General features: G+C 36.9%; 2 protein-coding genes across 3 annotated transcripts; one reads left to right on the forward strand and one right to left on the reverse strand.

The window, feature by feature from the left end:
* Positions 1 to 37,094: 37,094 nt before the first annotated feature.
* On the reverse strand, positions 37,095 to 48,566 carry FUG1 (Translation initiation factor 2, small GTP-binding protein). Of its 2 annotated transcripts, XM_028049369.2 has the most exons (12): positions 46,671 to 48,557; positions 46,540 to 46,572; positions 45,864 to 45,977; positions 45,408 to 45,557; positions 45,206 to 45,304; positions 45,045 to 45,107; positions 44,435 to 44,590; positions 44,251 to 44,316; positions 42,731 to 42,967; positions 41,906 to 42,181; positions 41,495 to 41,683; positions 37,095 to 37,737 (listed from the first exon to the last, which is right to left on the reverse strand). In XM_028049369.2, the coding sequence occupies exons 1-12, from the start codon at positions 48,186 to 48,188 to the stop codon at positions 37,576 to 37,578; spliced, it is 3,063 nt and encodes a 1,020-aa protein (XP_027905170.1). In that variant the 5' UTR covers positions 48,189 to 48,557; the 3' UTR covers positions 37,095 to 37,575. The 2 variants fall into 2 exon arrangements, with proteins under 2 accessions (XP_027905170.1, XP_085526341.1); XM_085670215.1 differs by lacking the exons at positions 37,095 to 37,737; positions 41,495 to 41,683; positions 41,906 to 42,181 and adding an exon at positions 42,223 to 42,512 and having other exon boundaries at positions 46,671 to 48,566.
* Positions 48,567 to 63,953: 15,387 nt separating this feature from the next.
* LOC146888717 (uncharacterized) lies at positions 63,954 to 64,448 on the forward strand. Its single transcript, XM_085665939.1, has one exon. It carries the CDS (start codon positions 63,954 to 63,956, stop codon positions 64,446 to 64,448), a length of 495 nt encoding a protein of 164 aa, XP_085522065.1.
* The last annotated feature ends 7,641 nt before the right edge of the window (positions 64,449 to 72,089 follow it).

The raw sequence follows: 72,089 nt of genomic DNA on the forward strand, positions 1-72,089 counted from the left end.
AATGACCAACCTTTTGCTTGGATGGATAAGTGTGAGGAAAGCTTTCAAGAGCTTAAGTAGAGGTTGAAGAGTACTCTAGTGTTGGCCATCCCTGATGTTGGTAAACCCTTTGAGGTTTACTCTGATGCCTCTCATCTAGGTCTTGGTTGCGTGTTGATGGAAGAGAAGAAGACGGTAGTGTATGTGATGAGTGCGTATTTTTGCCCTCATTCAGTGTTTAATTCTAGGTATTTAATTGAATTTATGTGCTTAAAGAGTGATTTAATTGATAATTCTGATAATTAGGTTGTTTGAGAATGTGTGATAAAAATGTCTTAAAAAGTGATTTTTAGTTGCATAAATTATTTCTTGGATATTTTAACGTTTGTTGATGCAGCTGAAGTTAAGATTAAGCTCATTCAAGGTGGGAAAATATATTGATTGAAGTTACAGAATACCTTTAGATAAGGCTGAAATTAGCAAGTTCTGAAAAAATCACTTCTGCACCCCCTAAATTACATATACACTCCCCTCTTTTCAAATTGGCTGCAAAAATACCTACTTTTTCACCCCTACCTTTGTCTATTTTCACCCTTTTTTCCATTCATAAACTAAGATGAACTCAGATCATGCCATGTGGCAATCCTCCACTTATTAAATTAACCAATTAGAGAATGACACGTGGCGGCATCCAAGCACTCAAAATTCAGCCAACCAAATGGTGTCACGTCATCATCTTTATCTCTCCCATGAGAAACCCTAATTTCTCCTCTTGCACTATGGCCACCACCGTCATCATTCAAGCTGTACCTGTGAATCCTTCATGTTGCTGCCACCACGAACCTGCACGGAGAACGCCTTCAACCACCGTCACAGCCACGTCGCCGGAAAAGGCAAAATTGCGCACCACTTCGTGACACCATGGAAGCCGCAGTCAACTAAACCATCGTGACAACAACTTGTGACCACGCACACCTTCATCAGAGCTGCAACTGCCACACTTATTCGAACCAAATTCACGCATCTACACCAACGTTTCTGCACCGTTCCACCGTGTCGCACACTACAACCACTACTGCGATCTTCCAGCAAAACCATCTAGAGTAGTGACACACACCAACAACACAGATTGTGTAGCAGAAGCACGGACTAGAGACGCGAGTTCAGTCACCATAGCAACACCTGCAATTTTTGAAGCATCACTGTGAACCCTTCATGCCGTCAACCTCTGCTACCATTGCATACCACACTGAAGAAGAGAAGATCGGAAACTTCCACAGATCTGAAAATGCGAAACAGCTGCAGCGTTCCTCAGCCAACATCCCTTGCATTAGTTCAGGTCGGAACAACATCGTCCCGCAACCACCATGAACGCACACGAGACAGTAGTTCAGAGTAGCTTCATTCTGCGGCAGAAACTCTAAGGAAGGAGAGAGAAATCTGATTTGGGAGAGAGAAAGCACTCTGCCACGTGTCAGCCTGCTATTGCATAGTCAAACAGTCAATTCTTGGAGATTCTGGTCAAAGACTGGTCAAACTAGAGGGGTTTAAGTGCAAATATTCATATTTTTGGATGTCTCTACAAATTTGGACTACAGAATTAAAAATGGCTTATTGAGAGAATTATTGCAAATATTAGTTGGTGATAATTTATCATATATCTTTAATTAATTAATTAATTTAATTATATTAGATATTGGTATTATCAACCAATTATATTTGTCAAATAGTCTATATCTCTCCAAATACTTTTGAATATTTATCTTTATCTTTATTTTAAAAGATATTTGAGAGATTTTAGCAACCGAAAAGCCTAGTCCAAGTCCTATATAAAGAGACCCAAGGAGAAGCAGAGAAGAAAAGCTCAGGACTTCAGAGTTTTGGAACCCTTAGTGGGGCCTAATTTTGTTTCCTTTCTCTCTTTATTCTTCTTTCTATTTTTATTTTACTTTTGCATTCTATGGATTGCTAAACTTCTTGGGTTGATTCCATTGTAATTTCATTATGGATTGTTAGAATGAAATAATTTCTTTGTTCTTTTTATTATTCTTGAGGTTTTCATTCATCTATGTCTTTTATCTTTGAATCACGTGAGAAGTAATGATTTTAAATTTATATGCATGTTGGTCATATGAGTTCAAGGGTTTTTAAATTGAATTGAGACTTTACTTTGATTTTATTTAGAAACTTTCATATGATTAAATGAGTTTTTACCTATAATTGAGACTTTACTTTGGTTAAAGGTATTTACTGTAAGTACAATTAATTAAGACTTTACTTTGATTAATTAAGTTTCTTATTGGGCGAGGAGATAAAAGAATAGACATGATTAGGCATGGTAAAATTTGATTGAGACTGTACTTTGGTTGAATTTACTGTGGATAAACTAAATGTTCTCAGTTTTAATTGAGATTGTACTTTGGTTAAAAGTGAGAATGCCAACAAATTAATTGAGACTTTACATTGATTAATTTGCAAATCTATAACAACAATTAATTGAGCAATTATCTTTAGATAAATTATGATGAATCTATTTGGAAAAAGCAATGAAATCAATATATTTTCTTTACTATTATTTTTATCTCTTTTTATCTTTTCTACTTCTTTCTTTGTTTATCTTAATCCTTTCATATTTTTACTATTTTATTTGACTAACTCTTTTGTATAGATTTTATAAGAACTAATTTATTAAAAATCAATTTCGTGTTCGTTGGGAGACGACTTTGGGTTACTTTACTTTATCTATTTTGTTGACTACTATCTTAGCAATACTGACGTTACTATAGTTTAGTAGTATTAATTTGATCGCGTCAACGACAGTGTTATGCTTCAAGAATAAGGCTATAGTTTAATAGGTCTTGGTAGCGTGTTGATGCAAGAGAAGAAGGTGATAGTGTATGCTTCAAGGCAACCTAAGGTGCATGAGAAAAATTACCCACTCATAACCTGGAGTTGGCAACTATTGTGTTTGCCTTGAAGATCTGGAGGAACTATCTATAAGGTGTACAATTTTGTGTGTTCAGTGATCATAAGAGCCTCAAATATTTTTTTGATCAGAATGAGCTGAACACGAGGGAAAGGAGGTGGATTGAGTTCTTGAAGGATTATGATTTCGAACTGCTATATCATCCGGGGAAGGCGAATGTAATGGCAGATGCCTTGAGTAGGAAGACAATACATACTAAACACCTTATGATCAGGAGGTGGAGCTATTGGAGAAGTTCAGAGACATGAAGTTGCAAGTCGAGTTGGGATCTAAGTTCATTAGGTGTAGTACATTGACTATATCTAGTGACTTCCTTAACTTGGTCAGAGAAAGACAGCTGGTAGATGCTAGTCTGATAGGAGTGAGAGAACTGCTTGGATTAGATGAAGTAAAGGATTTTTCTTTGGGTAGTGATGGTGTACTAAGATTCCAGGGTAGGGTGTGTGTACCTAATGATGTTGAGGTGGAAAGGTTAATCTTTGAGGAAGCACATAAGAGTCGTCTTAGCTTGCATCCTGGCATGACTAAGATGTATTAGAATCTCAAGGAGACCTTTTGGTGGCAAGGTATGAAGAAGGATGCGGCTTAGTTTGTGTCAGCCTGTTTGACATGTCAGAAGGCAAAAGTAGAGCATCAGAGACCCGGTGGAGTCCTACAGCCTTTGAACATACCGCTGTGGAAATGGGATATCATAGTTATGGCTTTGTAACCCATTTGTCACGAACCATTATGGGTCACGACACAATTTGGGTTGTGGTGGATCGATTGACTAAGAGTGCTAATTTCTTGGCAATGAACCTAAGAATGCATATGGCCAAGTTAGCCCAGTTGTATATTAAGGAAATAGTAAGATTGCATGGGGTACCATCGAGCATAGTTTTAGATAGAGATGCACAGTTCACTTCCGGTTTCTGGCAGACACTACAGAGTGCTTTGGGTAGCAAGTTGACTATGCTCAACCTATCATCCTCAGATTGATGGTCAATCAGAGAGGACGATTCAGTTGCTTGAGGACTTATTGAGGACATGCGTTGTAACACCCCAATTTTGGGATGTCACAGATAGTTAGAAAATGAATGCATTTGATAAAAAAAAATATCATTGAAAATATACTAATAAAAAAACTTTTAATTTAATTTAAATTACATAATTTCAAACGTCACTTTGTCAAAAACTTCCAATATCAATTGCGGACAAAATAAAATTACATATATTTTAATATCTGATTTAAAACAACTAAATAAATTATAAAATCTCCCGAGTTCACCCCAACCTCTCGTCAATCTACTCCATGCCAAAATTATCTGCAATATTATCTGCTCCCGTATAATATACACGTTATACGATCATCGCACATACAACAAACACACAAACAAACAAATAGAGGTAAGCTAACCATAAATAATGATATTCATAAAAGAAATTCATAAATAAAATATGTCTAATAATACTCAACGTCGCAGTCAAGAAACAATTAACCAAAATGACATCAATCATGGTAAACCAAGCATAACATCATATTCATCTCAATTCCTCTTCATATATAGTAATCATACACAATCTTTGGTTTTCCACGGTCTCTCATCCCACAACAACATCTAGTTTCCTAGAATAGATGGTTCGATGTGTCCCGCTTAATGCAGCCAGACTGTCTCCCTTATCTCTCAAGGAATTATGAGTAAAAATGTCGATGCATCGCACATCGGGCACTATATTCGCAACGAGCCGAAATAAGGAGAAACATCTTTCCCCTCCCCACTGCTTCACACAGGCGAGATGGTACAACACTCGAACCAATCCTCTACCACTGCTTCACATAGGCGAAGAGGATCTTTGTCCACTGCTTCACACAGGCGAAAGAGTCTTCACTGGGTTCCTAGGTACGGAAAACCTCACACAACATTTAATTTCACCAAGATTCTTCAAGCAAGGCAAAACACTCTCAACATACAACACATCATCAAATCATGCTTGAAAAATAAAGTCTCATAACAAAACCCAATTCATATATCACACGTGTATTTAATGTACACCAAATATTTAATAAAACCCATGTAAAAGAACTAAAAATAAATTACGAAACCACGCCCTACAATCAAAATACTCACGGAAGCAAAGAAGAATAAGCTTGAGTGGTTGGGCCACCTTCACGCATCTTTCCAAAAATATTCTATAATATTAATGCAACCACTGTCTGGTAGTAGGCTTTTGTGAAAAGGAGAAAGAGAAACCAAGTTTGAACAATATAACATGAATAGAGACAATAAACAACCCATACGGGTCTGCACTACAACATGAAACATGAACTTAAAGAAGAAAAGAAACCAAAAAGGCTTTATGTGGGACCCGTGGCTAAAAGAAAATAGAAACCTTGCACCCATCAACCAATGTAAAGTGTGACCCCATGCATTTCCGAAAACAAAAAGTAATGCAAGCAAGGAAAGGGAATAGAAAGAGAAGAAAATTTCATGAGCCCATCCTCACTGCAACACGTGAAAATAAATAGAATGAAAGAAGGAAGAAGAAAAGCTAATCTCATGCCCAAAAACTGCTACAGCCGTGGACAAGGATATGTTTGCATGCATTTTTCATAGATAAAGAAAAGCAAAGAACATAAAAATACCTATGCCCATACATCCCAAAAACTGACAACGAAACTTGCCTCCCAAAAACTAGCAACGAAACTTGAATACACCGTGAATCAAATGACTACAACGAATATGTGAACACACTACAATGGAGAAGAAAGAGAAGCATATTGGTGTGTGCATATACACAGACCAACCACAGTACCAATCTGTACCACACTAAAGCGACCCAACATCTGAAAACTAAGCCCCTCACTCTGCAACGAGAACACATTCCGTAATAACAACCCTTTAGTGAAACCAACTATTGGTGCACCATGCCCTCAAACTCACCAAAACCCCCACCTACACCAACTACTGCATAAGCACACACCCATTCCAGGCTTGATATGTTTACGTGAGAGAGAAATAGAAAAGGAGGAAAAAGAAAACCAAACCTTGCTTTCACGTGAAAGAGAAAGGAACAAGGAAGAAAGAGAAACTAGTTTATGAAACCCAAAAGAACCACCCACAGCCATCAATGTTTCATGAATTTACATGCCCATTCTAATAACAACCTGCACCACTAAGAGTCTAAAAGCAAGGAAGAGTTATTATGCCTAAGGAGTAAGGAAGACATGTATCCCACTTCAACAGAACACAAATCTTATGTGCATGCTTTTCAAATGTCATTCATCAAGCAAATAACAAGAAAATAAAAGAAGAACACAAGGTTGGCTTCAAACAAAACAGAAAACAAAGTTAACTTCTCCTAGACTACACATGCATGCTTTTCAAGTTTCACTCATCAAACAAACATCAAGAAAACAAGAGAAGAAAGCAAGGTTGGCTTCTCCTACCTCTTTGAGTTGTGCTCTCTCTCGGCTCCACGCCTACTCCCGATTTCTCTCCTCTTCATCTCATCTCTTTACTTCCATTATAGAACCCCAAATAACCTAGAGTGGTTTTTTTTTATTATCGAAAACCCTAGCCTTCACTTAAGGCTAATACCCTTCCGTTCTGGGTTTTTCTTTTCCTTTTAAAAAGATTGGTTAAGATTCTATAAAATAAAAACAAACCAAAATTTGTGGTTTGTCCAAAACAAAGAAAATTTAAATACATGCAGTAACGTGAAAAGTGGAAACAGAAAGAGAAACCATGCTTCTCAAAGATAAAAAAAGAAGAGAGAGAAAAAACTATAGATAATTCATGGGCCCCACAACATATAGAGAAGGAAAGAGAAAAGAAATGATTCTAAAACCACCAAACTGGACCAACAAGGTTCGAACACAATCACCTACACAGGGATCAAAAACAATCAACCACCACGCTGAATGCTTTCTCATTACGTAATACGCACAAATAAATTATAAACGTATAAGTTGCACAGACTTTAATTGAAAAATAAATAAAACAATAATTTATATCACTTAAATAATTATTATAAATACAACAATAACTCAAATCACTCAAATACTATTTATTTCATATTTCATAATTTAATAACTTAATTAAATTAAATAAATCAACAATCTTAATCAAGTTATTAATTTTTTCATATGTTTTCCTTTTATTCTAATTTTTCTCGGGTCTTACATGCATCCTGGATCATTTGGGTGTTGGGGATTGATATCGCTGTCGTTAGGCGATCAAATTACCACTACTTTAGCAACTTCAGTATTGCCAGTTTGTAGTGAAGAAAATAGTTAGGGTTAAGATAACCCTGAGTCGTCTCACAACGAATACGGAATTGATCTCAAATATTTGATTCTCAAAAATGCAATTTAAAACTAGCAACTATAAAAATAGGGGGGGTTTTGTTATGCAAAGAAAATGACACGGAAGATTGTAAACACAGTAATAGTAAATAGGTCAATTCCACTGCTTTTTCTAAATAAGATTCTTCATTGGTTATCTAGAGATTATTGTTAAATTAATTATTGTTGTTGATTTACAAATCAATCAATGTAAAGACTCAATTCATTTGTTGGCATCCTCACTTTTAATCAAAGTACAGTCTCACTTAAAAGTGAGAATTGTTAGATTGTCCATAGTAAATTCAATCAAAGTACAGTCTCAATTAATTTTACTATGCCTAATCATGTCTATTCCTTTGTTTCTTTACCAAATAGAAAACTTAATTAATCAAAGTAAAGTCTTGACTAATTTTAGTTAAAGTAATTACCTCTAATCAAATTAAAGTCTCAATTATTGGCAAAAACTTATTTAATCAAATGAAAGTTTCTAAACAAAATCAAAGTTAAGTCTCAATTTTATTTAAAAACCTCTTAACTCATATGATTAGCATGCATGTAGATTTAAAATCATTATTCTCTATTCGATTAAGAAGCAAAGGACATAGATAAACAAAAACCACAACAATAATCAAAATAACAAAACATATAAATTCATCTAACCTCAGAATCCATTTAAGAAATTACAGTGGAATCAACCCTTAAAAGCTTAGCCCTCCATGGCTTTGATGGAATACATGATGATATGAAAGAAAGAAAATAAAAGAAAGAATGAGAGATGTAGTGGAGACGGTATCTGCCAAAACCAGAGAGTTCTAAGTGTCTAAGCTGTGAGTTGTAAAATTGTCAGTTGTGAATTGTGTCCCGCTTCTACTCCCTTAAGTCTCTTTATATAGGCTTCCACTGGACTTTGGGCTTTATCTGTCAGTTGCTAAAATCTTTTATTTTTATTTAATTAATTAGCAACTTAATTTCTGTCCAATTTCCAATTCTGCCCCTCTTATTTAAGCATTTTTACCAAATTGACCAGAATTTGACCAGAATTGACTGCTGACTTTGACTAGTTGACCAGAGTTGACCAGTTGACCAGTTTGACTGTCCTATCAGACGCTGACACGTGGCAGTGCAGATTCTCTCTCCAGAATTAGGGTTTCACTCTCACACTCTTCTCCCTCCCTCGTGACGGCGGCTGCTCTGGCTTCTTCTCCGGCGAGGTGGTTGCAGGTGGCTCGCGGTGGTGGCTGCGCCGCTTCTGCTGCTGTTGCGTTCTGCTCCGATCTGGCTCAGGCATGGAGGTTCGAAGATGGAGGCGGGAAAACGATGGTGGAGGTTGGATGCGGTGGTCCGGCATGGAGATGGCGGCGGCGGCGGCTGCCATGGTGATGGAAGGAGAGGAGAAAATTAGGGTTAGGGTTTTGGGAGATGAAGATGATGACGTGGCAAGATCTGAGTGGTCAATTGGGTGAGTGGAGGATTATGACATGTGGCGGCTTATGGTTGGCTAATTTTAAAAGGTGAGGATTGCCACATGGCATGATCTGGTTGAGTGGAGTTTAAGTGGTAGGAGGGGTGCAACTTAGTGAAAACTGGGGGTGCAGAACAGGTTTTTGTGGTCCACTTTAAAAGGAGTGTGCAAGTAAAAACTGGGGGTGCATTTAGCTCCTGATTTATTCTTTTTCAGAATTTCTTGATTTTGGACTTAGTTTGTAACTTTGAATATTTCAAAATCACATTATTAATTGACTAAAAATAAATTCTAGCTGCATTAACAAACGTTAGAATATCCAATAATATTTTATGCAACTAAAATCAATTTTTACGCCACTTTTACCAAACTTACTCAATAAATCCAATAATCACAAATCCTAATTAAATCAATCTTTAAGCACAGAAAAATCAATTAAATCCCCAAATTTAAATATTAAATGAGGGCAAAAATTTGAACTCATCACACACCCACACTTATCCTTTTGCACTCCTGGGCAAAATTGAACAATTTCAAAACTTTTTCTGAGGTCTTTTATTCCATATTTTCAGTGGATTAAAGAAATGAATACCAATGGAAACAGATCAATCTTCTAGAAAACATGTTGTCAAGCACAAACAAATGGATAAAATTCTGTTTTTCACACATGAGTTAATCTTTTGAGTTTACAAGATAATCAAATATGAAAGAGAAACACTCAAGTTAAATATATATTTTCTCACCAAGATTCGCTCAAGTGTTTTGGCTTGTGTTTTCACTCAAAATACCCATGCAAGTAAATACTCTCAATGCTTAGCAAGACTCTAATATTCACAGCTTTCAGAAAACATGCATTCAAAAATCATGAGGACTTTTAACAGGTTATAATGAGGCCAAGGCAAAGGTAGGAAAAACTTTAGGATTTGTGTGTTTTTGAAATAGTAAGGAAGAAAGAGTTATGGAGCACAGTTTCAAAAACAATCTTTACTTCTTCTTTTTTTTTTTTTAATCCTTTGTTTCTCTTTTTCAGACAGCAATCATTTTTCATTTCACACTCTGTCATCAACAATTATTTTCCTTTTTGCCATTTTTACAACTTTGTGGGGGAAATACACACCCCCACACTTTATTCCTCAACCAATCTCAACATAATCCACTAGCTCCTTCTTTCTCCCTAAGGTAAGGATAAACATGGTCTTTATCTTTTTAAGGTTTAACAATATGCTCAAAACAAGAAAAAGAGGTTTAAGCTCAAGGGGCTACCAATGGATTAATGTCATGGTTAGCTTATTTGGCCAAGTAGCTAAAAACAAGAAATGCCTCAATCATATCAAATCATGCATGTTCACCTAAGATGCAAAACAACAGAATCAAGCTAAACATTTGAGTACCAACAAGACACGAGCAAATCACACAAGAAAAATAGGCATGACACACGGTAGTTCATCCTTACAATAAAGCTCAAAACTCACAAGGTCAAAAACTCTTTCACAAAAGATTTATTCCAGAAACTCTCAAATCAACTCAATCAGTAAATCACAGAAACAATCCATTCATAGCACATGACTCTTATTTTCCCAGAATTATGATCGTTCCAATTAGTAAATCAAATCCAAAAATCCAATGTCAATATGTTTTATTGAAAACAGAAACTTTTTTTTTTAATAAAAACAAACAGAAAACAAAATTAGAAAAGAAAAAAAAACAAAACAAATAGAAAACAAATCAGAAAAGGGGGAAATCTCCCCACACTCCCACACTTTATCCATGCATTGTCCTCAATGTATTCAATATGTATAAAATGCAAAGAAAAAGTATGAAGTGTACTTACCTCCTCAAGGTGGAAGGTATGAGGGAGAAGTCAAGTTCATCCCATCCATCGTCTTGTTCAGCATATCTTGATTTTCATTGAATATCCGAAGACGATGCCCATTAACTTTAAAAGTTCTTGCTGAAGATTCTTCCTTGATCTCCACTGCTCCATAAAGGAAGACTTCTGTAACAATGTATGGTCCTTCCCAAGTAGAACGCAACTTACCACTCATGTGACCAAGCTTGGATTTGTATAGTAACACCTTTTGGCCTACCTTGAAATCCTTTCTAGCCACAAGCTTTTGGTCATGGAACTTCTTGGTTTTCTCTTTGTAGAACTTTGAATTTTCATAGGCTGCAAGCCTAATCTCCTCTAGTTCCTGCAACTGAAGCTTTCGCTCATTTCCTGCTTCTTCCAAATCCAAGTTGCATGCTTTCACGGCCCAATAGGCCCGATGTTCAATCTCCACAGGTAGATGACAAGCCTTTCCAAAAACCACCCTGAAAGGTGACATACCTATAGGTGTTTTGTAGGCTGTCCTGTGTGCCCAAAGTGCTTCATCCAATCTTGTGGCCCAATCCTTTCGACTAGGCTTCACTACTTTCTCTAGTATCTTTTTAATCTCTCTGTTAGAGATCTCTGCTTGTCCATTGGTTTGGGGGTGATATGGTGTAGCAATGCGATGTGTCACCCCATACTTCTTCAACATGTTCTCAAGTAGCCTATTACAGAAATGAGTCCCCTGGTCACTGATGATGGCTCGTGGTATTCCAAATCTGCAAAAAATGTTAGACCTGACAAAACTCATAACAACTCGAGAATCATTAGTCCTTGTAGCTATGGCTTCCACCCATTTGGAGACATAGTCTACAGCAAGCAAAATATAAGAAAACCCAAAAGAAGGAGGAAAAGGACCCATAAAATCAATACCCCAAATATCAAATACCTCACAATAAAGCATGGGTTGTTGAGGCATTTCATCCCTTCTTGTAATGGATCTGGCTGCCCTTTGGCACTGCTCACAATTTTCATATACCCTCTGTGCATCTTTAAAAATGGTAGGCCAATATAATCCACAATCCAACACCTTCCTACCTGTTCTTTGTGTGCCATAATGTCCACCAAAAGGAGACGAATGACAGAACTCAAGCACATGAGGTATCTCGATATCTGGAACATACCTCCTTATGACTTGGTCACTACCAATGCGCCATAAGATTGGGTCTTCCCAGATATAGTATTTTGCCTCACTTTTTAGCTTGATTCTTTCATATTTGGAGAAGGAAGGAGGAATAGCAGAAACAACCAAATAATTAACAATGTCAGCAAACCAAGGTTCAGGAAACATACCTTTCACAGCAGTCAATGCTAGGAGGACTTCATCAGGAAAGTCATCCTTAATAGGAATGTTATCTTCTCCATTTTCAATCCTGCTAAGATGATCAGCTACCAAGTTATGTGCTCCACTTCTGTCTAGAATCTCAATGTCAAACTCTTGGAGCAGTAGCATCCATCTGATCAACTGCGTTCTGCTCCGATCTGGCTCAGGCATGGAGGTTCGAAGATGGAGGTGGGAAAACGATGGTGGAGGTTGGATGCGGTGGTCCGGCGTGGAGATGGCGGCGGCGGCGGCTGCCATGGTGATGGAAGGAGAGGAGAAAATTAGGGTTAGGGTTTTGGGAGATGAAGATGATGACGTGGCAAGATCTGAGTGGTCAATTGGGTGAGTGGAGGATTATGACATGTGGCGGCTTATGGTTGGCTAATTTTAAAAGGTGAGGATTGCCACATGGCATGATCTGGTTGAGTGGAGTTTAAGTGGTAGGAGGGGTGTAACTTAGTGAAAACTGGGGGTGCAGAACAGGTTTTTGTGGTCCACTTTAAAAGGAGTGTGCAAGTAAAAACTGGGGGTGCATTTAGCTCCTGATTTATTCTTTTTCAGAATTTCTTGATTTTGGACTTAGTTTGTAACTTTGAATATTTCAAAATCACATTATTAATTGACTAAAAATAAATTCCAGCTGCATTAACAAACGTTAGAATATCCAATAATATTTTATGCAACTAAAATCAATTTTTACGCCACTTTTACCAAACTTACTCAATAAATCCAAAAATCACAAATCCTAATTAAATCAATCTTTAAGCACAAAAAAATCAATTAAATCCCCAAATTTAAATATTAAATGAGGGCAAAAATTTGAACTCATCAGGGATGAAGTTCTGCCTTTAATAGAGTTCACGTACAACATTAGTTTACATGCAAGCATTGACATGGCGCCATATGAAGCTCTTTGTGGCAGGAAGTTTAGGATCCCTTTGTGTTGGTATTAGGATGGGGAAGCAGTATTGGTTGGGCCAGAGTTACTAAAGCAAACTACAGAGAAGGCGAAGATGGTGAGAGATAGGATGTAGGCCTCTCAAAGTAGGCAAAAGGCCAATGCAGACCGCAAAAGGAGACCCTTGGATTTTGCGGCTAGAGATCATGTGTTATTGAGGGTGACCCGAACCACTACTGTGGGAAGGGCTCTCCGCTCAAGGAAGCTTTCTCCTAAGTTCCTTGGCCCTTATCGGATCTCGAGGAGGATTGGGCCGGTGGCTTATGGATTGCTTTGCCTCCTCATATGGCTAATCTTCATCCGGTATTTCATGTCTTGCAGTTGAGGAAGTATGTGTTTGACCCATCTCATGTGTTGGAATCCAATGATGTACAAATTAGGGAGGATCTTAATATAGAAGTACGACCTATTATTTTGGAGGATAGTTGAGTTGAGGAACGTAGGGGAAAATCAGTTAGTCTTTTCAAAGTCATCTGGTATCGGAGGACAAATGACTCTACTTGGGAGTTAGAGGAGGATATGAGGAAGTCACATCTACATCTATTTTCCTAGTAAGTCTTCATTTTGAGGTCAAAAATTTTTGTTATTGGGAAGAATGTAAGGCCCACTTAAATTCTGCCCTAAGGTTTAAGGGCCTACCTTGGTCTGTTGGGCCTATGGCTGGCCCTCAAGGTGCCCAAAACCACTAAACCAGCCCTAACCTTCTCATTTCTGCCACTTTCAGAAAACAACTCCTTTCCCTCTTTTAGAACTGCAACAACAGTGCTCTACTAGTGTTTGGGTCTCATTCGTCTTCAAGCTAGCTCAACCCCGTTTTTGTTCAAGTAAGTTAACTCCCAATTGATATTTTCTCTTGTCTAGCTCTGTTTTAGAGTTTCCAACTAGGGTTTGTCTTGGTGAACTCGTTTTAAATCTGTTCCACTATTTTTTAGCTCGCAAAGCGTTTCCTCAAGCTGTAGTACTCCTCCATTTTGAATGCCTATGTCTTATGCTAAAATTTGTCCAGGTAAGGGAAGTTAGGGTTTCGTGTTTTTATGTTATTTTTCCCTGAGGTTGGACTGTTTTATGTTCTTAAATAATTGTATGGTGTTGTTGATGGTGTAAAGAATGTATGATGCAAGCTTCTAGGTTGAATCTGGCTTGTATGCGTGAAATAGTGTCGAGAACCGTTTTTGATTCCCAAAGTTGACTTAGTTGACTTAGTTGAACCGTTTTTGACTTGTTGAACGAAATTAGCCTTGCACACACCATAGTTAGCTCTTTTGTCTCTCATTTTTTATAACCTTATTTGACCTAGTTTCTAGAAGCTAGGGTTAAGTTTTTGTAGAGACATCCTTATGTATCTTTTATTTGCTTAGAGGCCCCTAAACTCTTCTATATAAGGGGTGCTCCTAGACATTTAAAAGGGTTGAACATTTTGAAGTAAAAAACACTCTTGTGTCTCAACCATTTGTGAAAGTTTCCTCCCTAGGGAGTGAATACTTTTAAGCCTTATCTTGCATAGCAAGTGGCAACACACATCCACTCATCTTCAAGGTTGCCATGGCTTCTAGCCTAGCCTTGTAGTGGCCTGCTTCTCACACTTTTACCATTCCTTTCCTTTCCATTTTATGTTTTCTTCTTCCTTTAGTTGTTCTTGGTTTTCTATGGTTTATGTGCTTTCCATTTCCTTTTTGTTTTGAATCAATCCATCATCTTCTTCTCTTGAGCTTTGTGAAAGGAACCTTCACATCTAGATAGCTTGCTATCATAATGTCCACTAGGGATTTCACTTAGCTTTCTCAATAAACTCACCATATTCAATAATCTTAAAAAGGAATAAGATAATCCTTCATCATTTGGTATCTAGAGCCTAGGTTATCTTGAATATGGTGTTTTTCATGTGCTAACCTTGTCTTGTTATAGCTATCTTTGTATGGTTCGAATCCACTTCCATTACACAAAAAACAATAGTGCTGGCAAAAAACTTGACAATTTTAAAACATTAAACTACACTGGCTCAGCGGTCCAAAAATTACGTTTTTGGTGACAAAAGAAAGCTCTTTGAGTCTAGTTGCCAGAAAAAAAAGAACCAACGCATTTGGAGTTCGGTGGAGAAAGTTATGATCAAATTAGGGAGCAAAGGTCAGATTTGCCAAGAATATGTGAATCAACGTTTTCAGGTTCTGTTGTGGCAGTTTGGCTACGGTTTTTTCACCTCTTTAAGCTCCTAAATGTGGTTGGATAACATGTCTTTGGATGCTTAGTCTTTGAGCCTCAAATCCATGAGTTTAAATGCATGATAGCTACATGTTTGTGTCTTTAAATGTGCCTAACTTTTGCTTGAGTCATATGTCATATGTTAACTTGAAGTTTTCTTATTCTTGTTTTTACAAGTATTTGAATCTTGCTTTCACTTTATGTCTTGCTTGATGTATACTCCATGAAATTGATTTTGGCCTAAAACTTGAGGAGCTAAGTGTCCAAGCCACCTAAAACTCTTTCTTACCATTTTATGAAACTAGTTGTGAAAGAAGAAAACTTTGCACCAATTTTTGCCTAAAAACTGAGAGCAACCTTGCTCCTTGGTGAACTAAAAGTGTGTTTTTCACTAGGTGTTATGCTACTAGTTTTTCATACTTGAGAATTGGGTGATATTGGCTAATTAGTTCCATGCTTTAACTTGGTTATGATCTTTCTTGGTGTGTGCATGATTTAAGACTTGAAGATGCTTGTCAAGTGCTTTCCATAGAGTCTTTAAAATGTGTTTTTCTTATTTTAGTCTTGTTAAAAGTTTTGTCTCAAACTTTTCTTCTATAGAGTTTAGCTTTCCTTGTTTTTGTGCTTTGCTTGCTTGTCACTAGGTGTTCTTTGTTTAGTCTTAGTAGTTTTCTTTTCTTGAAACTCTTGGGATATTGTGGCCGAATCACTTGTCTTGCATTTGAAAGGTTTTGAACAAGTTTTTAAAAGTGTTTGCTTCACTCCTTTGGTGGATTTTGACTGCTAGCCTTGCCTTGTTACTTTGGGAGTGTGATCTAAACACTTGGGTTGCATTTTGGGCTGGATTTGGTCTTGATTTTTTGTCTAACCCCTAATCCATTTATTTTGTCTCGGATTTGAGTGTTTTTGTTTTAGGAATCATGGCAAGTTCATCAAATGCACCTACACCAAACAAAAACAATACATTGATGAGATTGCTTCGGGATTTGGAGTTGTCTAGGAAGGAGGCCTTTGAACAATTGAGAAAAGACAAGGAGAAAAGTGACCTAAGAATCCAAGAGCACATTCAAAGGCTTGAAGCTAGGGAGCAAGAAAGATAGGCTAAGAAAAGAGGGCATTCTAGGCGCGACCCATCATAAGAGAAGCAAACTCCAAGGATTCCTAAGTTCAAAGGAGAAATTGACCCAAACATCCACATTGAGTGGGAACAAAAAGTGGACCAAATTTTTACCATTCATGTAGTTAGTGATCAAAAGCAAGTAGATTTGGTAGTCTTAGAGTTTGAGGATTATGCCATGACTTGGTGGCATCAATTATGTATGGACAATATTAACCAAGAGTCACTCGCGACTTCTTGGAGGGACCTTAAAAATTTGATGCGCGTTAGATTTATTCCTTCCTATTATAGGAGGGAGACTCTTTTGAAGCTCCAAAGGCTTCAACAAGGGTCCATGTGTGTAGATGAATATTACAAGTTAATGGAGTCCATGCTTCTAAAAGTAGGACTCCAATTTGAAAGTGAAGAGGAAAAGGTAGCTAGATTTGTGAGTGGGTAAGGAGGGACATACAAGATTTAGTAGAGTTATATGAGTACTCCTTTCTTGAAAAAGTTTTACATTTGGCCATCAAAGTTGAAACTCAATTGCAAAAGAAAAAAGAGGCCAAGAGGAGTGGTTCATACAATGACTACTATTCTAGTACATGGAAAGGTAAATAAAGAAAACATGATAAATCACCACCCAAGAGTTCCCAAGACCCACCTCCTAGGACTAATTCGTTTAGGCCTTCTAATGAAACTCCTAATTCTTCTCAAGGTACAAGGACAAGTTCTATAAAATGTTTTAAGTGTTTGGGATATGGGCACATAGCTTCAAATTGTCCTTTGGTTTCCTTCCTTTTGTTTCTCTTTGTTTAGGACCATTGGTATACTTTTCTCTACATGGTGCAAATCACGTTTTCGAAAACAAAACATTGCTTGTTTCTCTTTCTTCATTTGCACACCACAATTTCTTTTCTCTTTCTTCCTTTTTGGTTGTCTCTTCACGTAAAGCATGGGTTCTAATTTTGGAATAGGTGGGCCACACACAAATTCGCAATTGTTTCTTTAAGCAGTTAAAAGTGGGTTTCATTTATATGCAATACGTTTTCTTTCTTCTTGTGTAATAGGGCAATAAATGACCATGGACTACATGTACTTTGTTTCCCACTTTCATGTTTGAGTGTGGACTCCACATATAATTTACATTTACTCTTTCTCACTTTGGTTCATGTAGATGTATTATGGGTTTGGTGTAGCCACTTTATTTTTCCTTCTTTCTTTTCTTTTTGCAAGTTTCATGTTAATTGAGTGGTAGAATACCATGGGGCCCACATGTTTTTCATGCATACATTTCTTACAATTCATGGTTTCTTTGTCACATATATATGTATTCATTTTTAATGTTGGTGGTATGGGTAGCTCTTTGGTTTTAAAAAATAGGGTTAAATATGTTTTTGGTCCCTGAACTTTTAGTGAATTTTGGAATTAGTCCATTTCGAAACTTTGGACCAATTTAGTCCTTCATCTTTCGAAATACGTAGATTTAGTCCTTTTAATCAAATTTTGTTAAGTTTATTTGATATTTCGTACGCATTTCAAGATTGTATTTGAGTTGTTTATACTATTTGAGACATTTTTGCTTTAATGTTAAGTCAAATATTATTATGAAACGTGCTTGAAATGTCAAATAAACTTCACAAAATTTGATTAAAATGACTAAATCCATATATTTCGAAAGATGAAGGACCAAATTGGTCCAAATTTTTGAAATGGACTAATTCCAAAATTCACTGAAAGTTAAGGGACTAAAAACATATTTAACTCCTAAAAATATGTATCATATACTCTATGGTTGTGAGATGACGTGCATGGAGTTGTTTCCTTATTCTTTTTGGTCTTTTTCGAAAGTTATGGTTTGGCATGATAATATTAAATAATGCTATGATATTATTTGGTTATTTATACTTATTAGTGTGACCTTGCTTGATTTTAATTACGTATGTTTTCATGGGTTGTATGGTTAGGGAGTTAAAGTGGTCATTTGAGGATAGTTACTTGTGTGTGATGTTATGCCTGTGTTAGAATGAATGTCATTCGTTAGGTTCGTTGTATAAATATGTTATTTGATAAGTTGATGGGTTTATGTTATGGAACTTTATTTACCATGCATGATGCGGTGGTGAGTATTTCATTGGCAATATGTAATTCTCATGTGTTGAATATTGGGAGTGTTTTGCCTAGTTGAGAACTCTTGGTGGAATTAAGTGTTGTGTGAGGTTTTCCGTACCTAGGAGCCCAGTGAAGACTCTTTCGCCTGTTTGAAGCAGTGGAAAGGGGTCCTCTTCGCCTGTGTGAAGCAGTGGTAGAGGATTGGTTCGAGTGTTGTACCTTCTCGCCTGTGTGAAGCAATGGGGAGGGGAAAGATGTTTCACCTTATTTTGGCTCGTTGCGAGTATAGTGTCCGATGTGCGATGCATCGACGTTTTTACTCATAATTCGTTGAGGGATAAGGGAGACAGTCTGGCTGCATTAAGCGGGACACATCGAACCATCTGTTCTAGGAAACTAGATGTTGTTGTGGGGTGAGAGGCCGCGAAAAACCAAAGCTTGTTTATAATCACTATATTTGAAGAATTGAGATGAATATGGTGCTATGTTTGGTTTGGCATGATTGATTGAAATTTTATTAAGTGTTACTTGAATATGATGTTGAGTATCATTGGACATATTTTATTCATGAATTTCTTGTATGAATATCATTGTTTATGGTTAGCTTACCCTTATTTGTTTGTTTGTGTGTTTGTTGTATGTGCGATGATCGTATAACGTGTGTGTTATACGGGAGCAGATGATATTGCAGATAATCTTGGCATGGAGTAGATTGACGAGAGGTTGGGGTGGACTCAGGAGTTTTTATAATATATTTATTTGTTTTAAATCAGATACTAAAAATTATGTAATTTTCATTTGATTGCAAATGTTATTGGAAGTTTTTGACAAAGTGACAGGTTGAACTATGTAATTTAAATTAAATTAAGAGTTTTTATTAAGTACATTTTCAATGTTTATTCCTTTTTTGCTAAACGCAAAAATTTTCTAACGTTCCATGATGTCCCAAATTTGGGGTGTTACACAACACAAAATTTAATTCACAAAACAGAGTAATCTAATAGTTGTATAAAAATGCAATGATTCCTTGATTCAATCAAAAGTCCACCAATCACAGATTACCAAATTAATTGTTCTATTCGAATTTTCTCTCATTAACCCTAAGTAATCAACTAAGCGAAAATTACCATGGATTTAATATGTCATTTGTGAGATCCATTTTTATATTTTAAACTCTGTCCTAAAGAGGGGTTGTGCCTAGCCACTTAAGGGTTCAAGTTCAGCCCACTTTAGACCCCCAAGACCCCGTCAATGTCACTTACCCTTCATTCTGCCACTTTTACAAAAAACGGTCCTCTTTTTCTTGCTCGTGTGTTTGTTTTCAACTCATTAAGTTGTTCTTGGTCCTGGTTCTCTTCCACCAAGAGTCCTTTAGGAATGTTTAGCTCCATTCGAGGTAAGGGAAGCTAGAGTTTATGTTTTTTTAAAGTTATTATGCTTTCTATATAGGCATCAAATTTATGTGACAAGAAAGCATCTTGTAATTTAACTGTTGCTGGATAAGGTGCATCATTTCTATACTTTTATTTGTATAGTATCTAACTGTATTTAATATTTATCCTTTTAAGGGTATGTCATTTTATGTACATAGTTTCTTTGGTAGAAATTTTAGATGTTAATTGTTGCCCGCATTGGATCATTGACATTAGATACTTTTATTTATTTGTTGAGATTTTATTCACGAAAATAGTTTGCCCTTGGTCTCAATCTCTGAAGACTTGGGCTTATGTTGAAGTATGAACTAAGTAGAATTATTTTTTTAAACATAGATTAGCATGTTGGCTTAAGTCAAGTCAACTATAGTCAACAAGTCAAACCTATTAAAAGTTCAACAAGTCAACTAAAGTTTATTCAACTAAGTCAACTTAGGGAATCAAAAATAACAAACACAAATGAAAGGGATGAAGGATTAGTGAACTTCCTTTCTAAACATGCTTAGTCTTCTTAAGCATGTGCCTCCATCTTTGGTTGGGGTCAATCCTTCATCATCCTCCCCTTCTTGGAGAGAATTTGACCACAAGTTCTTTAAGCCTTTGTAGATGGAGCTTGACTTGATTTAGGGGAGGTTTTGCGCCTCCCTTTTATGAGCTCTTGTTCCATCCTTTCTAAGGGTTCTACCCCTAGCTTTGGTTAGGCCATCCCTCTTTTCTAGACCATTCTTCCTCTCATGCTTGCGCATTGGGTCTTCCTTTTGAGCCTTGCAAGAGAAGGAAGAATGGTGATGTCCATCTTGCTTTGGAAATCTTTTTTTGGAGGGAAGTAACACTTTGGAGGTAGCTTGCTCTTTTTCTTTTTCATATTTTCTCTTATCTTTCACTTTATTTTGTTCGTCATTTGCTTGATTGGGTGAGAGAGGTAGGAGGTTGAACTTCTTGCCTTGGAAGGAGAAAGCATAGGTGTTAGCATGGCCATCATAAAAGACTTTTCTATCAAATTGCCATGGCCTACCTAGCAAAATATGTGTTTCTTCCATAGGCACAACATCACATAGCACCTCATCTTTAAAATTTCCAATTGAAAAGTTAATGAGGACTTGTTGAGTTACTTTAATGTCTTCTTTTTTAAGCCATGATAGCTTGTAGGGCTTCGCATGAGGGATAGTTTTCAAGACAAGCTTTTCCACAACCCTTGTGCTAGCCACATTTACACAACTTCCATTATCTATGAGGAGGGGACATATTTTGTCATTGACATGACACCTTGAATGAAAAAGGTTTTGTCTTTGAGAAGGGTCAAGTTCCTTGGAAACTTGTCTTAGTTGGTGCCTTATCATTAATAATCCAACTTCAAGTGGTTTAATCCTTTCACATGAAGAAGAAGTGTGGGAAGAAGTACTTTTGGGGGAAGGGGGAGAAGAATGTTCACTCTCTACTTCTTTTTTAAGGTTTAAGGCCATGGTTCTTTTGGTAGGACAATTTGAAGCTATGTGCCCATATCCCAAACACTTAAAACATTTTATAGAACTTGTCCTTGTACCTTGAGAAGAATTAGGAGTTTCATTAGAAGGCCTAAACGAATTAGTCCTAGGAGGTGGGTCTTGGGAACTCTTGGGTGGTGATTTATCATCTTTTCTTTCTTTATCTTTCCAAGTACTAGAATAGTAGTCATTGTATGAACCACTCCTTTTGGCCTCTTTTTTCTTTTGCAATTGAGTTTCAATTTGGTGGCCAAATGTAAAACTTTGTCAAGAGAGGAGTACTCATATAACCCACTCACAAATCTAGCTACCTTTTCCTCTTCACTTTCAAATTGGAGTCCTACTTTTAGAAGCATGGACTCCATCAACTTGTAATATTCATCCACACACATGGACCCTTGTTGAAGCCTTTGGAGCTTCAAAAGAGTCTCCCTCCTATAGTAGGAAGGAACAAATTTAGAGCGCATCAAATTTTTAAGGTCCCTCCAAGAAGTCGCGAGTGACTCTTGGTTAATATTGTCCATACATAATTGATGCCACCAAGTCATGGCATAATCCTCAAACTCTAAGACTACCAAATCTACTTTCTTTTGATCACTAACTACATGAAAGGTAAAAATTTGGTCCACTTTTTGTTCCCACTCAATGTAGATGTTTGGGTCATTTTCTCCTTTGAACTTAGGAATCTTTGGAGTTTGCTTCTCTTGTAATGGGTTGTGCCTGGAATGCCCTCTTTTCCTAGCCTCTCTTTTTTGCTCCCTAGCTTCAAGCCTTTGAATGTGCACTTGGATTCTTAGGTCACTTTTCTCCTTATCCTTTCTCGATTGTTCAAAGGACTCCTTCGTAGACAACTCCAAATCCCGAAGCAATCTTATCAATGTATTGTTTTTGTTTGGAGTAGGTGCATTTGATGGACTTGCCATGATTCCTACAACAAAACACTCAAAGCCAAGACAAAATAAATGAATTAGGGGTTAGACAACATGAAAACCTAGACCAATTCCAACCCAAAATGCAACCCAAGTGTTTAGATCACACTCCCTAAGTAACAAGGCAATGCTAACACTCAAAATTCATCAAAGGATTGAAGAAAACACTTTTAAAACATTGTGCAAAACCTTTCAAATGCAAGACAAGTGATTTGGCCACAACACCCCAAGAGTTTCAAGAAAAGAAAACTAGTAAGACAAAACAAAGAACACCTAGTGACAAGCAAGAAAAGCACAAAACAAGGAAAGCTAAACTCTAAAGAAGAAAAGTTTGAGACAAAACTTTTAACAAGACTAAAACAAGAAAAACACACTTTAAAGACTCTATGGAAAATACTTCACAAGCATCTTCAAGTCTTAAATCATGCATACACCAAGAAAGATCATAACCAAGTTAAAATATGGAACTAATTAGCCAATATCACCCAATTATCAAGTATGAAAACTAGTAGCATAACACCTAGTCAAAAACAAACTTTTAGTTCACCAAGGAGCAAGGTTGCTCTCGATTTTTAGGCAAAAATTGGTGCAAAATTTTCTTCTTTCCACAACTAGTTTCATAAACTGGTGAGAAAGAGTTTTAGGTGGCTTGGACACTTAGTTCCCCAAGTTTTAGGCCAAAATCAATTTCATGGAGCTTACATCAAGCAAGACACAAAGTGAAAGCAAGATTCAATTACTTGGAAAAACAAGAATAAGAAAACTTCAAGTTAACATATGACATATGACTCAAGCAAAAGTTAGGCACATTTAAAGACTCAACATGACATACACAAAGACACAAACATGTAGCTACATGCATTTAAACTCATGGATTTCAGGCTCAAAGACTAAGCATCCAGAGACATGTTATCCAACCACATTTAGGAGCTTAAAGAGGTGCAAAAACCGTAGCCAAACTTCCACAACAAAACCTAAAATCACTGATTCACGTATTCTTGGCAGATCTGACCTTTGCTCACTACTTTGATCATAACTTTGTCCACAAAACTCCAAATGCGTTGGTTCTTTTGTTTTTGGAAACTAGACTCAAAGAGCTTTCTTTTGACACCAAAAAAGTAAGTTTTCTACCAGCACTATTTTTTATGTGTAATAGAAGTGGATTTGAACCATACAAAGATAACTACAACAAGACAATGTTAGCACATGAAAAACACCTTATTCAAGATATCCTAGGCTCTAGATACCAAATGATGAAGGATTATGTTGTTTTCTTTTTAAGAATATTGAATATTGTGTGAGTTGATAAAGAAAGCTAAGTGAAATCCCCACTGGACATTAAGATAGCAAGCTATCTAGATGTGAAGGTTCCTTTCACAAAGCTCTAGAGAAGAAGATGATTGATTGATTCAAAACAAAAAGGAAATGGAAAGCACATAAACCATAAAAAACCAAGAACAATTAAAGGAAGAAGAAAACATAAAATAAAAAGGAAAGAAATGGTAAAAATGTGAGAAGCACGCCACTACAAGGCTAGGCTAGAAGCCATGGCAACCTTGAAGATGAGTGGATATGTGCCTACACTTGCTATGCAAGATAAGGCTTAAAAGTATTCACTCCCTAGGGAGGAAACCCTCACAAATGGTTGAGACACAAGAGTGTACTTCAAAATCTCCAACCCTTTTACATGTCTAGGAGCACCCCTTATATAGAAGAGTTTAGCGGCCTCTAAGCAAATAAAAGATACCTAAGGATGTCTCTACAAAAACCTAACTCTAGCTTCTAACTAGGTCAAATAAGGTTACAAAAATGAGAGGCAAAAGAGCCAACTATAGTGTGTGCAAGGCTAATTTCGTTCTAGCACAAAAGGAGATAAAGAATGTGTCTCTTATGTCTCCAAAAAGTGGCCAAAGTGTGCTAAAAATAAAGGAGATCATAGGTACATAGGTAAACTTGTTTTATGCCTTTTACTTTATGCTTTATGCCTTTGCTTTACTCTCTCATCCACATCATTTATGCTCCCCAATCACCATGCGCCACCTAGCATTTCTTTCTTTCTCCTAATTAACCTACGAAGCAAATAAACATAGATTAGCATGTTGGCTTAAGTCAAGTCAACTATAGTCAACAAGTCAAACCTAGTCAAAGTTCAACAAGTCAACTAAAGTTTATTCAACTAAGTCAACTTAGGGAATCAAAAATAACAAACACAAATGAAAGGGATGAAGGATTAGTGAACTTCCTTTCTAAACATGCTTAGTCTTCTTAAGCATGTGCCTCCATCTTTAAACATGTCTTCTTAAGCATGTGTCTCTCTTTAAACATGTCTTTTTCGGCCATCTCCTCCCATTTCAGAGTGTGGTTGCATCGTTTTATATATGTTTTCCACTCGTTCTTAGTTCGGTTACTCTACAATCGTGGAATGTTGTTGCCATGCCGAACTTAGTGGGAATGTGATCGTGTAGCCGTTACCTAGGGAGAAGGTGATACGGTTTTGAGGAAAAATACCCCTATAACTCGGTCCAACACATATGTCGACAGTAGATCGACCCAATACACAAGTTGGCTTGAAATCGGCCAAATATATAGGTTGGTCCTAGATCGGCTCAACACATAGGCTGGATGCAGGCTGGCCCAACAAATTATACTCTCAGATCGGCTCGAGATCGGCCTAGCACATAGGCTAGACGTAGGCTGGCCCAACAAATTATACTCTTAGATCGACTCGAGATCAGCCCAGCACATAGGCTGGATTCTTGCTGGTCCAACAAATTATACTCCTAGATCAGCACATAGGACGTCCTGAGGTCGGCCAATACGCACATACACATAGGTCGGCTAGAACCTGGTCGCCAGGGTGTACACCTTCATTCTACCACTTTTACAGAAAACAATCCTCTTTGTGTCTCTTGTGCTGAAGCAGAAAGCTCTGCTAGGGCTTGAACAAGTTCCTTGATTTCCATAGCTGAAACCTCTTTCTACCACGTAAGTTGATTCCTCCCATTGTTTCCTTTTGTTTTCAGCTCCTAAGTTCTGGTTCTACCTTAATCTCTATCAAATATGAGTTCTTTTTCGTGCTTGTGTGTTTGTTTTCAGCTCATTAAGTTGTTCTTGGTCCTGGTTCTCTTCCACCAAGAGTCCTTTAAGAACGTTTAGCTCCATTCGAGGTAAGGGAAGCTAGAGTTTATATTTTTTTAAAGTTATTATGCTTTCTATATAGGCATCAAATTTATGTGACAGGAAAGCACCTTGTAATTTAACTGTTGCTAGACAAGGTGTATCATTTCTGTACTTTTATTTGTATAGTATCTAACTGTATTTAATATTTATCCTTTTAAGGGTATGTCATTTTCTGTACATAGTTTCTTTGGTTGAAATTTTAGATGTTGATTGTTGCCCGCATTGGATCATTGACATTAGATACTTTTATTTATTTGTTGAGATTTTGTTCGTGAAAATAGTTTGCCTTTGGTCTCAATCTTTGAAGACTTGGTTTTATGTTGAAGTATGAACTAAGTAGAATTATTTTTTTAAAACATTTGTGGGTTGATATCTTGGTTAAATTATTCTTTTATTGAAAATTTCCCCTGTGCAGGATTTGTAGAAAATAATTTAAGGTGTTGATGCTTACATTAAAAATGGCATGTCCCTTGACAATTTTCATTTTGCATCGAGTAGATTTTATGTTTTGTAAAAATTAAAAATCTAGATAAAAGTATAAATATGAGGAGTATTCCCTTCTAGCTAAATTATATTTTGGTTAAATAATTTTTAAATTATTATAGATGTAACTATTTTCACTAGAGTAAACTAGTTTAATGAGAAAAAAATACACTGTTGTAAAAGACATTATTTTGTTGCAAGTGTTATCATGAATCCATACATGTATTGATTTTCAGACCTATTACTTTTTCCTTCATCTTATAATTAGTAATGTCTTTCCTCTCCCAGTAAAGGTAAAAAAAAATAATAAATAATAAATATTCTTAGTTTTCTGATGAAATTTTAATCATTTTGTTACATTTTAGAATACCAATATCTTTGATCCTTGTATAAGAATAAATCACAGTAATGTTTATTCTCATTATTATAAAAGAAAAATGTTTATTTTTAAATGTATTAATTACCAATTACCAATTTAACTTAATTTGTTCACATGCAAGTTTAACAATGGGTTTTAATTTTATATGCTACTGTCAAATATTATTAAAACTATTTATGTATTTGTAAGTTCAAAACAAATGTCAGATTTTCGATGATAATACATGTTTTTTTTAGTCATTCCTATGAAACTCAGGTAGGAGACGCTGTGTTGACTGCTGTTGGTTTCATGATGGTTTTCTTTAATTTTCCCTTGCTTAATATAGATGATCATGCCTGTTTGTATGCTTTAATGAGATTGATAATGAAAATGTTGGTATGGAAAGCATGACTTGTTTTGTGGTTGGTGGTGGAATGGTATGAAAATTGAATTCTTGAGATGGCATGTGGAAATTTGTTGGTAAAAGAGTTTCAAGGGAGACTCTTGGTAATGGTAGTTAGTGTATACCTTGATATAGGAGATGTCTAGATAAAGGAAGGTATCCTGAACTCTAATAATCATTCACGCTCACATAGAGCATAATGATTTATGTGGTGAGATTGGCAGGAGGTCCTAGTCTTGGGACGTATTGGGCCTAAGACATTAGAGGATTAACCTTGTGTGTGGTTGGGTGATAACCCCTTGCGTCTAAACTCTGCAAAGTTTATAAACCAGCATAGGTGCATACTTCCTTTAGAATTCTATATCAAGAGTATGATCCGGATATTGAGTCATAGAGTCTTGCAATTGTTTGCTTTCACATGATTGGGTGCCTCCTGCTTTGTTTGATTATAACCTGTTTTGTCATTTGGTTGCTTGATAACATGTTAAAATATTTTACTCTAGCTTACCCTTTCATTTTTATTTGTTCCTTGCTTTGCTTTCACTTTTGCAATGATCACCAATTTATTGGTGTGAGCAAATGTGGAAACCCTTGGTAAAACTCAGGATGGTGAAGATGCTGATGTGTAGAGTGGTCCCCATGGTCTGGGTTGTGGCTCACTATTGAGCCCCTTTTTGAAGAACTCTTGTTTATTTAGATTCCTTGCTCTTTGAGCAATCTTTTGTAAAACAATAGTACCCTTGTGTCCTTTTTATGGCAATTGTGGTGTGCCTAAGCTTTTATTCCTAGTATACTATGGATAATTGTAATAGTCAGTACATGTATGCTTCATGATATGTGCTCTTTTACATTATAATTATGTGATGCTTAATTTTAGTAGATTACTCTATTTAAAATGGGATGTCACATCATTAAGCACAATAAATTTCAGGTAGTTAACACCCACATATTTAAGCAAGTTGTGACAGAACTCATAAACATTAAGCATGAATACGAGCCATTAATGTGCACACACGAATTTGAGATTAAGCATGCATCAAAAACGTATTTATCATCAAAACCCAACCTGAAATAGATGCAATTCCGAATACAACCCAAAAATGACTAACAATCTCATGGTTTCATTTCAATTTCATCAAGGAACCAATGCAAAAAACTTAGCTAGACATAAAAATGGAGCAATTAAGCACTTTAATTCTGAATGAACGAAAACATCAAAAAATAAAAACCCTAACCTACTTCAAACGCAAATTCAAAAGCAAGAGCAAAAGAGAAATTTCAAGGCTTTGAATGAACGAAAATCACTACTATCATAAAAGAACCGAAAACCCCACAATGGGTGTTGTTCCAAGTCATTACAATCTATAAAATGAGATGCCCAAGCTAGCAAATGAATTCAAAACGTAAAACCCACATTAGGAGCTGCCAAATGTGCATAAAAACAGTAAAAATTAGGCAAAAACGTGAAAAACCGCAAGTAGCACCTCCATGACACCCACCAAAGCTTGAGAGCATGAAAATTGAAGTTGGAGAAGAAGCTATGCAGCTGGTGAATGCTAAATGATCTAATTTGCATGGTCAAATCAACCTTGCCACTAGTATTTACAAAAATGCCACTATACCACTCAGAATTACAAAAATGTTACTACTGGGCCTCAAATTTGGCCCATTTACTTAGGTGACGTGAAAATGACGTGGAAATGATGTGGAAATGATGTGACAATGATGTGGCAACTCTCTTCAACTGAATATTAATGTCCAAGTTCCAAAATTGTTTCACCCAAATACCTAAAAATAATTAAAAACTAAAATTAGGTCAAATAATGTGAAATTAACCCAAATTCGAAATAATAGCCCAATAAAGCCCAACAAATGAAAACACACTAAAGATAGACAATTAAGCACTGAAAAACTATCAAATGGGTAAACAAAGGCTAGAGGAATGGAGGGAAATAATGATTCATCAATGTTCATAGTGTTGATATAATTTGTATGATGATAATTTTTACTTGTGGTCATGAGATATTCTTGTAGTTAGAGTGTTCATTTTTCCATTCTAGAATAGCTAATTTGAGCATATTAGGTTAGATTCCTCACTTTTGGCCATTTTCGCATTTTCATAGAATTAGTGTTTGTAGAGCGTTTTTAAACATCATTTGAGTTTGGTTGCATCATATTTTGAGTCTTAGGGTCTTAGGTTAATCAAACCTAGTGTTAAGAGTCAAATTTTGTTCATTTAACCTTTATACCATGACATAGTTGACTTTGTGGAATCATTATAAATGCCTATTTACACTTGTTGGAAGTGGTTTGACCTTGTGGAATCATTAGCGTTTTTGAATCTCTTTCAAATTGAGTGATTTGACCTTATGGAATCATTATAAATGCCTATTTACACTTGTTGGAAGTGGTCAAACACCAAAATTTGAGGTTTAGGGCCTATTGAGCAAAAGTCTTAGTTTTCATGTTTTTGGTCATTTTAGCTTAGTTGTTTAACTAGTGTTTAGGTAGAGATAACCCTTCCACTTGAGCTTTTGATCAATTTGCAGGTCCTATATCCTTAGGCAAGGTTTAAATGAAGATTTGAAGGCCTAGTAGTTCACATAGCAGCAAGGTCAAGTTGGTGGCAAAGCATGAAGTGTGCAAAAGTGGCATCTTTGACCTTAGAGTTTAATTTTGCCATTTGGACCCTAAATCAAGAGCCAACCATTTGGAGCAATTTAGGACCCTAAATGTGACTGGTTTGGGCCTTGGTGAGAGGTGGCTTAATGTAAGGTAGATTTTAAGGTAGATTTGGTTTGATGGCATGGAGGGGACGACCCAACAACCTCCTACGGAGGTTGCATGTTTCTTGGACCATTCTTAGACTGATTTTTGACAACAACACAACACCTAATGCAGCAGACCCGAAATCCCCCCCTAAAATCACTCATTTTGACTCCATTTTTGCCTTTGGAAGCTTGGATAGCTCAAGCCTTGGTGAGAGGAAGGTTGGGGCAACTCTTTGTACTCATTTTTGGCATTGTAATCTGGATTTGAGCTTCAATGAATGAAAATTTTAGTGATGTTCATTTGGCATATGATTTCATAATGTTCATCATCATTTTCCACTAAACCACCACCTTGGCTACCACTTTTTCAGCTTGAACTCTACCCTACCTTACCAAATCTAGGCTCTAGAACTAGGCCTATGAATTGGTGTGTCCAAAGACCTCTATACATCATTTTTTTCGAAGTAAACAAGATGAATGGGTTGGATTCAAGACCAATGCTAGTAGTCAAGCTCATTTCACTCATATATCTCCACTTCATTGCACTCTTGCTACAATTTTCAGTTTCTTTTCATTCCACCACTTCACACACATCAATTTTAAGTTTCTTTAACGTTTTGCAAGTTTAATTTTAAGTTTCCATCATTAAATCACAAAACCCCCCCATTCTACACCATTTTCACGTTCAAACACACACCTTAGTTACTATTCCATTGAAATTCACGTTCATTTCTCGATCATTTTAAGTGTTGTGCACACTCCTGGGATGATTCCCAAGCCATTCGAACCATCACACACCCAATTCCATCACCATTTCATCAATTCACATTTCTCTGCAATTTTCCCATTCATGTTCAACACAAATGCATTGTTCCATTTGAATTTCGTGTGATTTAAGCTTTTTTATTTGTTCTTGAGCTTTGTTCATAATCCTTGGATGTTCCCCAAGCGATTTGAATCATCAATTTTGCATTTCCTTCCATGAATCATCGAATTTGAATTTTTGCATCTCAACCATTCGCGTTTCTACATAATCTTATAATTGCACGATTTCAATTATTATTGGTGCAAATTATTTTGGGGGTTCCATTCATAACATCATGACGAAGCTTTCTGCACTTTTAATTTCATTTTCACTACACGAGTTGGTTGAATCGGTCGAAATTGCATTTCTGCTCAAATTTGGGAATTGAGGTTCGTGAAATTGGGAACTTTGTGTGCAGTGCACCAAATCGAGTGATTCCAGTTTCTAAATTCAATTGCATCATCAAAAGATTTCAATCTGAGGCTACCATGCACTTTGCTCATGAACATGTTCTTAATTTTGGGCAGATTTCAAATTTGATGAATTTGGACCAATTTAATCATTGCATTAGCCTAGTTTTGATCATTAAATATGTTTTGAATATTTAGGATTAGAAAATTTATCATTCCCTGCCATTTTGTGCATTGCATGTCATGCATTCATGCCCAGTTTATAGCATTTCTTGCATTTGATAATCTTGAGTTTTTTTTTTTGTTTTTAAGTGTTGATTTTGAATAAATTTCCCCACACAATCAAGCATAAATACTGCATTTAATTTTATCCATGTCCACATATTGATTCCCAAATATTGGACAACAAATGTTGTCTTGAGCAATTGAATGAACGGATTTTGGATGTAAGAGGTAAGTTTTTAATTATAGTCCATGTTCATGTGCAAAGAAGGTTGTGGTGTTGATTCTAGGCATGTGGTTGTTGTCGTTTGTTTGGTATTTTAAGACTAAAATTTTGATTTTGTGAACATGAAGTTAGAGTTGAATGGTTATGTGTTTATGTGTCAAATTGGTAAGTGCATAATCCTATGGTGCAAGTATAGGTTGTTGATAAACCTCTTGTCACCTAGAGATTCAATCAAACTCAATTTTCTCACTAATACTACTTAATATAGCATAGTGATCAACCAAGGGTCAATCCAACGGATAGGCAAATGCAATTAGGGACTTATCAATTGTGAAGGATTTTGGGTAAATTTATTAAAAGACATGATGTAACTATATGTAGTATTGTTCATGTGCTTTTAAGAATTGATAAAGGATGTGTGTGTTGGATCATGAGAATTAGTTTAAGAATTTTCATTATGGGTATATCTTTTCAGGTTAATAGGAATGATATGGGACAATTGGTGTTTTATTTTGGTGAATGTTTTGGATGCTTGGTAGTTGGAATAGGTATTTTGTGCATAAATTGTGATGTTTCCGTGTTGTTTCCGGTAACACCCTAGGCGAATACTACTTCGTAAAGACAAATATAATTAAAATAAAATTCAAACATCTGATATCATTCCCAAACGCTATCATGAAGCGACAAATTAACACTACTTAAATATGACAAATTCAGTATTGTCAAGTTAGTAGTGAATAAGATAGGGTTAAGCTAACCCTGAGTCGTATCCCAACGAATACAAAATTGATTTTTAATATTTGACTCTTATAAAATATATCTTATTGCAAAAAATTATATGATGATATGCAAAAATAAAGAGAAGAATTTGAGAATGACATAGCAAATTAATAAAAGACTTTAAGACAATTATAATAAAACAGGCCAATTCCACTACTTTTAATACAGATTCTATATCAGTTATCTTCATATTATTGTTCAATTAACTATTGTTTTTTACTTCAAATTAATTAAAGTAAATTCTTAATAAATTTGTTGGCGTTCTTACTATTAACCAAAATAAATTCTCAATCAAAAGCAATAACTTTGTAGATTAATCATAGTAGATTTAATCAATGTACATTCTCAATTAAATATTGCTATGCCTAATCATGTCCACTCTTTTACCCTTAAAATCAAGGAAAAAGCTAATTAACCAAAGTAAATTTTTGATTAATTCTAGTTAAATTTTTTACCTTTAAACAAAGTACATTCTCAATCATTAGCAAAAACACATTCAATTACATGAAAGTTTATAAATTTAATCAAATTAGATTCTCGATTAATGATAAAAACCCTTGAACTCATGTTATCAACATACAAGGAGATTAAAACATCTCACTATTTAGCTATGATGTAAAACCATTACTTTTCACGTAATTCATATATAAAAGACATGTATGAATGAAAATAAAAAACAATAATAAAAAGAACAAAGACATTATTTTAATTTATCCTCAGAATCTATAATGAAGTTATAGTGGAACCAATCTAAGAAGCTTAGTGCTCCATGGATGAAGTGGAATACATGATAGATGGAAGAAGAATGTGAAGGAGTGTGACATGTGATTGATGGTATAGCTGCCAAAATTAGAGATTTACTAAGTGTCAATCTTTTGCTCCTTTAGATCTTATGTAGGCCTTGATTGGACTGGAATCTTATCTTTCTATTGCTGAAATCTTTTATTTTTTGGTTATAATATCCTTCAAATAATTAACATATTTTATCAGTTTCTAAAAATATTTGGAAGATTTTCTATGGTGATAATTTGAGATATACTAAAGATAATTAATTAAAAATATTTAATTCGAGTTTGGAGAGAGGATAAGAGGTAAGGGGAGTTGCTTCGCGCGTTATTATTCGTACTCATCATATTATGTCTTGTGTAATCATAAGTGAATGAATTCTCTGCCTGATATGTGTTGTTTTTGCATTTTCTGGGTTCTGCCCAGAAACCGCCTGGCGGGCATGCATGTGTCGCCAGGCGGTTCATCAGTTTGTGTGTGGATTTGGTTCCTGATGGCTTAAACCGCCTGGCAGGGATGAATATCCGCCAGGCGGTGCGACAGTGTTGTATTTTTTGTCAGGTTTGCGTTTCGCACAGGGGTGTTGGGATTTCTGATTATGACTGTATGCGTTGATAGTATGAGTTGGGTAGAATTGGGGTCTGGTAAAGTTTGAGAATACACCTTTATAATTTAACATGGATAGGGTTGGATTGTAGGTATGGGTGGAATCCGAGTTGAGTTATTAGGGTTCATAGGGTGGACGAAATTGAGGAGACTACGCCAAGAGAAAGTGGGACAGTAAGTTAAGTGAGATTTATTAAGTAATATTGTCTGTGGAGTATGGCTTGAATTCTGGAAACTTGGCATATCACGAGCACAGCAACTTGGAGTTTCTGGGTTCTGATACACCGCCCGGCGGTGTCTAGCTTGTCGTCAGGCGATGACGGGGACAATGGCACATTTAATGTTGTTTTCGGGTGGTTGTGAGGGAAGAGGCTAAGAGTGATATTGGAACTTAAAGAAGGGCACATTAAGAAATAATGTACATGGGTAAGTGTGTATGGTAATGGAGAGTGGTTGATGGGGTGATTACGTGACAAGTTCTTGATAGTTGTGTTGAGTAAAGGAAGAGAGTTGGATAGCATTAGTTGGTGAATTAGGAATGGAAAGCTTAGAATTCTGCCTAAATGTCGTAAATATCTTTAATTATTGGTTATGAGTCTTCAGTGTTTGGGGACTTGTAAGTTTAAACATAAGTTATGTGATTAGGCGAGATTGTGTGGAATGAGATGCATGGTAGTGCAGCGTGAAATAAGTATAATGAGAGGTGATTTGATAATGTTCCTAAACTGCAGTATTTGGCAGTGAATGGCGTGCCTTGTTATTGTATTGCTGATTAACTGTGATAGAGGAGTGAAATAGAGTGTCTAAATGTCTTTAGTTAGGTATATGGGCTATACATGGGAAGGTATAGGATTGGAGAATTTATAAATCCTGATAAGACAGTTGTGTTGTACATTCTAGGACATGCTAGAATTGCAGAATTAACCATTTTGGGTGTCAAATCAGTAGCCGGAAGTTACTGGTATGGCACCTGGCGATCTGCTGATACCGCCAGGCGATAGGAATCACTAGGAAAGATTCCTGCACCGCGTGGTGCCTGGCAGCAAGGGAGTGCCCCGCCAGGCGGCGTTGGGGAAACAGTGGCGCTGGAAGAGCGCTGGTGCCTGGCGCCTGGCGGTGGACAGGTACCGCCAGGCGGTCTGGGCCAATTTCGCCAGGCGGTGTTGGCTGGTGCGCCAGGCGGCCGTGCACCAGGTCACGAGTTGTTTGTATTGCTTTTAACTAACAATGACACTGTGCTTGGATCGGGAGATGCTGTGCCATGAGCGGGTAGGTTCATGGATGGTGATTGACATGTGATGATATGGGCGGGGAGGTCCATATCAAGTTACTCTCACGTGGGGATACGAGCGAGGTAGGTTCGTATGTTCCGTGCTCACATTGAGAGATGCCACGTGCGGGGAGGTACGGGGCTGGTGGATCACATGTGTTGGACTATGGGCGGGCAGGTCCGTAGAGTAGGACTACGAGCGAGGAGGTTCGTAGAGGCAGGACCACGAGCGAGGAGGTTCGTGTGAGCATCATGTTCCCGAATCCAAGGCTAACCAATTGTATGATTTGAAGACTGACAAGTCTTGGGGTTAAGGTCTTGGCCAAGAATTATATATATAATGAATAAGATGGGCATATGAGTTATCTTGTGTTCTATATGTTGTCATTTTATTTTCTCAGCTCACCCTTTCTGTTTGTGTGCGGCGATGATCGTGTAATTCGTTACACGGGAGCAGATGTTGATACAGGTGATGTTGAGGATGTTCAGACGGCGGAGTGAGGGATAGCATGGGATTAGAGCTAGGGTTTTGCTCATTTGTATTTTTTTGTTTTTAAATACTAATTTTGGAAACTTGTAACCTTTTATGGATTTAGTTATGAGTTTTGGCGCACTATTTTATTGAACTTAAATTTTTCCCGCGTTGGGATTTTTATCCAGATGACTATTAATGTGATTATTTCTTTTAATATTTATTTTTAAGTAATATTCCCTAGGGATGTTACACCGGCGACCTGGATGGGCCCGACGACTCGGATGGGCCGACGATCCGGACGTGCTCGACGACCCGGACGGGCCTAACGACCTACATGGGCCTTACAACCAGGATGGGCACGACGACACAAACGGGTCAGACGACTCGAATGGGTCGAACGATCCGGGTGATCTGGACGGACCTGACGACTCAGACGACCCAGGTGGGCCCGATGACCCGGACGAGCCTGACGACCTACACGGGCCTTACGACCCAGATGGCACGACGACACGAACGGGCGCGTTGACCCGGATGGGTCCTACGACCCAAACGGGCTCGATGTCTTGGACGGGGCCTACGATCCAGACGGGTCCGACGACCGAAACGGGCTTAACGACCTGGACATGATCGACGACCTGGATGGTCCCGACAACTCGGACGGGCCTGACGACGTTGACGTACCCGACGACCCAGACGAGCCCCACGACTCGAACGTGTCTGAATACCCGATTGGGCCCGACTGTTTGGACGGGTCCGTCTGGGTCGTTTGGCCCGTCCGTGTCGTCGGGCCCATTCGGGTCATTCGGTCTGTTCACGTCGTCGAGCTTGTTCGTGTTGTCAGGCCCGTCCGGGTTGTCGGGCCCGTTCGGGTTGTCTGGCCCGTTCGGGTTGTCCGGCCCGTCCGGGTCGTCGGTCTCATCCGGGCCTTAATGACACAAGTTTTAAAAAATTCAATTTAAATTTCTTTTATAAAAAATGGATTCTGGATTTTGAACTTGATCGAAATATTTGGATTAGATTTAAATCTTGATCCAAATATTTGGATCTGAATTTTAAAAAAATCCAAACTACTTTTGCTAAAGAAATGGATTTCGGTCAAAAATCTAATCCAATTATTTGGATATAAAATGGATGTGGATTGGATCATTAAAAATCCAATCTATGCCCACCCCTACCTGGAGGAAAACCTAGAATAATTTCAAAAGCTTAGCCAGTCTAAGGAGCTGTTAAGTTTGCTTGAATGTTGGTATACACATTAATGAATTATGATAGGTAAGAACTATAAATGTTACGTGTTGAAGAAACTACATATGTAATATATAAGTTGCTATAAACCTCCTCGCTTTATAAATCAGTTTTATAAAGTTAAAGTTTAAAAAATAATCAAGTTCATAGCTATATATACTCAAGGAACAATTTCTACACATACATAGTTTTCGTTGATAAATAAATAACGTAAAAATAAATCTATTACTATATTTCTAGGTTTGGGAAATCAAGAAAATATAGAAAGAATAATGGTAAGTATTTTTTATTCATTGTTTTAAAAAAATATTAAAGATCGTAGTAAATTGTTAGCATGCTGAAGTTATGATTTTCTTTTTTTCCAAGTGCATAGTTAACAATTTTCAAAATACTATACGTCAAAGTTTATTGAAGCTATATTTTGTTTCCATTTCCCCCACTCGGTTTACCATTCAACACTCTTCTCCTTCTTTTTCTTATTTTTTTACTTTTACACAATAGAATAGTGCTCTCTTTTGTCATATTAGTATCTTATATCTCGATAAATGATTAAATTAGTCAAAAAAGTTTTATGAAGGACTAACTCCAAATTTTACTGAAATTTGAAGAACCAAAAATATATTTAACCCTAAAAATTAATCTACTTTTTCCTCAATATATTTTTTTTTTCTGATTCAAAATTTAAATTAAGATTGGAATACAATTTTAAGATTGGAGTACAAATAAGAGTGAAATATATGCAGACCTACACATACACTATAGATCCAAAATTTTTAAAATGAATAATCCATGTGTAGATAAGTAAACGTTAACCAATATGGTTTCTTTCGTAGTTTTATCTAATCTAGTCGTTAGGTAATAAAACAAAATGCAGAAAGAAAAAAACATTAATCAAAGCATTCACATTGTTGCACAACGTTGGATAATCTAAATATATTCCATCTAGGAGCAAAAATCAGTAGAAATACAAATTTTCAGATCAGTGCATGATGCATCTATTTTTTTTTTTCTCCTTTATCAAAAATATGATGATGCGTCCATTATATAGCATCATACAAAAAATGAAGAAAAAAACTGCAATTCTTCCCTTGTCTTATATATGGTTGTTACACGTATTTTGGGTCAAGGCCTTGAAACTTTTTCCCTCTACAAAGAGCTGAAACTGATATACTTTCTTATATACAATTTTACAATGCAACAAATCATTTTGAACACAGATCTTCAGAAGTGGCAACCTCAATATCAATATAATGAATGAGGGAATTGTTACCTCTCCAATTTCACAACATCAATTGGAGAGAAATACAACGTATTTTCAACTGGAACCTGGAGTGCATTTGGGCTGTGTCCAACACAAGATAGGAAATCAATCTGAGAGTGGCACACATCAGTCTTCATTCTACAATGCAACTCCTACTCCCTCCACAGCAGCTGCCATTGATGCTGAGGCCTCTTCAAGGGTTCTCTTCTTCTCAATTGTGTTGAAGGCTTCAAGAATGTCACCCTCTTCCCAGTCATCAAAGTCTTCCAACCCAAGTCCACACTCAAGACCAGCATTTACCTGTTCACAAGGGAGAGATAGAGATTGTGTATTCAGCCAGTAGCTAGAGTAACATGGAGACAACACATATTCAACACAAAGAAACCACAGCTGAATTATACAATACACTGGCAAAATGTTGTTCAATCATTCTAAAAAGAAAGCATGAAAAAGCTATTACACAGTAAAACTAGGGCAGCATCTGAATAAGCTTCACTCGGAAAATTATGTCATAGAAATAGAGGTAGCAAAACAGGTTACCCAACCCAATGCAGGTTGTAGGCTATAGCGAATCAGACAAATATATAATATCCAAATTCATTTGTGCCACTAAAATGAACTCCAAGCCTTCTTAAAGCCTGATTTTCCGGAGCTTTTTTGCAGACTAAGCCCGGATAAAGTCATGATCTGATCAGGCTATAAAAGGTTTGTGTTTAATTTGAATTTAAAATTTAAAGCCCACCACCCTACATTTTATTGGGTAGATTCATGCAGTTCCGGATGATATAAACCAACCCATTTTGTTACCGCTAGATAGAAGACGTCCTAAGGATCAAGTACAAGAAAAACATTAAGTTTATACCTGATTCACTATCAAAGTAAAACACAATACAATATCATCTATGTATAAGAAAGTTCCACCTTACTTTCCTAATGAAGGCAATTTCACTTTCAATGAAAATTTTTCATCGCCCTTCACATGTAAAACATATTTAAAATTCTAAGAACCAAAGATTGCAATACAATTTTGATTTTGGATTTGGAGTCCAGTGGAGTCATATCCATGTAGTCAAACACACCTACTCAAACTTGGTTGTTATGTGTTATATCTTCTTAGCAAGTAAACGTTAAGCTTAGAAAGTACTCCCTTATATATTATAACTTGACTATATCTTTTGTCAATATGAGATTTCCAACACAACCTCTCTTGTCGAGGACTAGACATATCAAGCATAAGATGAGATATTTTGTGGGTGGTTGATAAATCCCTAATCTTTAGATTTTTTTCTTAGCCAATTGCATTGTTTTGGGTAGGTTTTAAGTGGTTAATTAAGAAATTAGTCTAGAGTTAGTTTAATTAGGTTTCTAGTCTAGTGCTGCAAAAGTAGCGTAATTAGGTGCTTTTAATACATTTTAATATAGTTCTCAGAAGTGTTATTAGTTTGGTCCAGTTCGCATACATCTTTAGGTTCATAAATCCTTAGTGGCATGATAGTGTGTAAGTCTTAGTTTGATAAATAGTCTTAGAAGTAGAATTTGGTCTAGTTTTAGGAGTCTTTAGAAGTAGTTTGGTTTGAGTAACATTGTCTAGGATTTTTGAGTGAAATGCATAAGAAAGACCTAAAATCTCATCTCAAAGTTCAGAGAAGTCACAAAGAGGAAGCTGATTCAGCCATTTTGCTTCAATGTAGAAGAGTTGACTTTTTGCTCTTCAATTCCAAATGAAAGGGCAACCTTTGGGACAGCTTTAGGGCATTGAAATACAATTTTTCTGACTTTGAGATGGTTGAAATATGGTCCAATTATGCATAGCACTCTAAAATGCAATTTTTGCATGTTTAGCTCTTTTAGGTGCATTGTAGACATAGCATAGCTTTGTTTTGTGCGTACTAACTTGTTCTTTTAATGAAAGCATGCGTGGGACTAGAAATTAGTGAGTGGTCTGTTAGCGGCCCGATAGCGAGTGGAACAGAATGTCCAAGAAATCTTGTTAGGATAGGCATTTGGGTGTCACATGGAGCTACAAACGCTTGGCAATGGCCTTTCATTGGAATGGAATGAAACAGGATGTAAAAAAGTTTGTGGCTGCTTGCTAGGTGTGTCAACAGAGTAAGGTTCAAAACCTTAAACCGGCAGGCCTATTACAACCACTTCTCATTCCAAATCCTGTGTGGAAAGACATTTCTATGGACTTTATTGGTGGGCTGCCCAAAGCAAAGAATGCAAACACTATCATGGTGATTATGGATAGATTGAGTAAGTATGCTCACTTTATTCCCTTATTGCACCCATATACAGCCAAGGATGTGGCTTCTATTTTTGTGAAAGAAATTGTCAGCTTCCATGGGTGAAATGGTTACCATGGGGAGAATTTTGGTTTAATTCCTCTTTCAATGCCACTATAAAAATGAGTCCATATAAGGCTCTTTATGGCCAGGATCCTCCTATGATTATCCCATATCCAAGAGATAGCACTATCATAGCGGAAGTTGACAAAAGAGTTGATGCTTCGTGATAGTATCTTGGCTGAGTTGAAGCAAAACCTGCTCAAGGCACAAGGGAGAATGAAAGAACAAGCTTATAAGGGTAGGCATGAGGTGGAATTTCGGGTAGGAGACATGGTGTACCTGTAAAGCTCAACCTTATAAATTGCAGTCATTAGCTACACACATTAATGAAAAACTCAGTCCCAAGTTTTATTGGCCATTCAAGATCTTGGCCAAAATTGGGGAAGTGGCGTACAGATTACAACTTCCAGACAGCTCACGATAACACCTTGTGTTTCATGTTTCACAGTTAAAGAAGGCTTTACCCTCCTGCCAGCTGAGTCATGAACTGCCCAAGTTCCTCTCAAATGAGTTTGAATTGATGGTAGACCCAGGGTAAGGGTTGGCCACAAGGAAATTGTTGAATGGAAAGTGGCAAGTGCTGATTAAATGGACTGAGTTACCCACAGAAGACAGTTCTTGGGAAGATTAAGACGTGATTCAAACTTTTTTTCCCCGATTCCACCTTGAGGACAAGGTGTCGCTTGTTGGGGAGGGTATTTATGGGCCTCCACAGCAAAGGTCTTTGAAATATTACTACCCAAGAAGGGGCAAAAAGGTCACTAGTGGGAATGAGTCTGTTATGAGTGGAGGTAACTAACTGCACATGTTGCAAGGGAGGATTGGGGGAAAGGAGATACGGGAATAAGTAGGGAGAAAAAGAGAATAAAGAGCTAGAGAGTGGGGGAGGTGGAGGAGGGCGAATCATTTTAGCGTATTGTGGGGTAACTGTAGGACAGAGAACATTCTCTGATTTATGTTTTATGGTTTCAGTATCTTTTTGTTCCACTGTTGTTACCTTTTTTATTCAATAATACCAGGTCCTATCACATTTATAGCAGAAAACAAAGTACTGTACATGAGAGACTCAACAATAATCATCATCAAAGCATCAGACAGGAAAATTGGATAAATTACAAATTTCTCATTCAATGTAATATACTAAAGTTAATGATAAAGTCTCAAAAGTTGCATGATGGGAATTCATTTAATGCATGTGAAGTACAAGATTCACTTAAGTAAGATAATTTTTACTCAACCATATCATTCAAAGTTTCATTAATGATTAAAATATATTTTCATAACAAAAAAATAATGTTATAAGCTGCTCAACTTTGTTGGATTTACAATCAACCACGTAAATTTAAATTAGAGCAGATGTTGACAAAGAAATAGCAAATATAGCATTCTTTTGAAACCAACTCATTCCAAAAACTGTCCATTACACCGGCATTATCTCCAGAATACTGGCATATTTGATAGGTAAAGGTCAAGAGTCAATATACTAACAAATGTTTACTTTTCATAAAACTAACATAGCTGATGCCCATTTGTCAGAGCCAAATGCAACAAAAATGGACTGCCAATTATTGGGTGCACAATTGATAAGTTTTTATAAATTGAGTAACATTTGTCCAACTGTTTTCATACTTCTATTATGCATTTGTTGCTGTGTAATTCTTGTGTGAGAATTCTAAAAATCGGAATTAATACTGGAAGCAGAGCCATACCTCCTTAACAATTTCTTTCACTCGTCTCAAAGAATCAATTATACCAACATGAACTACTTTTCCCTTCCGCTTGACTCGAATACCACAATCTTTTAGCACCTTTCCCTCAGTAACCATGCATCCAGCAACACGACCACTACCGCTGCTGAATACAGCTCGTACTACTGCTGAACCAATCATTACTTGTTCCTACCAAAAGATAGCAATAAGTCTCAGCCAAATAGGCACTATAATATAAATCTCTAAGTACCCTTTAGAAACCGTATAAATCAAATTTACATGTCGGTAAGATATTTTAACAAGTTTGATTGTATTTAAATGCCATGTAAAATCATTTTGCTGTGCACTCACATAAATGTGCATATGTATAATATACAATAACGTTATAAATTTCAAGATATGTTGATTTACCTCAACTGGTTCTAGGAGCCCTTCCATTGCATTTCGTATGTCATCAATTAATTCATAAATAACTCTGTATAATCTAATCTCAACCGCTTTGTTATCTGCATAGCTTTTCACAGAGCCTGGTGCTTTCACATTAAATCCCACAATGATGGCCTTGCTTGCAACTGCAAGGTCCACATCACTAGTGCTTACATCACCTGTTGCTTCCAACAAAAACTTCAATGTAACATTGTCTTGTGGCAGCACCTGCAGAGCTTTTCTTACAGCTTCAATAGATCCCTAGCCATGACCAAGAACAATTACATTAATTGCATGTGAAGCAATAACCACAGTAATCCACAAAACATATTGCAGTTTTAGCTATTTAATACAATACAGAAAATGCCACCTTCCTTGTATGTTTACCTATTGTGGACATTTGACTATGCATATAACAGATTTGGACACAGGCTAGGTTATTGATAGCAAATAGGATAGGTTATTCAGCCTTCCATACAGGTTACACTAAAAATTACATAATACACTCATGTTTAGCACTCCAACAGGCAATGTTGTTTCGTGGTAGATAATAAGCATGTCTGGGTAATTCTATTACCATACACACGTTTTCCTGCAAAAAAACCACTCAAAGCCCTCTTAGGATAGTTAAAGGAAAATCTGTTAGATACATACTACGTAAGTTATTCTTTTATTTCAATGATCACAGCATGATAAATGATATCACCGATAAAGTCATTAATAGGTTCAATTAGGCAAGCAGTTTCAAATTAAAAATCAACCAGAAAGTGTACAAATTCAAGCAACACTAGAAAAAAGAAGTGACCATACCTGAAGATCAACCTTCAAAATAATATTTAATTGATGCAAGTCAAGTCCAGACAGCTTTCCTGAGGAAACTGCTGAAGCTAAGGAAGAAAGGGTGACTTTGCCATCTCCTGCCTTTGCTGAAATGCGCTCATTTCGCAATGACTCGGCACGAGCCTCAGCCCTTTCACGTGCAGCATCAAGGGATTGAACAACCTCAAATTCATCACCGGCAATAGGAACATTATTCAATCCAATAACCTGTATAAATCAGAAAATTTTGAATTAGGTAAAATTATAGCATCTAAAACGAGCTTCACAATTCTTATGGCTCTTGTAAAACCTGAAGAAGGTAACCACAAAATTAAAAATCTAAAGGTGCTATATTCTTTATTCTCCACCTTATGCTACTTACAGAAAAATTGATACCACCAAAATATTTTCATCTTTTTGATTCTTTATGAGGAAAGTGTAGGAAATAGTGACACTTAGTGAAGTTAGGAAAAATTATTTTCATGTATCTCAATTTTTATGCATTTAGTGCTGATGGATATTAATTTGTAGGAAATTAATATCCATCACAATTTATGCATTCAGTTATGATAATCCAGGGGAATAGTCTCCACAAAGTCTATCAGAGTCTACATACGGAGCAGAAATTATGGACTACAACCAAATATGAAGCTGCTTCATTCTCTAAGCTCTCTCTTAATTCTACCCATCCCGCTGAATTAGACTGAAAACATTTCCTTTAATCAGTATGTTTGTAATATGAAATATCAATGGTTGGAGAAATGAAATATACAGAGATAGAATGAGATCAATCACTCTTTTGTAGTAATTACTAATGCAACAGCTGGGCAACTCTACTTATTCTTCCCAGGCAAATCTAGAAAAAGACAGATGAAAGAAGCATTTGTTGTACAAAAAGACATCGCAAAATCTTATAACTACAATCTTTTATAGGATTGCTTCACCCCACACCTTAACCAGACACAAAAGCGTAGCTCATATCCATTCACATTGAAGAGAGAAAACCATTATTGAATACAAAGAACCTCAAATTTGTGTTCTCCGTAGTATTTGGTTTGTTCTTGGTTGTAGAAATGTGTTGTTCAGTAATCATACATGGATGTAAATGCACATAAAATAAATATAACAGACAATAATTATGTAACTTAAATTGCAAATGCAGAAATTTCATGTCAACAATGAATTCTCACCAATGAATAAAAGATGATAGAGTCTGGATTAGAAGCTAGAAATAAATACATGCAGATAAAGTGATTCAGTCCGTGTACATGTCAAGGGAAACCACATTATTAATATGAATCATGCAATCAAATGAGCCACAACACTGATATATAGAACACTAGTTGTCCAATTTAGCTTAATGGGAAATGGTGTCCTAACTACTTCACAATCCCCTCTCCCCCTCCCACCCCTAGTTCTTTTGTACTGTGTTGACCACTTTTTTAAGCAATTTCTCAAAGAAAAGAAGTAGTGTTAATTATATGCCACCTTCTTACTACGAATTTACAAACCTGTACAGGTACAGAAGGTGTAGCTTCATCAACACGCTTTCCACCATCATCAAATAAAGCCCGCACCTGAAAGAAAGAAATAAAAGATATTAAATACAGAGGGAAGCAAAGTAGAACGGCAGAATTCCGTAACCACGTATTAAGGTCATCTAGCATTGAATTTTAAGTTTAGCTATCTACCAACCTTTCCAAAAGCTTCTCCACAAACTACTATATCACCCCGTCTAAGAGAGCCATTCTGCACAATAAATGTAGCAAATGGTCCCTTTGATTTATCTAGCCCTGCCTCGATGACTGTTCCCTTTGCACTTCTATCAGGATTAGCTTTCAGCTCTTGCAACTAAATCATTAATGCTTAGATCAGAATGAATGCCAGAAAAAATAAAAAATAAAAAGCGCAAACAAGTGTAAATTTTAACTGAACAATGATGCACTGTCAATGAGTCAATATTCTTCAGTCCCACAAAAGCATCAAAATTTAATCAAGACATCTCCTTCGTGGAGGAGACTTTAGAATGATAGTACACAACATAATAGTATTTTTTTTTTTAAACCACAAGCATATTATAAAATAAAAGTGTTAAACTGTATTTGAGAAAAAATAGAGATGTGCTGAATGTGTAAACTTACTTTCGTAGTGGATTTATTACCATATATTGATCACAATTCACAACTCACAAGTAGATGTCATAAACAAGATTTTCAATCAATACGCAATAATACAACATTAAAAATTATAAATAGAATAGTTATAAAGTGGCTTAAGCTAGTCATGACACTAACAGTAATTATACCTCAGCAACAAGCATAACAGTTTCCAAGAGATCATCTACATTCTTTCCTTTAAGAGCACTTATCTGTTGACATAAAAGGACAAGAGAAAAATGTAACTTATTTGAAGTCAAAGAAACATAAATAGGGTACGAAATGATAACAACAAATAAGAAATACAAACCGGAACCATTGGGGTGCTACCACCCCAGTCTTCTGGCATTAAACCAATTGAAGAAAGCTCCTGCATGACTCGTTCTGGATTTGCTCCGTCTTTATCTATCTGTTTAAGAGAAATAAATAATAATTTGACAAGAATTTCTCAAGGCATCGCCATGTAAAGCATAAGAATTATAAATAATGTTGCACCCATCATGTTGACATGCCTTGTTAATAGCAATGATTATGGGTACTCCTGCTGCTTTGGCATGAGCAATAGCTTCATTTGTTTGAGGACGAATCCCATCATCGGCAGCCACAACAATAATAGCAATGTCTGTTACACTTGCTCCACGTGCTCTCATAGCTCCAAATGCCTACAGGAGCACATACAATATATATAATTGAAGGGAAAGAAAAGTGAAAAGTTGACTTATAGCTAATAACTCAGCTAAAAATACATGCTACCGTAAGTCATTATGTCCTGATAAGGATTAAAGGACTTTACGATGACCCAGTAGAAAGAATTGCACACTTATAAAGGAAAACATAGAAGTTGAAAATTTTATTAAAACTGTGCATACCCATGTCCAGGAGTGTCAAGGAAACACAGGGCAAAGAAAGAATTGCATACTTATAAAGGAAAACATAGAAGTGGAAAATTTTATTAAAACTGTGCATACCTCATGTCCAGGAGTGTCAAGGAAAACACAGGGCAACTTTTTGCCGTCAACAGGTACTTCCACTTTATAGGCCCCAATTCCTTGTGTGATCCCACCAGCTTCAGAAGCGGCTACCTGTTAACAATTTGTGCATGAGGCTAAAATTGAACGAGTGTAATATGAGATTCCGCAGGAGAAGCTCCAGAAATAACATAATTGTGAAAAAGTCTCATGCTTTGAAAAGAACAAGATGCAGCCAGCAAAGAAGCATCCAGAAAAGGGAGCAAACTACGGCAAAGCATTTCACTAAAACAAACAACAATTATTATTAATTACTAAGCAACTATCTCTTATTGTATATTACAACTCACAATCTAGCAATAATTTTAATTTTCCCAGGTCGGTATCTCTTTACATAAGGGCCATTGAAATGCTTGTGCTTTGAAAGATATATTAATCCTTAATCCTTTACATTGAAATCCATGGATTGCACATTTAGAACCATATCCTTCCTGGAAACCATAGTCCAGCAGCATTGGGAACATTTTATGTAAACTACTGTACCTAATCATAAATCATAATTTATAGAATTTGTGTAAAACATGGTCGTAAACATTGACATAACATAAGCTTTATATGCTCATGATCTTAAAGAAGCTGAAAGAATCATATTGATTTAATTAAATTTTCACTATACCTTGCTCTTCCGTATATAATCCAAAAGAGTTGTCTGCCAATTCAAAACACACAAAAAATGTCAGCAAATGTTGGAATTCAGGGTAAATAATAAAACAGAGAAAAATGAATAATACAGAGTGTATCACTAACCTTGCCATGATCTACATGGCCCATAATAGTAATAACAGGAGGCCTATCTTTGAGTTTATCGAGGTCATCTTCATCAAGAATTTCTCTTTTCTTCACTAAGCCTTCAACTTTGACCGGGTCTGCATCTATGACTTCAACATCATACTCCTTACAAATCATCTTTACCATATCTTTGTCAAGTGTTTGTACCCCATCTGGTTTAATCCCCTTGGAGTATAGATAACCAAGGATTTCACCTTCACTGGTTGCCAAACAGTAGGCCAATTCCTCCACCAGCATACCACTGTCTCCAACCTCCAGAATTTCTACTTTGACAGGAGCTGCATCCCTAGCAGCCTGGAGTCGTGCTGCCTTTCGACTTGCTTTACTCCATTTCCTTCCTTTTCTTGCTGTTGCGGCACCAGGAATAGAGACATCAAGCTCTGATGCCTCATGAATCACATCAGCATCATCGTCATCATCCAAAATTCGTCTTCTTCGTCCTCCCCCAGCCAGAGCACCTTTCTTCCGGAAATCATCTTTAAACTTCCCAGGGGAAGGTGCCTTCCCTGGTTTTGGGGGTGCTAGAACTGCTTGCGCAATTAGAGGATCAACTACTGGTTTCTTGGAAGCAAACTTGTCAATTAAGATGGGTGACTTCTTTTCTTTGGATTTAACTGATGTTTCAGCTGCCCCTTTGTCCCTCAAGACAACAGGTTTTTTGACAGGTGGGGGAGCTATAGAAGGTTTAGATAGTAACGCAGGTTGAGGTTTTGAAGGTGGTTGAGGTTTTGAAGGCAATTGAGGTTTCAAAGGTGGTTGAGGAGCACGAGTTTGAGAAACCACCTTCTCCCCTCCTCTAGTTTGAGACTTATCCTCTTCATTCTTGTTATAATTAAGCTTTGGTACTTCCTTCACAACCTTCTGCACCGATGCAACAGTATCCCCTTTACGCCATACACTCTTCAAGGTTTTAGACTTCTGAGATGCTGCTGAATTCACCGGTTTCTCAGCCTTAGGACTAGCACCAGCATTATTCCTTATTGGTTTGTTCACTGAACCATTATTCTTATCACCATTCACCTTGGAACTCCCCAGCTTTTCCGCCTTCTCTAACACCTCCCCAAGTGATTCAATCACCTTATTCCTCTCTTCCACATCCCCAGGATCCCGAGCAGTCCTTGAGGGCCCCAAAATGGAGTCACCCTTATTCTCTGGTGACTTTAACACAGGCCTTGGAGGAGGCTTAAGCACAAAACCAGCACCATCATCTCCACCCTTACTACTACTGTTAGAATCAAGGGACACTGAATTCCCTTGGTCAGCAATAAAATCAGTTGTGGTCACTGAATATCTACACACAGACAATGATAAACAATGCCATCTCTTTCTCCCCTTACAATTCCCTCTGGAAAAAGAGACCCTCTTCACCACAGAATGAGACCTTCCAGAGGAACTCACACCCATGAGGCTCCCCAAACTCACTGGAGAAGCAAGGGAACTCATTGTTCCCTGTTTGTTCCCCACTAAAATTAACATACTGAGCCCCACCCCACAACACCAAAACAAAAAAATGTTCCAAAACTAAAGCACCTTCTAAAACTTCATCAATACCCCATCATATCACACACCCCTATCAACTACTCGACCTACCCAGAGCCCAAATTCCAATCAAGAGCGACAAACTAAGAGCAATAGCAACACTTCTGACCCAATGGAGCAGAAAAGGTACGGTACCTCCGTTCTAAGAGAGAAGAATCTTTAGGTGCCAAATTGAGGTGGAACATGCAAACAGGTTTGGTAAGAAGAAGAAGATGACGACGATGATGAAAGGAATGAAGTGTGGGGTGATTCTGTGGCTATAGAAAGTGGTGAGTGATAGGTTTATGGCATTTTTCGAAGGGATGTGTGGATGGTTTTGTGCCTGCGGAATTATGTATGTGATAAGGCTTTTTCTTATTTTTCTTCCATTATTTTGTGGTTTTTTATGAGCTTCTCTCGTACGAGGAAAAATAAAAAAAATAGGTTAAAATACTTTTTCAAACATAAAAGTTAAAGGGTGGAATGAAATTTCGTCGAGTTTATGAAAGGTGTACGGTGGAACACGTATGATTATAAATATAATTATTATTATTTTGAGATTATTATTATTATTTAGTGTTGTGAATTTTCAATACTGAAATAACTTAATTTTGTTAATGCAACCACAGCAGAGAACAAAAAATAACGTGGATTTCCTTGACAGAGTTGGATATATTAATTGATTTTTTTTCAAGCACGATACCTTACACGTAGCTTATGTTGTTTTTGGTTATATGGTCATAATATATATATATATATAGAAAGAGAGATATTATTAATATTTAAATTTATAAAGCTTCCTGATATAATGAATTTTAACGAATCACAAAAGATGCATTGCAGTTGCAACGTCTCATTTAATATATATGTTTAATTAAAGGAAATATCACATACAATATAATATAAAGAACAATGTCATGAAGTTCAAGCATCAAACAATACATTTAACCTTGAATAAACCAGAATAAAGACTAGCCACACCAAGATGTCATGAACATAATTAAAAGATTCAACGGATGTCCTAAAGCTTGCTCAAGCAAGGGATTACAAAATAATATAAACTCTTCAATGTGGGCTCAACAGTGAGTCCAACACCAAACCATGCCAACTAAGTTGTAGCATTCCCGTCCCCATCGCGATCACCAAGAGTTCCCATATCTGCTCACACCAAGGGATTGGTGATCATTACAAAAAGGAAAAACTACACAAGAAGACAAACACAAACAAGAAGTTTAAGCGAGAGCTTTACGTTTGAGTGACCACCCTACTCACCTAGGCTAGTTCAGTAGAACCCACCAGCTCCCCCTGGTGCGAATGCCAGATTCGAATCACACCCACAACACAGGCAATGTATTTTCACACGACAAACAACATGAATCAAGTATTCATAACGTAAAACAGACCAAGCATACAAAGGTAACTTAAAAACAGCGAAACCCTAGCTTCCCTTACTGGAAAACGCTAGCAAAGACTTAAGAATTCGTGGTCAAATTCTCTCCAAGAGGAGGAGGATGATGATGAAGGCGTGACCACCTCCTTATAAGCTCCCTCAAGAAGGATCACTAGAAGCATGTCTAGAGGGGAGTCTTCTATTCCATCACCTTTATCTTTGTTTTGCATTACTTTAGTTTGAATTCCCTAAGTTGGTTTCTAGTTGACTTATTTTGGTTGACTTGTTGACTTTGATCCAAAGTTGACCTTTGACCAAGATTAGATTAACTTAAACCAACATGTTAATCCTTGTTTTTCTTGTTTTGTAGGTAATTAAGAGAAAGTAGAGCATAGCTAGGTGGCACTTGGTGATTGGAGCACTTGGAGCACTTGGTGATTGGCACTAGGTGGCACATGTTCATCATTTGGTATCTAGAGCTTTGGTTGTCCTTGAATATGGTGTTTTCATGTTCTAACCTTGTCTTGTGTAGCTATCTTCGAATGGTCCACATAAAAACAGTGCTGGCAGCAACGTGTGCGTTTTTGAAAAAATATACTGCAGCTAGCTCAGTGGTCCAAAAGTAACGTTCTTTATATCAAAAGAAAGCTCTGTGAGTCTAGTTTCCAACAAAAAAAAGATATAACGCATTTGGAGTTCTGTGGAGAGAGTTATGATCAAATGAGTGAGCAAAGGTCAAAGCTGCCGAGAATACGAAAAACAACGTTTTCAGGTTATGTTGTGGCAATTTTGGCTTCGGTTTTGTGACTCTTTTGCTACTAAATGTGGTTGGATAACATGTCTTTTGATGCTTAGTCTTTGAGCCTCAAATCCATGAGTTTAAATGCATGATAGCTACATGTTTGTGACTTTGTGTATGTCATGTTGAGTCTTTAAATGTGTCTAACTTTTGCTTGAGTCTCTTGTCATATGCTTCTTTGAGTTTTCTTTTTCTTGTTTCTAAGTTTTTGAACTATTGCATGAGATCTATGCCTTGTGTTGTTGTATGCTCCTTGAAATTGATTTTGACCTAATTTTAAGGAACTAAGTGTTCAAGACATCCTAAAACATCCTTTCTCATCATTTTAAGTACCTAGTTTTGAAAAGAAAAAGTGTTTTCAAGACCAAAAACAGTTTGACCGAGAGCTTTTACAATGCTTGGTGAATCCATTTGGCCATTTTTACTAGGTGTTATGCTACCAAATTTTATACTTGGATTTTGGGTGATATTGGCAAATTAGTTCCATGTTTTGACTTGGTTATGATCTTTCATGGTGTATGCATGATTTGAGGTATAATCTTGGCTTGTTCAAATGCTTTCCATAGAGTCCTTAAAAGTGTTTTTCATTGTTTTAGTCTTGTTCAAGTTTTGTCTTTAAAAATAAGTTTCCTTAGAAGATAAACTTTCTTATTTTTTGAGCTTTGCTTGTTTATCTTTAGGTAATCTTTGTTTTGTCTTAGTAGTTTTCTTTTCCTTGTCTTCCTAGAGTGTTGTGGCCGAGCCACTTGTTTGAGCTTTGAAAAGGTTTTCATCTCTTTAAACGTGTTTTCACTTGTGTGGAAGGTTTTTGAGTGCTAGCCTTGCTTGTGTGCTTTGGGAGTGTGATCAAAAACACTTGGGTGCTTGAGAAGACCACACTTGGTCTCGGGTTTGGAATTTTTTGTTAGCTAACATCTTCTTTGTCTCGATTTTTGGTGAGTTTTGGTGTAGGAACATGAATATGGATCCGATCTTGGAGGTAGAGGAAGAGGAGGAGTCGGCCTCACCTTATTCCCCTCCCATGGTGACTCTTATGGCCCAAGAAAGTGAACAAATGACCCTTGCCAACATCTTACGTGAGATGGAAGTGAGTAGGAGAGAAACTTTTGACCAATTGAGGGCGAACAGGAGGCAAAGTGAGATCTTCCAACAAGAGCACATCCAAAGACTTGAGCTTAGGGAAGATGAGAGGAGAAGGAGGAGGTCCTCTTCCGAGGACTCTAGCCATGGTGGAAGAAGAAGAAGGCACGACTATGATGGTGGTGGAAGGCACAATCCAATCCCACAAAGACAATCTCCACCGATCAAGATTCTAAAGTTCAAGGGAGAGAATGATCCAAACCTCTACATAGAGTGGGAGCAAAAAGTGGACCAAATCTTCAATATTCATTTAGTTAGTGATCAAGAACAAGTAGATTTAGTAGTTTTAGAATTTGAAGATTATGCCATGACATGGTAGCATCAATTGTGTATGGACAATATTAATCAAGAGTCACTCGTGGCCTCTTGGATGGACATTGAAACTTTGATGCGCGCTAGATTTGTTCCTTCCTACTATAGGAGGGAGACTCTTTTGACGCTCCAAAGGCTTCAACAAGGGTCTATGTGTGTGAATGAATATTTTAAAATGATGGAGTCCATGCTTCTCAAAGTAGGACTCCAATTTGAAAGTGAAGAAGAAAAGGTAGCTAGATTTGTGAGTGGTCTTAGAAGAGAAGTTCAAGATGTAGTTGAGTTGTATGAGTATTCCACTCTTGACAAAATTTTACACTTGGCCTTAAAAGTTGAAAGTCAATTGAAAAAGAAACAAGAGGCTAAGAGGAATACTTTATACAATGAATACTACTCTAGAACTTGGAAAGGAATGGAAAGAAAGGATGAGAAACCACCTTCCAAAGACCACCCACCTAGGACTAATTCGTCTAGAACCTCCCATGAAAGTGCAAACTCTTCTCAAAGTTCAAGAACTAGTTCCATCAAATGTTTTAAGTGTTTGGGCTATGGTCACATTGCTTCAAATTGCCCAACAAAGAGGAACATGATCTTGAACCCTAAAGGAGAGGTTGAAAGTAAACATTCTTCTCCCCCCTCCCCTAAAAGTTCTTCCTTCCACACTTCTTCCAAATCTTCAAGAGAGGATGAAATCAAACCTAATGAAGGAGGTTTGTTGGTGGTTAGGCGCATGCTAGGCCAAGTGCCTAAAGAATTTGAAAACCAAAGAGAAAATATTTTTCACTCAAGGTGCCAAATCAACAACAAAACTTGCTCCCTCATAATTGATAGTGGAAGTTGTGTTAATGTGGCTAGCACAAGGGTTTTAGACAAGCTTGGCTTGAAAACCATCCCTCATGCCAAGCCCTATAAGCTTTCTTGGCTTAGTGAGGAATGTGAGATTAAAGTGGACAAACAAGTCCTTATTAACTTCTCCGTTAGAAACTACAAAGATGAGGTATTATGTGACTTAGTGCCCATGGAAGCAACCCACATTTTATTAGGAAGGCCATGGCAATTTGATAGGAAAGCTTTTCATGATGGCCATGCCAACAAATTTACCTTTAGCTTCCAAGGCAAAAAGATCACATTACTACCTCTTTCACCAAGAGAAGTCAATGAGGACCAATTGCAAATGATAAAGAAAAGAAAAGAAGAGAAGGCGCAAAAGAAGGCGCAAGGGCATGACAATCAGTCCAAGAAGAGCATGATCACCCTCAAAGGGGTGAAGAAGGTAATGCTTGCCCAAAAACCCATCTTCCTAGCTTATCCTAGTGAATCTTCCCCTTCCTTCCAAAACCCTCACTCTAGATGTCCCTTAAACTTGTCATTAGTCTTAGATGAGTTCAAAGATGTTTTTCAAGAATCTCTAAAGGTTCTCCCACCCCTAAGAGGTATAAAACACCAAATTGATTTCATACAAGGCTCATCTTTGCCTAATAGGCCAGCCTATAGGACTAGTCCTGAGGAGGCTAAGGAAATTCAAAAACAAGTGAATGAGTTGTTAGAAAAGGGGTGGGTGCAACATAGCATGAGTCTTTGTGCAATGCCCGTTATTCTTGTCCCCAAAAAGGATGGAACATGGAGAATGGGCATAGATTGTAGGGTTATCAACAACATAACCATCAAGTATAGGCATCCTATTCCTAAATTAGATGATTTGATTGATGAGTTACATGGTGCAACCATATTTTCCAAAATAGACTTGAAGAGTGGGTACAATCAAATTAGAATCAAAGAAGGTGATGAATGGAAAACCTCTTTCAAGACTAAGTTTGGATTATATGAGTGGTTAGTCATGCCTTTTGGCTTGACCAATGCACCTAGTACATTCATGAGACTCATGCACCATGTTCTTAGAGAGTTCTTAGGGAAGTTTGTTATGGTGTACTTTGATGACATTCTCATTTATAGTATGTCTCAAGATGACCACTTGCATCATTTAAGGAGTGTGTTAAAGACCTTAAGGAAGGCATCCTTGTATGCTAACATGGAGAAATGTGTGTTTGGGATGGATCATGTGATCTTCCTAGGTTTCAAAATAAATCAATATGGGTCCATGTGGACCAAGAAAAAGTGATGGCCATCAAGGATTGGCCTCCCCCCAAGAATGTAAGTGAGCTTAGGTCTTTCCATGGGTTGGCTAGTTTTTATAGGAGGTTTGTGCCAAACTTTAGCACCACAGTCGCCCTTCTCAATGAATTGGTCAAGAAAGGTGTGGTCTATAAGTGGGGCAAAGATCAAGAAAAGGCTTTTGAAACTTTAAAACAAAAATTGATCAATGCACCACTCTTAGCCCTCCCTAACTTCTCAAAAACTTTTGAAATTGAGTGTGATGCATCCAATGTAGGCATTGGGGTCGTGCTTCTCCAAGAAGGACACCCCATAGCCTACTTTAGTGAGAAACTCAAGGGGAGTCACATCAACTACTCCACCTATGACAAATAGGTTTATGCTCTTGTGAGAACTTTGCAAACTTGGCAACACTATCTTCTTTCAAAGGAGTTTGTGATACATAGTGACCATGAGTCACTCAAATTTTTGAAAAGCCAAGGCAAGTTAAACAAGATACATGCTAGGTGGGTAGAGTTCTTAGAGCAATTCCCATATGTGATCAAACATAAGCAAGGAAAGGCGAACATTGTGGCAGATGCACTTTCAAGAAGGCATTCCCTCTTTTCAATTCTTGAGATTTCTTAGTTTTGATCATATTAAGGAATTGTATCCAAGGGATGTTGATTTCTCCTCCATTCTTAGTGAGTTCCACCAAGGGGCTTACAAAGACTTTTACCTTCTCAATCAATATCTTTTCAAAGGTAAGAGACTTTGCATTCCCCAAGGTTCCTTAAGAGCCTCACTCATTAGAGAGGCATATGAGGGAGGATTAATGGGGCATTTTGGGCCAAACAAGACTTTGGAAGTCTTGAAAGAACACTTCTATTGGCCTCACATGAGGAAGCATGTAGATAGGCATTGCAAAAGTCGCATAGCATGAATGAAAGCCAAGTCTAGAGTCCAACCCCATGGTCTTTACACTCCCTTGCCTATCCCTTCCAAGCCTTGGGTTGACATATCTATGGATTTTGTCTTAGGCCTCCCAAGGACCAAAAAAGGTAGGGATTCCATTTTTGTAGTGGTGGATAGGTTCTCTAAGATGGTCCATTTCATTCCTTGCCATAAGATTTATGATGCAACTTATATTGCAAATCTTTTTTTCAAGGAAGTGGTAAGACTACATGGCCTACCTAGGTCCATTGTAAGTGATAGGGACTCCAAGTTCCTAAGCCATTTTTGGAGAACCTTGTGGGGTAAACTTGGCACCAAGCTTCTTTTCTCCACCACTTGCCATCCCCAAAGTGATGGCCAAACCGAGGTGGTTAATAGAACCCTAAGGCAAATGCTAAGATGTATGATAGTGCAAAACATTAGAGAGTGGGAGGAACTTCTTCCCCACATAGAGTTTGTCTACAATAGGATTGTGCATTCCACTACTTCTCATTCCCCTTTTGAGGTTGTGTATGGGTTCAATCCCCTAACTCCCTTAGACCTCCTTCCCCTTCCCACTCATGAGGCATGGTGTTGAGGTTTTAATTCATCTATGTCTTTTATCTTTGAATCACGTAAAAAGTAATGATTTTAAATCTATATGCATGTTGATCATATGAGTTCAAGGGTTTTTAAATTTAATTGAGAATTTACTTTGATTTTATTTAGAAACTTTCATATGATTAAATGAGTTTTTACCAATAATTGAGACTTTACTTTGGTTAAAGGTATTTACTCTAACTACAATTAATTGAGACTTTACTTTGATTAATTAAGCTTTTTATTTGGTGAGGAGATAGAAGACTAGACATGATTAGGCATAGTAAATTTGATTGAGACTGTACCTTGGTTGAATTCACTGTGGATAATCTAAAAGTTCTCACTTTTAATTGAGACTGTACTTTGGTTAAAAGTGAGAACGCCAACAAATTAATTGAGACTTTACATTGATTAATTTGTAAATCTATAACAATAATTAATTGAGCAATAATCTTTAGATAACCGATGATGAATCTATTTTGAAAAAGCAATGAAATCAATCTATTTTCTTTACTATTGTTTTTATTTCTTTTTATCTTTTAAATTTTATTTCTATCTTTGTTTATCTTAATCCCCTATATTTTTTATTTTATTTGACTAACCGTTTTGTATAGATTTTATAAGAACTAACTTGTTAAAAATCAATTTCGTGTTCGTTGGGAGACGACTTTGGGTTACTTTACCCTTTCTATTTTCTTGACTACTATCTTAGCAATACTGAAGTTGCTATAGTTTAGTAGTATTAATTTGAACGCGTTGATAACGCTGTCGTTGACGCGTTCAAATTAATACTACTTATCTATAACAACTTCAGTATTGTTAAGAAAGTAGTCAACAAAATAGTAAGGGTAAAGTAACCCAAAGTCGTCTCCCAACGAACACAGAATTGATTTTTAACAAATTAGTTCTTATAAAACTATACAAAGCGGTTAGTCAAACAAAATAAAAAATATAGGGGATTCAGATAAACAAAGATAGAAATAAAATTTAAAAGATAAAAAGAAATAAAAACAATAGAAAAGAAAATAGATTGATTCCATTGCTTTTTCAAAATAGATTCATCATCGGTTATCTAAAGATTATTGCTCAATTAATTATTGTTGTAGATTTGCAAATTAATCAATGTAAAGTCTCAATTAATTTGTTGGCATTCTCACTTTTAACCAAAGTACAGTCTCAATTAAAAGTGAGAACTTTTAGATTATCCATAGTAAATTCAATCAAAGTACAGTCTCAATCAAATTTTACTATGCCTAATCATGTCTATTCTTTTATCTCCTCACCAAATAAAAAGCTTAATTAATCAAAGTAAAGTCTCGATTAATTTTCATTAGAGTAAATACCTTTAACCAAAGTAAAGTCTCAATTATTGGTAAAAACTCATTTAATCACATGAAAGTTTCTAAATAAAATCAAAGTAAAGTCTCAATTAAATTTAAAAATCCTTGAACTCATATGATCAACATGCATATAGATTTAAAATCATTACTTTTTACGAGATTCAAAGATAAAAGACATAGATGAATTAAAACCTCAACAATAATAAAAAGAACAAAGAAATTATTTCATTCTAACCTCAGAATCCATAATGAAATTACAATGGAATCAACCCAAGAAGTTTAGCAATCCATGGAATACAAAATAAGAATAAAAGAAGAATAAAGAGAAGAAAAGAGAGAGAAAGAAATTAGGTCCCCCTAAGGGTTCCTAAATTCCAAAGTGCCGAGCTTTTCTCTACTTCTCCCTTGGTCTCTTTATATAGGAATTGGACTGGGCTTTTCTGTTGCTAAAATCTCTCAAATATCTTTTAAAATAAAGATAAATATAAATATTTAAAAATACTTGGAGAGATATAGACTATTTGACAAATATAATTGGTTGATAATATCAATATCTAATATAATTAAATTAATTAATTACTTAAAGATATATGATAAATTATCACCAATTAATATTTGTATTAATTTTCCAAATCAACCCTTTGCAATCTCCTTAAATTATCTTCTAAATAATCCAATATCTTCAAGATATATTTGTTTGTTGTGGAACTAAAAAGATTCAAGAAGATCTTGTCATATTTAAAAAGATTTGGTAGTTATTATCTTTTAATATTTTATGATATAATTAAATAAGATAATTATTTAAAAATATCAAATAAAATATCTAAAGATATATTTTCCCAAATTATCTTCTATCATAAAGATAAAGAAAACCGCAAGGTCCAATTTTTCTTTCCTCTCTTCTTGGTTTAGCCAAACTTCTTCACTTTTTCAAGCTTTTCTTGCCGTCTTCATGTAATGCTTGGCCTGAATTTTTGTGCTTTTGATAATTTCTTATTCTTTGATTTATCTTTAAGGTGTCATGAAGCTTTAATCAATTTATTTCCACACCTCTAAATGAGCTTAAAACTTAACTTCAGCTGCATCAACAAACGTTAAAATATCCAAAAATAATTTATGCAGCTAAAAATCACTTTTTAAGACATTTTTATCACACAAGCTCAAACAACCTAATTATCAAAATTATCAATTAAATCACTCTTTAGGCACATAAATTCAATTAAATACCCAGAATTAAACATTAAATGAGGGCAAAAATACGTACTCATCACGCGTCAACGACAACGTTATCAAATTTGGTGCCGTTGCCGGGGAACATGGTTAGAATTTTTATCATTTTAGTTCTTATTTTTATTTTTTCTTTTGATTTGATTTCATTTGATTTCATTTCATTTTTGTTTATCACTAACATTTTCTTTTCTCAATTTTTGTTCTAACATTTTTTTTCTTTAGTTATTTAATTTAATTTTATTTAGTTATTTTTTTTAAGCATACTTTTTGTTTGAGGAATTTTGTTGGGAAATTTGTGAAACTAGTTGGGAAAAACTTTGGCTAAGGAAAGATAAGGTACATAAGTTGTCCACTGAGACGCACCTCTCTTTCCTGGAAGTCTACTCAACAAGCTTTCAACTTATTTCTTTACAGAAAATCTCTTTCAAAAATGCAAAATAGTTTTTCATATGAAAATAATCAACAGTGTGATTTTCAAGTGAATTATGATTACTATCCACCGCAACCACGTGATTCATATGATTATCAGCAACAAATTGTCACACCTACTTCTGCACCTGATACAAGTGGGTTAACTTTACGATAATTTAATGATCTATATCCTAGATCATCTTTTTTGGGATATGAGCAACAACCATATTTTGAGTGTCAACCTCAGCAACCTTATGTTCCAAATAGTTTTCAGCAACAATATGTACCACCACAACAAGTTGAAGCAACCAATGGACCATCTTACAGGGAAGTTATGATATTAATGGGTGAAGTTATAGAGAAATTAGAGTCCATGGATGAAAGGTTGCGAGTTGATCAAAGATGCAGAAATATTGAGCAAGAGTGGTATGAAAATAAGCAAATACTGTCTGAAATGTTAAGGGATGCAAGTAAGAACAACTTCATAGAATTACTTGTAACTGTTAATACCACCCCTCAACCCCATCAGAGATTTCCTGAAAATCCAGATTTTAACGAACTTCGTCATGAAATCAAAGATGTGCTTATGAAGTTGGCCATCAGAGCTGAACAAATGTTTGAAAATTTGAGTCAGCTAATGAAATGATGCGGTGAGAAAGGTCACTTTGGAAGATATGATGAAAAGGATGACTGAAATGATGAAGATGAATCAGACAAATCAGAAAGAGATGATGAATGCCGCCACACAAAGCTTGCAGAGTCAATCTGAAAAACCAATAGCAGAATCACATCACATTGATATATCTACTGATGGATATACTGATTGTCATAGTAATATGTCTATTGATGGACATATTAAAGATGTTGCTGAAGTTGATGAAGAAATTGAAGATTCTCACACTAACATATCTACTGATGGATATGTTGATAATGCTCAATGTGAATATAAAGTTTTATCTGTTGATGATATTTTTGAAGAGAAAAATTGTGAGGATAATACAATAGAGAAACCAAGTGCAGTTGAAGAGCCAACGATATTCGAAGATGCAGCTGAAGCATCTACTATTGCAACTGACTTGGTTAATGATGAAGCAGTAGAGTCAATAACACCAGGTGAAAATTTTTGCTCAGAAGATGAGATTACCAGGATTACTAATGATCCGATTAACCATCTGAATGCACCTGATGATGCTCAAGTTGAGTTGAAGCCACACACTCCACACATCAAGTTTGTTGATATGAATGATGCAAATAAGTTTTCAGTGGTTATCTTTGTTGACATGGCTGCAGAAAAAGAAGAAAGGTTGTTGCAACAGGTAAAAAGCTTAGATTCAAATTCTTTTGAAATCGTTGTTGATAGAAAAGTTAAATTGCATGCATATTTGTTTTCTGTTTTTGATTTTAATAAAAAATATAAAAAAATTTCAAAAATATGCACTCATCATACCCACACACTTATCTTTTTGCACTCCTGGGCAAAATTAAGCAATTTCAAAACTTTTTCTGAGGTATTTTATTTCACATCAACACTGGATCAAAGGAATGAACCTTACTTGAGACAAATCAATATTATAGAAATCAAGTTACCATGCATAAATAAACGGAAAGATTTTATTTTTCACACATGAGTTAATCTTTTGAATTCACAAGACAATCAATTATGAAAGAAAACACTCAAGATAAAATGTATATGTTCTCTCCAAAATTCACTCAAGTGTCTTGGCTTGTGTTTTCACTCAAAATACTCATGTAAGTAAACTCTCATAATACTTAACAAGACTCTAATATTCACAAACTTTCAGAAAATATGCATTCAAAGATCATGAGGACTTTTCACAGGTTATAATGGGGCCAATGCAAAGGTAGGAAAAATTTTAGGATTTTTGGGTTTTTGAAATTAAAATATAGAAAGGAAAATGGAGCATAATTTCAAAAACAACTCTTTTTCGTTGATTGCTTTGTTGCTCTCTCTCCTTTTTTAGAAAGCAATTATTTCAACACTTTTTCATCAACAATTTTTCCTTTTGCCATTTTTATTAATTTGTGGGTGAGGTACTCACCCACACACTTTATTCCTCAACCATTCTTGAACACAATCCATTAGCTCCTTCTTTCTTCCTAAGGTAGAATATGGCCTTTTTCTTTTCAAGGTTATGCAATAGGCTTAAAACAAGAAGAAGAGGTTTAAAGCTCAAAGGGGCTACCAATGGACTTGCCACATGGACTTGCCAAGATGTTGAGGCCAAAGCTGTGGTTGTTGCAGATCTGCATTGTAGGTGTTGGAGGTTTGCTCACGTTTCCGGCGGTGGATGCAGTGGTGGTTTGCGACGCGGTGGTGAAGGAATCTGAATGGTGACCGGCGCTGCAGTTGCGTGAGGTTCTGGTGTTGTTGCGACTGTTCCGGCGAGATGGATTCACGTTTTAGATGCAACGTGTGGAGGCTGCCGGCTCACGTAGAACGCTGCATTTTGGCTCGCAGTGGTCCAACAAGGTGGATGCTTGGAGGTGGCTGACGGTGGAAGAGCGGCGGCTACCGGCATGGCTGGTCATGGTGGCTGAAATTAGGGTTAGGATTTCATGTGTGAGATGGAGGAGATGATGACATGGCAGTGTATGATTGGCCAGATTTAAAAGTTGGGGATTGCCACATGGCATGATCTGAGTGAGTTAGGTTTAAGTGGTAGGAGGGGTGTAAATAGACATATTAGGGAGTGCAGAATAGGTTTTTTGTGAGACCCATTTAGAAAGAGGGGAGTGTATAAGTAAAAACTGGGGGTGCAGAAGTGATTTTTCCAAAACTTGTTAATTTCAGCTTTATTTAAAAGTGGTTTGTAATTTCAATCAATTTATTTTCCCACCTTGAATGAGCTTAATCTTAACTTTAGCTGCATCAACAAACGTTAAAATATCCAAGAATAATTTATGCAACTAAAAATAACATTTTAACACATTTTTATCATACAAGCTCAAATAGCCTATTTATCAGAATTATCAATTAAATCACTCTTTAAGCACATAAATTCAATTAAATACCTAGTATTAAACACTGAATGAGGGCAAAAATATGCACTCATCACATGGACTTGCCAAGATGTTGAGGCCAAAGCCAAGTACATCCAAGACTTGCATTCACAAGTCAAGGAAACCATTGAGAGGAGAGTTAAGAAACAATAAGAGGATGGTAATAATGGAAGAAAGGAAGTCATCTTCCAAGAGGGAGATTGGGTTTAGCTTCACTTGAGAAAGGAGAGATTCCCTACTCAAAGGAAGTCTAAGCTCCTCCCTAGAGGGGATGGCCCCTTTCAAGTTATTAAGAGAATTAACAACAATGCTTATGAGTTAGACTTACCCCCAAGCTACAACATAAGTAACTCATTCAAGGTTTGTGACCTTTCTCCTTTTGATGTAGGGTTTAAGAATTCGTGGTCGAATTCTCTCCAAGAAGGGGAGGATGATGAAGGCATGACCACCTCCTTAGAATCTCCCTTAAGAAGGATCACTAGAAGCATGTCTAGAGGGGAGTCTTCTATTCCATCACCTTTATCTTTGTTTTGCATTACTTTAGTTTGAATTCACTAAGTTGGTTTCTAGTTGACTTATTTTGGTTGACTTGTTGACTTTGATCCAAAGTTGACCTTTGACCAAGATTAGATTAACTTAAACCAACATGCTAATCCTTGTTTGTCTTGTTTTATAGGTAATTAAGAGAAAGTAAAGCATGGCTAGGTGGCACTTGGTGATTGGAGCACTTGGATGAAGTGGAAGATAGAGGAAAGCAAAAAGCATAAAGAAAAAGGAAAAGTAGACATGTACCTTGTCTCTTTTTGCCTTTGTGGTTTATGCCTTAGAAGGTCACTTGGTTTCCTTCCTCTTTTGGCCTAAACTCCTCATGGGAATGCCTCCACCAATCATCTCCCTTCACTTGGCCAAGACTCACTCTCACATTAGGTTTAGGGTTTGCTAGTTAATCCTTTTTCATGTTTTTGTATTTGCTAAAGGACCCATATGAACTCCTATTTAAAGGGTGCTCCTTGTCCTGTAAAAGGGTTGATCATTTTGTTATAAACTTTGTGCATTCAACGACCAATTTTCGTGAGCTCTCCTTCCTAAAAGTGAACTCACCTTTGCCTTATCTTGCTTGCGAGTGGTGGCACCATCACTCATCTCGAGGGTTTGGTTGGCTTAGATCCCCCCTATGAGTGGCGTGCTTCTTCCATTCTTCATCTTCTATGCTTTCCATTTTTATTGTTTCTTCTTTCATTTTGCTCTTTAAGTGTTGTTATTGCCATGTGTGTTTAAGCTTGAATCCAACTCTCTTCTTCCTTTCATGAGCTTGAGAAATGAACCTTCACATCTAGATAGCATGCTATCTTAATGTCCAGTGGGAATTTTCAAAAAGCTTTCTTAAATAACTTCACCATATTCATAACTCTAAAAGGAAACAAGATAATCCTTCATCAGATGATGAAGATGTTATCACCTCATCAAGTTCTGAGGATGCCAACTTTAGGAGGATCACTAGAAGCATGACAAAGGGGAAGGTATCAACCTCTTTATCTTTATTTTACATTACTTTAGTTTCAATTTCATGAAGTTAGTTTTGATTGACTAGTTTTAGTTGACTTGTTGACCTTGACTTAGGGGTTGACTTGTTGACTGAAGATTAGCTTAAGCTTAAAACAACATGCTAATGTCACTTATTTACTTTTGTAGGAATAAGAGAGGGGAGGACCGCATAGGAGGACACTTGGCGAATCAAGGAGAAAAGAGAAGGAGCAATACCTTCTAGAGACTTCTAGAAGCATCCTTTGGAGCCTTGGCCGTGAAGTCTTGCCACCTAGATGGCTTGGCTGAGAATCCCTTCTAGACACATCTATATGCACCTATGTTGACCTACCTTCTAGAACATGCTAGATTTATTTTGTAATCCTCATGCTTTGTTATTTTGCTAAGAGGCCCCTAAATTATTCTATTTAAGGGGACCTCTAACACTTGCAGAGGGGTTGAACATTTTGAGAAATTTATACACTTTGTGTTTCAACCATTTGTGAGAGTATTCCTTCTTAGTGGTGTGATCCCTCCATCCACTCCATTTCCTTTGCTTATCATTTTAAGGTTCTTCACTTATTTGTTTCGGTTTTTCAACTCTTTTATGTGTTTCCTTTTATTTCCAATTGTAATCAATCCATTCTTCTCTTCTCTAGAACCTTGGAAAGGAACCTTCACATATAGATGACTTGCTATCTTAATGTCTAGTGGGGATTTCCTTAGTTTTCTTAATCAATCATCACTATATTCATTAATCTTCTAAAAGGAACAAGATAATCCTAAATCATAAGCAGATGAAGGAACACTTGGCAAGTGGTCTTGCCCAAGCTCCACATGCTCCACCCCAAGAGTGGAGTTTGGAGGACTTTCTAAAGCATAAACCTACCATGTTTGATGATGAGACTAATCCAGATCAATTTGATCGGTGAATGGAGAACATGGAGCAAATTTTTGATGCCAAGAGGTATCCTAATGAGAGCAAGCTTGCTTACATTATGTATATGCTCATTGGAGAGGCAAAGCATTGCTGGGCCATCATGAAGTTAGTCATGGAAGAGAAGAGGGAACAAATCACCTTGGAAGCCTTCAAGAAGAATTTCCTTTTTGAATACTTCCCTGATAGCGTGAGATACGCTAAAGAGGTGGTGTTCCTTGATCTGACCCAAGGAACCAGGTCTATGGATGAGTATGTAGAGAGATTTAAGCACTTAGGATATTTCTACACCATGCCATTAGATGAAGAATGGTGTTGTAGAAAGTTTAAGAATGGTCTCCGGGGAGACATCAGACCACTCTCCATCAAGGACTTTGCAACTTTGGTGGAGAGAGCTCGAGTTATGGAGAGGATGAAAGCTAAGTGGAGGCTCAATAGAGTCAACATTAGCAAAAGGTTGGTGGATCATTTGGGTCCAAACCTAAAGTAGAGGAGAGGAAGAAACCTTATGCTAGGATGCAACATCAGGTGGTTAAGGGTTCTTGTAAGACACAGAAAATTAAATAAATAAATAAATATTTATTTAATAAATGTTGTAGGACCCGAGAAAATTAAATAAATAAATATTTATTTAATAAATGCGAGGGCGGGAATCCCTAAGTTAATTAATGTGGAAAGAGAAGACAAGAAATAGTACTAGCTCAAGTGGTTGAGAGTATGTCTTTATTATGAAAGGACTAGGGTTCAAATCTTGTGTATACCATTAGGGTGTTAATTTAATGGTTTTATTATTTTAATAATATGTTGGACCATAGGGCTTGATAACATAACTCTAGATGCATAAGAATTATCAAGAAACACAAATTGGCTTGTTGGTTATGCATTTGCTTGGTAATAAGGTGGATGAGAGTTCGAAACTTGGTTAAAGTAAGAATTATAATATTTTATTTTTTAGCCTTACTGCCATTTTGGGTAGGTGAAGAGTTGAAGGTAAGTTCCATGAATCTGGATGCATACAAGGGGTTTAATTGGGTTTAATTAGACATTAAGGGCGAAATTAAGTAATTAAATTTTTTTAATTTTGTTTTATTTTAATTAAATTAGTTTTCAGTTGAAAAGTTAAGTGAGGGAGTGGATTAATTAAGGAAACATAGTATTTTCGTGGGGCTGACTAAGGGAATTTTCAAAACCCTAACAACGGAACCTAAAAGAGAGTTAGAAGGCTGGAAGGAGTGCCCAAGGGTAGAGGCCAAAGGTAGGATATGTTTGGTGCAAAGAAGAATGCTAGGAGAATAATTAGAGCGGGATTTCTAGGTAAGGGGAGCTACACCTTGTGTCTATGATTGATTGTTTATGCGATTAATGTCAATGGATTAATTGGATGATGAATTGTAAAATTGGGATTAAGTTTTGGCGTAAAGGGAGCTACAACTTGTATCTATGGTTATTTGTTTATATGATGAATGTCTTGTATATGAGATAAGAAGTGTTTATCCTAGTGGTAAAAGAATGTTGGGTTTTTGATGTAAGGGATGCTAAACCATTTTCTTGATATTACATGACTGTGTGTAGAGAAATGATTGTAAATTTATTTATGGAATTAAGGAATTGTGAAATGCATATTTGAGTTATGTTTTGGTGTAAGGAGGTGTTAAGTCTTGTTTTCGTTATGTTTGTGATTATGTATGGAGAGTTGGTTGCATTAGAAAATATGGAATTATGAAGGGGTAAATTCGTTCTTATGGATGAAGATTATAACAAGTTTCTTAATGGTTGAATTGATTGTGGTATTGTTGTTTGTGATTAAGTTTATTGATAAGAAAAGATAATTTTTTGTGTCGACGATTATTGTCAAATTTTTGTGTGGTAAAAATGAGATAAGATAGATAAAAAAAAAATTCACTTTGATGTTGAGGTTAAGATGTTTAATCTAATTACTTTAAATTTTGGTTTGGATGAATCAATGGGGGAAATTAGGGATTTTGATCTTCATCTCTTTACCATGTGAATTTATTTGAGGTTGGGACAATGGTTGTAAATAAAACCGTTTTTCCTTTGGAGTGTTAATTATGGTTGAAGTTGTAACGTGCCATTTAATTATTAAACGAAATTAAAAGAAACGTCACACAAAATAGTAATGTAGAGTAGTCCTGAGGTCCTTAACACAACCCCTACAAACTGGGCACACCATGATGCCAACGGAAACCAGATAAAAGTCTAACAAATGAGAGTAGAATAGTAAGGCATAGAGCAATACATGGGCCATAGCCCTAAAGAAAACCCATGAAGAAATGAAACATAAAGTCCAGCCCAGATGGCTAAGCAGCGGAATCGCCATTTCCTTGCTGACCGCGGGAACCTCACTCATCTGCTCCCATCAATTAAATTGATGATCATCGCAAGAAAGAAGAACCACATACAAGACAACCATACAACAAACAGGGTAAGCTAGAGCCAACAACATTTTCATCATACATTCAAATATACCATGACCATCCAATATCCATACAATAACCAAGCATGTTATGACTTTTCAATCAATACACTACGACTCGACTCGACTCATCCGGATACGTATAACCTGGTTGGGTTCAACGAATGCTTGCACTTGTGGTGGATACCTCTGCTCACCCCTGAGCTGCTCACCCCCGAGCTATATGTTACAAGTGTTACGATGGATCAATTTTCCCTCACCACAAGGTTAGCCCTTAATAAATTTCAAGCCTCCTGCTACTCTCACCACAGGAGTCAGTCCGCTCTAGGTGAGACTAACTGACTCCTCAGAGTGTCAGGATGCAACCTTACCTTGAATCCTTACCTAGTTATACAGATGGGGCACCACCATGGACACCCACTAACAGGGGCCATGGAATTACGTCCCGACCACTGAAGCGCGACCCTGAAAGTCTCACCTAGAGACCCCAAGGACTTATGCACTAACACAAACCAAACATGATCACACAGTCCAATAGTATTTGCCATGCAAGGATATATTCATTATGTCAACCTTAAAAGCCAATACCTTTCACGTATCCAAGTCCAACTCATTCCAACTCATCATAACCCATCCATACTCATAGGATTCAATTCATCTCGTTATCATGCCACTTTAATATTACCCATCTCATTCAGTTCATATGCCAATTTTCACACCAAACCCATCATCTACAATCCATGAATCATGCCACGCATACATAACACTCCATTATATACATGTTTCTCATCATAACATTCATATCCAACCAAATACCAATTTTCTAAGAACAAACAAACATCCAAACAGCGCACTGCCTCGCCCAGCCCCTCGCTCAGGCTGAAGGGTCTCGCTCAAGCGAGACGTGCTCGCTTAGGCGAGCCCCCTTCGCCTAGGCGGGGGCTAGAAAAAGCATCAAGAAACCAACATGGGATCTTGCTTAGGCGAGACCCCTCTCGCCTGGGCGAGATGTTCGCTCGCCCAAAAATTGAGCGGGTCGCCTGGGCGACCTTTCGCGCAATAGGGTTTGGGCAAGTCCTTGTTCGTCTCGCCTAAGCGAGACTGGCTCGCTTGGGCGAGATTATCAAGTCTCGCCACTGTTTCACTTGCAGCAGCTATATTTTTCACACCAGCCAATTATGCAAAGTATCCCACGCATCAAAACGAATGATTAATCCATATAATCAACAACAACTCAAGAACAGGCCAAAAAAACAACTTAAACTTGAAACCCTAACTTCCCGTACCTGGAAAAAGGGTTAACAGAAACCTTGATGGCACGACCTCGAGCATGGCAGCTCTAGGAACGGACTAGCGAGCTGAAAACAGAAGGTAAACGGGACAAAGGATGGAGTATTACGAAACTGTAACTGTGAACTACGAAGGAATAGCAATGGAACCCATACAATCTAGAAAGCGGAACTTACGTGGAGTAGGAGCTGGTTCCGAGCTAGTTCGAGAAGGCTTAGGGCAAAACCCTAGCAGAGCGTCTTGTGAGAGCAAGGAGGGGATGCCGGCTGGCTCTGTGGAATAATGAGAGTAAATGTGTTAGGCCAGCTTAGGGTTTGGTTTTATCACTTAGGCCAGGCCCAAATACAAGGGGCAACCCTTTTACTTTAGGGCAGAAAATAATAAAGTAGATTTTTAATGGGCCTTACAGAAGTAAGCCTGATTTTATAATGGGTTTTTAGTTGAGGCTGCAAAATTTTATGAACTGCAGGACGTTGGTGGTGAGTTGATTAGAAATTTGGTTTAAAGTATTTGATGAACTGAATTTATCATTTAGAAAAGCAGAGGTGAAATGTTGTATGGAATAAAATTGTTTTGTTGTTTTTTAGCTTATGGGAAAATCCATGGTGTAATAGCAATTGGAGATGTTTGCTTATGATGATGAAATTATGATTTGTGTTGGAGTATTATGAATTGGTTAAATTTGGGGTCTTGGATAAAGTTAGTGGAGTGAGTATGGTTCCTAAGGGTACTATTAATTTGGGTTCAGGTGTAGTAAGATTTTATGAGTTTATTAAGAATCCATCAATTGTGTCAACGCTTGGGTGAATTTTAGTTCTTGGTTTTCCTCTTTCATTTTTGAAGCCAAATCAATAGGTTGTGGTAAAATACCCTAGTCACTTGTGGAACTCACTATTTTGACTCTTGCGCATTCAAAGCCAAATCTACAGGTTGTGGGAAAATCCACTGGTCACTTGTGGAACTCGCTGTTTTGGCTCTTGTGTATTCAAAGTTAAATCCACATGTTGTGGAAGAATCCATAAGTCATTTGTGGAGATCGCTGGTTCGCACTTTTGTTTTCTAGAGCTAAATCCATAGGTTGTCGAAAACTCCACTGGTCACACGTGGAATTTACTATTTTGTTGTTGTGGTTTGTTTTAACATGATGATATTGCTAGTTTAAAAATGTGTTATTTATGTATTATTTAGTGCATAATTGTCAGGTATAACACCTTTTGTTGATGGGTTGTGTGAATACATGTGAAAGTATAGATGTATATGATTGATACATATGGCGTGTGATGGTGCATTCTGAGTCTTGCTTATTATTGGATGTTAATTATGAACGATAAATTTGATGATTAAATAGTATATGTATTGTGTAGGAATATATTGAAATTAGTTTTGCTAAATGAACCAGTAAAGGAAATTTTACTAGTGTGGCGCTTGACGGTGCATAATAGATCTGCCAGGCGGAAGCCACACAATGTGATAGTTTTGGCAAAATAGTGATGTGGCGCTTGGCGATGCAAGGAGTGGCGCCAAGCGGTATGCATGGATTCTTCCCCCGGTGGCACTTTGGTAGCGCCAGGTGGATACGGCTGCGGCTGGGAATTTTATGTTTGTGATGTTGGACTTCAAGGACTAAGTCCATAGGTGATCTAGGATGTGCTTGGGTGGACTGCATGACGAACATGAACAAATTTGAGAATGCTATGAGCGAGGGAGTTCATAATAGGAAAGGCGGGTATGCGTGTCCGGGTCTGAGCGTGGAGTTCAGATGATGGGTGAGGGAGTACGTGAAGCATGGGAAAGTCCCATGATCAAGAATACATGCATAAACTCATAATGGTTATGAGTGTGGAAAAGTGGGTGTTTTTTTTAAGATAAATAATTATGAGATTTTTGGGTAGGTTTGTTTCATATCTATTTTTATCTGTGTGCATGGCTCACCCTATCTGTTTGTGTGTGACAAAGATCGGGTAACTTGTTATCCGGGAGCAGATGATATTACAGGTGGGCCAGGAGATGCTTAGTGGCGGAGAGCAGAAGCAGATTACATGGGGATACGAGGAAGTGCCATGTTTGTGGGAAGCTAAAGCATTTCATCATGGGTTGTCCTCTCCTAGAGGGGTTATGGCGAGGCCCCCAATGCAGGTTCAATAGAGGAAGGGAAGTAGTAGGCCTCAGACTGTAGGCAAAGTTTATGCGATGATTGGAGCAGAAGTGGTGTATTCAAGTAATTTTGTTTTTTGTTGTTGTATGATTGCTGGGAAGAGTCTATGTGTGTTGTATGATTCTGGAGCGACACACTCTTTTATGTTAGAGTCTTATATGCAAGAGTTGGATTTGTTGGTGTGTGAGCTATACTTTGATCTTGTGGTATCTACTCTGACGTCGAGTTTGGTCAGGACATTGTCTGTGTGTGCAAGATGTCTTGTGGAGGTAGAGGGGCGCATGTTTAAAGTCAACCTGATATGCCTACCTCTACAAGGGATAAACGTGATCCTAGGGATGGATTGACTATCTGCCAATCGTGTTCTTATTGATGGTCGAGAGAAGAAGTTGTTGTTCTCAAGCTCGGAAGAGTTTGAGTTATTGTCCTCCCAGAGTGTTTTGAGGGAGATAAAGGAAAGTGTGTAGTGCTTCATCATCTTTACTCACCTAGAGGTTGAGAAAGATGAAAGGATAATAGTCATACTTGTTGTGCGAGAGTTTGAGGATGTTTTCCAAGAGGAAGTACTAGGGATACCTCCGAGGAGGGAAGTTGAGTTCTCTATAGATTTGGATATTTTAATGTTTGTTGACTCCATAAATTGTTTTTGGATATTTTACATTTGTTGGTGCAACTAAAGTTAAGATTAAGCTCATTTAAGGTGGAAAAATAATTTGATTGAAGTTACAAAGTACCTTTAAATAAGGTTGAAATTAACGAGTTCTAGAAAAATCACTTCTACACCCACTAAATTACATATACACTCCCATCTTTCAAGTGGACTACCTATAAACCTGTTATGCACCCCTAGTTTTTATTAAGTTGCACCCCTACTACCACTTAAATTCCATTGAACCATATAATGCCATGTGGCAATCCTCGCCTTCCAAATTTGTTTAACCACATGATGACACGTGTCATCATCCTCCACTCACTAAACTGACCAATCAGAGCTTGCCACATCATCATCTCCTTCCCATCTCCTAAAAAGAAACCCTATGTCTTTCTCCTTTTCCCCCCATCACCACGCTGGTAGCCGTCGGCCATTATGGAACCACCATCACCACCACGAGACCTCCACTTTTCTCGCACCTATAAAAAACATGCAACCACCATGCTTGACGTCGTTCTGCACCACTTTCTACAATTACCGCATTTGTTCGAACCATCAACCAAACTCTCGTCATCGACAGCCACAACACCTTCGCACACCATGGACCTCACCTGAACCATGCACCACCGCATACAACGCCACGAAGGACGCCATCTCCGATGACCACAACCACCATGAACACAAGAAAGAATCACCTGCACCATCTTCTCGTATGAAGCCGTAATGGAGAAGGGGCGCCACAAGTTCATTCAACCTTGCCAGAACAAACCTAGAACCATCGTCAATTTGCACCATCATTTCCACTACAATGCATACTTCACGCCATAAGCACCCATGACAGCCCGCAGATAGTAGATTGCAAACCATGGTGAACTCAAAATGCAACAGCGCGAGCTTCACTAGAGTAGAAAACTACGAACCTCATGTCAGTCCAGCATCACACGAACAATGCCGCATGCCGTCGATCGCCACTAGATCTGCACCTGCACCAACCAGTTTCATCCACGGAATCCAAGCCTAAAGCACATGCACCAGCAACACGTTAGGCTTCATCCACTATAGCCACTATAACCCATGCACCGTCACACTGCTAGACCACCGTGCCGCTTACCGTCGAACACCGTCGAATTTGTAACACCCAGTAATGTTGTTTCCATGGCAGTAGTGAGGAGAAGCTTTATTAACCATTGTAGTAGTCGGGAATCGTGGTGGATGTAGAAACCGTAATTTTGGAGAGAGAAAGCACACTGCCACGTGTTAGCTTATCAATGGACAATGAAATGGTCAAATCTTGTCAAACATTCAAAGGTTGGTCAAACATTGCAGATTCTGGTCAAAGTTGGTCAAACAGTCAACAAGAGGCGTAAAATTGGAAATTAGACAAAAATTAAGTTGCTAAATAATTCATCAATGATTTGTAATTAATTATCGTTGATATATCTGAAATTATCAACAAAGAAAATCATCTAAATATTTTAAAAACTAATAAAATCTGTTAATTATTTGAGAAATATTATATCAAAAGATAAAAGATTTCAGCAACAAAAAAGATAAGGTCCAAGTCCAATCAAGGCCTATATAAAGAGACCCAAGGGAGCAG

This window comes from Vigna unguiculata, chromosome 1 (genome assembly GCF_037176805.1).
Source record: "Vigna unguiculata cultivar grain cowpea cultivar isolate G323 ecotype 2 chromosome 1, ASM3717680v1, whole genome shotgun sequence".
Classification (NCBI taxonomy): Eukaryota; Viridiplantae; Streptophyta; class Magnoliopsida; order Fabales; family Fabaceae; genus Vigna; species Vigna unguiculata.

Excerpts from the sequence above, each read along its gene's own strand:
- LOC146888717 (XM_085665939.1), top strand. The coding sequence starts at position 63,954 with ATGGAGAACATGGAGCAAATTTTTGATGCCAAGAGGTATCCTAATGAG.
- FUG1 (XM_028049369.2), bottom strand. The coding sequence starts at position 48,188 with ATGTTAATTTTAGTGGGGAACAAACAGGGAACAATGAGTTCCCTTGCT. Across the intron at positions 45,978-46,539 it reads ATTATATACGGAAGAGCAAG|GTAGCCGCTTCTGAAGCTGG; the intron begins GTATAGTGAAAA and ends AATTGTTAACAG. Across the intron at positions 45,558-45,863 it reads TTGACACTCCTGGACATGAG|GCATTTGGAGCTATGAGAGC; the intron begins GTATGCACAGTT and ends GTGCTCCTGTAG.